At 36.9% G+C, this 72,089-nt stretch overlaps 4 protein-coding genes across 4 annotated transcripts; 2 read left to right on the top strand and 2 right to left on the bottom strand.

Annotated features, from left to right (window-relative positions):
- The first annotated feature begins 31,225 nt into the window (after positions 1-31,225).
- LOC110915909 (ATP-dependent DNA helicase 2 subunit KU80) lies at positions 31,226-38,273 on the top strand. The gene is made up of 12 exons (XM_022160657.2): positions 31,226-31,491; positions 32,795-32,887; positions 33,021-33,072; positions 33,207-33,338; positions 33,848-34,254; positions 34,766-35,052; positions 35,454-35,649; positions 35,737-35,943; positions 36,627-36,794; positions 36,880-37,179; positions 37,319-37,449; positions 38,023-38,273. Exons 1-12 carry the CDS (start codon positions 31,477-31,479, stop codon positions 38,078-38,080), a joined length of 2,046 nt encoding a protein of 681 aa, XP_022016349.1. The 5' UTR covers positions 31,226-31,476; the 3' UTR covers positions 38,081-38,273.
- Positions 38,274-42,711: 4,438 nt separating this feature from the next.
- LOC110916058 (peptidyl-prolyl cis-trans isomerase FKBP43) lies at positions 42,712-47,977 on the top strand. Its single transcript, XM_022160807.2, has 10 exons — positions 42,712-42,868; positions 42,996-43,072; positions 44,799-45,031; positions 45,132-45,271; positions 45,790-46,174; positions 46,283-46,652; positions 46,721-46,805; positions 47,298-47,339; positions 47,493-47,541; positions 47,615-47,977. Exons 1-10 carry the CDS (start codon positions 42,856-42,858, stop codon positions 47,694-47,696), a joined length of 1,476 nt encoding a protein of 491 aa, XP_022016499.1. The 5' UTR covers positions 42,712-42,855; the 3' UTR covers positions 47,697-47,977.
- A 1,504-nt stretch (positions 47,978-49,481) lies between these two features.
- On the bottom strand, positions 49,482-50,478 carry LOC110917594. The gene is made up of 2 exons (XM_022162104.2): positions 50,339-50,478; positions 49,482-50,256 (listed from the first exon to the last, which is right to left on the bottom strand). Exons 1-2 carry the CDS (start codon positions 50,396-50,398, stop codon positions 49,660-49,662), a joined length of 657 nt encoding a protein of 218 aa, XP_022017796.1. The 5' UTR covers positions 50,399-50,478; the 3' UTR covers positions 49,482-49,659.
- A 13,520-nt stretch (positions 50,479-63,998) lies between these two features.
- On the bottom strand, positions 63,999-66,513 carry LOC110917419 (pentatricopeptide repeat-containing protein At5g04780, mitochondrial). The gene is made up of 2 exons (XM_022161982.2): positions 64,564-66,513; positions 63,999-64,464 (listed from the first exon to the last, which is right to left on the bottom strand). Exon 1 carries the CDS (start codon positions 66,200-66,202, stop codon positions 64,703-64,705), a length of 1,500 nt encoding a protein of 499 aa, XP_022017674.1. The 5' UTR covers positions 66,203-66,513; the 3' UTR covers positions 63,999-64,464; positions 64,564-64,702.
- Positions 66,514-72,089: the final 5,576 nt, after the last annotated feature.

Genomic DNA, 72,089 nt, shown 5'->3' with positions numbered 1-72,089 from the left:
GTACATTTTATCATTTCCTGGATGCATCGTATATTTAGATTTATGGGCTTCTTCTAATATACGGTGACGTAAATTTCCTAATTTAGGTATCCACATTCTCTTTTTATGGAACCTCCAAATTCCATCTGTTCCTTTTTCTAATTCCTTAATCATTCCTTTTAATTTTTCAGTATCCTCCTTGATTACTGTTTCTTGTGCTTTTCTAATTTGATTGTTTAAATCTACTTGTAGATTTAATTTAAGAGAACGTACCCTTTTTGGCTTTTCGTGATATTTTCGACTTAAAGCATCAGCCACCACATTTGCTTTTCCTGCATGATACTGGATATCACAGTCATAATCGCTAAGCAATTCCATCCAGCGTCTTTGTCTCATATTCAACTCTTTTTGCCCGAAAACATATCTTAAACTCTTATGATCTGTGAATATGGTAAACTTACTACCATAAAGATAATGTCTCCAAATCTTAAGGGCAAAAATTATAGCTCCTAATTCCAAATCATGGGTTGAATAATTTCCTTCATGACTCTTAAGCTGTCTAGATGCATAAGCTATAACCTTTTGACGTTGCATCAATACGCATCCATAACCTAATTTAGAAGCGTCACAAAAGATTACAAAGTCTTCAGTTCCTTCTGGTAATGCTAGTATGGGTGTATGGGTTAATCTTTGCTTAAGGATTCTAAAGGCTTCTTCTTGTTTTGGTCCCCATTCAAACTTAACAGATTTACAGGTTAACTTAGTTAAAGGAATGGCTATTCTAGAAAAATCTTGAATAAATCTTCTATAATAACCGGCCAATCCTAAGAAACTTCTAACTTCAGTTGGTGACTCTGGGGTTTTCCATTTGGTAATTGCCTCGATTTTTGCTGGGTCTACATGAATTCCTTCATGATTTACTAAATGTCCGAGAAATTGCACCTGTTCTAACCAAAACTCACACTTTGAAAATTTAGCATAAAGCTTCTCTTTTCTCAATAAACTTAAAAGTAAGTGCAAGTGCTTTGCATGCTCATCTTTACTTTTAGAGTAAATTAGAATATCATCTATGAAGACAATTATGAATTTATCCAAATATGGCTTACATATTCGGTTCATCATGTCCATAAATGCGGCTGGGGCATTGGTTAAACCAAATGGCATGACAGTAAATTCATAATGACCATACCTTGTTCTGAATGCGGTTTTAGGAATATCCTCTTCCTGTACCTTTAATTGATGATATCCTGATCTTAAATCGATTTTAGAGAAAAATCGAGCTCCTTGAAGTTGATCAAACAAATCATCGATCCTCGGTAATGGGTACCGATTCTTAATCGTGACTTTGTTCAATTCCCGGTAGTCAATGCACATACGCATTGATCCGTCCTTCTTTTTAACAAATAAAATCGGCGCTCCCCATGGCGATGAGCTTGGCTGTATGAATCCTTTTTCTAACAATTCGTCTAATTGTTTCTTCAGTTCTTGCATTTCTGCGGGTGCCAAACGGTAAGGTGCTTTGGCAATCGGTGCTGTTCCTGGTAACAGATGAATTCTGAATTCAACTTCCCTGTCTGGCGGTAGTCCTGGTAATTCTTCTGGAAAGACATCTGAAAATTGGGATACTACTGGAATATCTTTTAATTCTTTTCCTTTAGTGTTAGTGATTATAGAAATCAAATACACTATAGATCCTTTCCTTATACAACTTGCAGTTTTCATCACAGAGATAAATTTAGTGGATCTAAATGGTTTATCTCCTTTAATTGTGATCTTTTCACCTCTTGGTGATTTTAATTGAATTGTCTTTTGATCACATAAAATACTGGCTTTATTGGCTATTAACCAATCCATTCCTAATACTACATCAAATCCAACCAGATTCATTGGGTAAAGGTTTGCCATAAATTTTTGATTAAAAATTTCTATATTTGCTCCCTGCAAGAATTCAGAAATCTTAACAGTTTCTCCATTTGCGGTCTCCACTAGACATTCTTGTGGTAGTTTAGTTAATGATTGATTTAGGAGTTTGCAAAATGAAGTATTAATAAAACTTTGGTTGGCACCAGAGTCAAATAATACTTTAGCAAAAATATCATTAACTAAAAACGTACCAGCAATGACGTCTGGGATCATCTTGGCTTCGTCTGCAGTCAAAACAAATGCTCTAGCATTTCTAGGGTTCTTGTTATTTGCAGCTGGGGTCACTTTTGGGCAGTTTGGCTTGATATGACCTTTTTCTCCACAATTGAAGCACATCCCATTAGTTGGTTTTCTTCTGCATGTCTCCTCTTTATGTCCTGGTGCTTTGCAGAAATTACAGTAAGTAGAGCATCTTCCAGAATGCTTCTTTTTGCAGGCTTTGCAGTATGGTGCAGAGGTAGAACCTACATTCCTACGGTTGGAATTCCCAGAACGGAATTCTTGAGTAAGCCTTTGGGTTAGGTTTCTCCTCTGGTCTTCTTCTCTAGTACGGATTAACTCATCTGTCAAGGTATTGGCTAGTTCTACAGCTTCCTCTATGGTTTGGGGTCTAGCGGCCTTGACTACATGTCTAATTTCTCCAATTAATCCCCAGATGTAACGGGAGATTAATACCGGTTCAGGTGATGCAAGGGTAGGTACTATCCTAGCATATTCAAAGAATGTGGTAGTGTAACCCTTACTGTCTACCCCGGTCATTCTTAGATTCAGAAACTTATTTGCTATCTGTTCTTTTTCATTGGGAGGGCAGAATTTCCTTTCTACCATGTTCTTGAATTCTTCCCATTCCATATTATAAATTCTATCACTTCCTCTGGATTGGAGGATAGTGTTCCACCATTCTAAGGCTGCATTTTTAAACAGATTTGAAGCAAACATTATTTTATCTTCTTCAGCACACTTGCTTATTTTCAGAACTGCCTCAGTTTTCTCTATCCAGCGTAAAGCTGCAATGGGTCCTTCATTGCCCGAGAATTCTATTGGTTTGCAGGACCAGAATTCTTTGTAAGAACAACCATGTGGCATGGTTCTTCTTCTTTTGGGAATGGGCGCTTGAAGTATGGGTCCATTGTTTACGCTGTTTTCTGGTTCAGTTGGTCGCTTACTGCTATGCTTACTTTTATTATTCGCTTCCTGAACTGTTTGAATAATAAATGGCATTGCATCTATAATTCCCTGTGCCACAATATGCTGAACGGCACTATTATCCATTTGGTTTCCGTTGTTATTATTGTCCGAATTCTCATTAACCACGTTAATGTTACTCTGGTTATCGTTATTCAGATTTTCTTGATTTCCCGCGTCGGCCATCTGAATTTTAAACATTTACCAAATATTAATATCACAATTAATATTTGAATATATCCAATCACATAACACGTACGTTTACCCAAAAACGTCGAGCATTGCGACTTTACTCTTTTTATATATACTATGCATCGATACACACCAGTACAGAAATTAAAATTACAGTACCGACTGAAATGTAAAGCTACAATACTAATAGTATGCATCCGTAAATTTTTTTTTTTTTTTTCTAACACATACACACATATATTATTATTATATTATTATTATTATTACTACTACCATTTTTACCATTACTTTCACTGATATGGATTCATCCAAAAATCCATATTACGCTCATCGTATTTCCATACGAGGCGTTCTCCCACCTGTCGCATACGATCACTGCTTTCTAAAATTTCCTCCCCAAAAGTCCTAAGTTCCTGGACATTTTCTGCACTCATTGGGGGTGCAGGTTCTAGGATTGGGTTTGGAAACTGAGGTATGGGTTCCTGATACGGAGGCATAGGGGCCTGGTATGGGTATGGATTCTCTAAAATTTCCCTAACATATGCATCACTTATGTTGTAGGGATCATGAGGATCTAACCCTGGATAAGCTCCTAAGTTGGGTATTGGCACATTTTCCTGAATTGGGTTTTGTTGTACGTAGTCCCTAACATCGTTCCACCAGGGGTCGTAGTTGTTTGGGTCTAGAGGATCAGGTGCAGGTACCCTAGGTATTTCCTCCGGGTTGAAATCAGGCATTTCTATCTGGTTTTCTATTTCCATGGGTTGATCAGGATTTTGTGGTTGGGGTGCTAGCATTTGTTCCAGGTTTGGGTCAGCAGCAGTGGTTGCTAAAATATGGATATTAGCGATACCCCTATTGAGCATATCCTGATTATAAGCATCAGTTTCTCTTTTTTGCTGCGGCTAACACTCGCTGTTCCTGCAACTTTTTCATTCTTTTCCTACGTTCATGCGCTCCCCTACTGAACCATCCCCTCTTTTTCTGAGGAAATGGCTCTTCAGACTGAGCCTTAAACACAAAGATTCCTTCTTCTGTGTCAGCAGAATACCCTGAGAGGGCAGGCTGAGAAGAGGAGGTGCCTTCGCTCCTAGGCGAACCAGACAGTTGACGATAGGCGTCAGAAGGTCCTTGGTCACTCATACTGTAAACTAACAAATAGTCAGATAACACAGAGCAAGAAATACAATTATACACGTATTTCCATAATTTATTTCCTAACACTTTGAATTTTGATGTCAGCAGAACACTTCTGTGGCTGAATCAGTGGCATAGCTCTGATACCACCTTCTGTCACAGCCCCCGATCCCTATCTTCCGGGAACGGGCGGCCGTGAGCCAGTTTCGGTGGTATCACATTTATTTATCCAATTTGGCAGCGGAAATTTTCATCAGGACCGTAGTTAGGAAATGTTTTAATCAGAGTAAACCACCATGTTTTATAACATTAAACATATGGGTAAAAACCCAAGTTTTCAATACACACGTTTCATAGGAATAAATCCTATTTATTTAATAAAAACATCCATTTTATTCTTAGGTAACTTTATTGCCACTTTTCCAAGCCTTCAGTGCTGTCCAGCTGGCTTCTATTTGGCTTTCACATATTGTTACCTGAAACGCGTTTTAAAAACATTTTGTCAGTGGGAAATACTGGTGAGTGAATCCCAGTTTAATCAAGTTTAAATAAAAATTCACAGTGAACAGTATTGAGGGCGCATCCGCAATTACATTTGTTTCCAAGTTATATCAATTACCACCACACGGTAATGTCGTTCCGACTTATGGTCATGTTACTCCTTTACCAGGTGGTAACAAATTTTGTATACAAAACCCCAAATTTACCGACTGTAATTGTATTCTTACAAATACTCAATAACTGTTATTCGCATGGAAATTTAAGGTTTTGTAAAAACAGTTTTCAAAAAGAAGATTACTCACATTGCTGTTTTAGGTTTTTCGTAAGGGTTTCCTGGAGATAATCTATAAATTACACAAATGCACGTGTGTTAGTATAATAACCCATTTTAACATTAGTAATACCCTCCCCGAGACGGCATTCCAACGACTACGTCGGGCAGAACCACGACAGCCGTTACGGAACCCTAGATCAATCGGGCAGCGTATCTAATACGTCTCCAGGGGTTATAATACTTACATCGTAGCAGAACCTCGCTATTTTAGGGGGTATAATGCCCGGCTATAGTAACACTACTACAGAAATTTAGAAAGAACGAAAGAAAGTGAGCGACGAAAACCGAAAGCCCGTTGCCTTCTTATATAGGGCTGTAATTGGACTCCCACGCGGCCCGCGTGGAGTTTGGGCCTGGTTCTACGCGGCCCGCATGGCCTAGGGCCTAGGCTTAGCTGATCCGGGTCAATCTTATAGGTTCGACACGAGTTGGACACGTGGCCGCTCCGGGTCACGCCACAATTCCGGACACTCGCGGCCCGCTTGGACTTAATCCACCATGTACGCGGCCCGCTTGGGCTTAGGGTTTTGGCAAATCCTGGTTACTACTCGCGCGGCCCGCGTTAGGTTGAGGTGAGGTCCATGCGGCCCGCCTCAACTTAACTTTTATTGTTTTTATTTATTTTATATAGTATAATCTAGTTTGAGGGCTCGGTTTTCACATACGGGGTACATATAAAGACACATAGATATATTTAAAGATATATTAGGGTATAAGAATTATTATGAGGGTGTCGGTTTTACCGAGGGTTGTTATACCTATTGTGTTTAATCTCAATGACACAATTGCACATACTTGAGTCTAGACAAGAACTTAGGACAAATTCGGATTATTACTCCTTTTTGTCTTTATTTTCGATTTGATTTTTAATAAGTTTTGGAGCAGGAAAATGCCACCTGTTATATTCCGGGGAAGAGGAAGGGGAAGAAGAGGCCGAGGAGAAATCGTGACACATCACGATACCGAAGCTGGACCATCTGGTACAAGACAGCCTTCGATGACAAGGAGCGAAGAACCACAACGACGAAGAGATCTTTACGAACCCGCGAGGCATTCCACTTCGCACAGCTCGACGCCATCCTACCGGCACTCCTTTGGGCCAGATTCAGAAAATGATCCCAATAACCCACAACCTTCCTTCATACCTCTACAACGTTCGGTATCACACCGAAATTACGACGACCCTACTCCATACTACATAGGTCAGTTTAATCCAGCTGACTACATACAGGAACCTTCAGGATTTGTTCCGCTAGGTCCACAAGACCACTTTTCTGAAGATCCCATGGAGGAAGATGAGGATCCAACTGAACCAGCTCGTGGTACGCCCACGCATCCGATAGAAGTTTCTGATGGATCATCCTTCCATGGAACGCCCTATCAAGGACCTGACAGTTTCCAAGCGATGTTTGACCGACATGAATGGTACTACACGCCATCTCGACAGACATCTCAACCACCGAGACATCCACAGGATCCCTCTGAGGATTCACGCTTTGAGGCAGTTACGCCACCACCTCCGCCACCGGCACAACCAGTAATACCTGATCCGCCGAGGCGTAGGAGGACAAATGCTCGTATGTCTACACGAGGAGGAGGGGGTATCCACTTCAGCACTCCTCGACATTCTAGTAGTAGCCACTATCCGCCGCTACAAGAAGAAGGACCTTCAAGTCCTATACAGGAGGCGAACTCCGCACCAGCTGCACGAAATTCGCCACCATTTGGGTATGACCAACCCATACCTGCTTATACGGGTCCGACGGCTTACAACCCGTTCGAACCGTCACAAGCACAATACAACTACGGCTATGAGCGCGACCCCTATGTGGTGTCGGCAAGATATAATGCGCGCTACCCTGACGGAGCACATGGAAACATGGGACCACCGGACTACTCAGCTCATGGGTATCCAATACCTCCCAGACCTCCAGTTCCGCAACAAGCGCCACAACCACGATTCTCTCCTCCTGAACAGGAAGAAATACTCCATCGACTAGATCGTGTGGAGAGAGAGTTCGAGGAAGAAAAGAAAAGCCACCGAGGATTTCTCAAAGGCTTGGCGAACCTACTAAAGGGCAAAAAGAAGAAACGTGACCATTAGCCCTTAATAGTAGTACTACTGTAATTTCTACTTTGAAATAAGTCCCTGCGTGGACAACTTATCATATTTCAGTCCCTACGTGGACTTATATTTAGTCCTTGCATGGACACCTATCTTGTATTAGTCCCTGCGTGGACTTGTCACTTATTTTAAAACCTCTCTGGAGGTATGTACTATTTGAAAGACCCGTTTAGGGCAATATGTAATTGTAATTGAGATTTTGGAATGTATGTTATGAGTTTTGTTTTAATATATATAAAAATAAACCAAAACCATTCCTTTTATATTGATCTGCCTAAATAAAGAATCTTAAAAGGTGAAACCTAGCTTGGGGTCTGTTAAGATCTAGTCAAGATGGTACGACCTAACTGAAAAGATTCTGATTCCCAGTTAACCTCTGTACGCATGTTAACATTCATGGCAGATGTGATTCGTTAAAATCACGCACGTCATTCTTATACAATAATCCTTTAAGGATTTCAAAACCCAACTAAATGATATATAAATCGTGGGTTGAATCACCAATGAAGGTGATCAATATTATAAAGACATCCATTAGTGATGCCATGCCTACGGGCCAGTGTTATAAAGACATCCATTAGTGATGCAATGCCTACGGGCCAGTATTATTAAAACATCCATTAGTGATGCAGTGCCTACGGGCCAGAATTATTAAAACATCCATTAGTGATGTAGTGCCTACGGGCCAGTATTATTAAAACATCCATTAGTGATGCAGTGCCTACGGGCCAGAATTATTAAAACATCCATTAGTGATGTAGTGCCTACGGGCCAGTATTATTAAAACATCCATTAGTGATGCAGTGCCTACGGGCCAGAATTATTAAAACATCCATTAGTGATGTAGTGCCTACGGGCCAGTATTATTAAAACATCCATTAGTGATGCAGTGCCTACGGGCCAGAATTATTAAAACATCCATTAGTGATGTAGTGCCTACGGGCCAGTATTATTAAAACATCCATTAGTGATGCAGTGCCTACGGGCCAGAATTATTAAAACATCCATTAGTAATGTAGTGCCTACGGGCCAATATTATTAAAACATCCATTAGTGATGTAGTGCCTACGGGCCAACCATATTAAGACATCCATTAGAGGTGTAGTGCCTATGGGCCATAATAATTATCTTATAAAGACAAAAGGCAGTGGTAGTCTATGACTCTCTGTCAGAAAGAGATAAAAGAACTACGGTTCAACTCTCTATGCCTTTGATTCTCTGGAATCTCGGCTAATATTATAAAACATCATCATGATTAGGCTTTATGCCGCCAATACTATTTATATAGTTAAAATAGGATATATTCAAATCCTAATATTTAATGAAATAAAAAGTTAACCAAATATGGTCTCTGTACCATGGTTGACAAATTGTCATAAAAGACAATCATATAATAATCTCCTAAATTAAAATTTTGTTATCTTCTGTAACAGATTCAAGTTACAATGGCGGATCCCAATGGAGAGAACAGCCACACAAACGAAGATGACTATGACAATGCGTCAGTGCATTTGACAGGCGCACAACTGAAGGCTCTGATTGACAATGCTGTCCAGGCAGCTATTGATCGTCAAAATACTGAGTCTCAAGGCAGAACTGTGTCAAAACCACCCTCTAAACCAAAGACACACTCCAAACCACCCTCTGAACCCAAGAAAGATGACGACAAGCACTCGTCTACTGAGCACAGCGTTCATCGCGATAGAGAATATACTGATGCGTCAAGTGCTAAGGGTTGCACCTACAAATACTTTGTATCATGTAAGCCCCGTGAATTTACAGGGGAGAAAGGTGCGGTTGACTGTATCACCTGGCTAGACGAGATGGACACGATAGTGGACATCAGCGGGTGCGCTGAGAGGGACGTGGTTAAGTTTGTGTCCCAGTCATTCAAGGGCGAGGCCCTGGCATGGTGGAGAGCTCTGGTGCAGGCTTCAGGTAAGTCTTCCTTGTACAAAATGTCATGGGGGAGTTTATTACCCTCATAAAAGAAAACTACTGCCCTCAGCACGAGGTTGAGAAGATTGAGGCAGATTTTGTCTCACTAGTGATGACAAACCTGGATTGTCAAGCATATCTGACAAGTTTTAACACTATGTCACGCCTGGTGCCATATCTTGTGACACCAGAACCTAGAAGGATTGCCCGTTTCATTGGGGGCTTAGAGCCGGCGATCAAAGCTAGCGTAAAGGCCTCTAGGCCAACGACCTTCAGGTCAGTTACTGACCTCTCCTTGTCTCTTACGCTTGATGCTGTCCGTCTGAGGGCACAAAGGAGCAAGGAGGCTGAAAAGCGAAAGCGTGAGGATGATACCTCACGAAAGTCTGGGAAAAAGCACCGTGGAAACGGTGAAGGCAAGAGAGGGTCGGAAGCAAAGAAGGAGGGGCAAGCTGATGGAAGACCTCACTGCAAGGTCTGCAAGAAACCTCACTCCGGGAAGTGTAGGTTTGCGTCTGGTTCACAGTCGCAACAAAAGACTCCATCCTGTGGGCTATGCAAGTCCAAGGATCATAAGACAGTGGAGTGCAAAAAGATAAAGGATGCAACCTGCTTTAATTGTAATGAAAAGGGGCACATAAAGAGTAATTGCCCGAAGTATGCCAAGAAGGCGGAAGAGACGAAGAAGTCGAATGCGAGAGTTTTCCGCTTGGATGCAAAGGAAGCGGTTAAGGACGACAATGTGCTTACAGGTACTTTTCTCGTAAATAATATATTTGCAAGAGTACTGTTCGATTCTGGCGCTGATAAATCCTTTGTAGACCAGAAATTTTGCCAACTACTAAATATGCCAATCAAAACCCTCGACGTGAAATACGAAGTAGAGTTAGCAGACGGCACGATAGAAACCGTCTCTACTGTTTTAGAAGGATGTGAAATATCCATTAGGAACCATTCTTTTCCTTTATCTCTACTTCCCTTCAAATTGGCGGGTTTTGATATCGTGCTAGGCATGGACTGGTTATCCCATAACCAGGCCCAAATCATTTGCGGCAAAAGGCAAATAGTCTTAAAGACTCCGAGTGGTGAATCTCTTACCATTCGAGGGGATACGCATTACGGATTGCCCGAAGACGTATCTATGCTGAAAGCTTCAAGGTGTTTAAACAGAGGCTGTGTAATTTACATGGCTCAGGTGATAATTGAAGAACCAAAGCCGAAGATCGAGGATCTTCCTGTCATTTCTGAATACCCCGAGGTTTTTCCTGAAGAACTACCTGGTTTGCCACCAGATAGACAAGTGGAGTTCAGAATTGACATCATTCCTGGAGCGGCTCCGATAGCAAGAGCACCTTATAGATTAGCGCCAACGGAAATGAAAGAACTGAGGACCCAGTTGGATGAACTGCTGGCGAAAGGTTTTATCAGACCTAGTTCATCTCCCTGGGGAGCTCCTGTCCTATTTGTAAAGAAGAAGGACGGATCGATGCGGTTGTGCATCGACTATAGAGAACTAAATAAAGTTACCATAAAGAATAGATATCCTTTACCAAGGATCGATGATCTATTCGATCAGCTGCAAGGAGCAAGCTACTTCTCCAAGATCGACTTAAGGTCGGGTTATCATCAACTAAGGGTCAGAGATGAAGATATACACAAGACTGCATTTAGGACTCGCTATGGTCATTACGAGTTCCTAGTGATGCCTTTTGGGCTCACAAATGCACCGGCTGCGTTCATGGATCTCATGAATCGCGTTTGCAAGCCGTACTTGGACAAATTCGTCATAGTCTTCATCGACGATATCCTTATCTATTCCAAGAATCAAGCTGACCACGAGAAGCATCTCCGTTGCATTCTCGAGTTACTACAACGTGAGAAACTCTACGCCAAATTCTCGAAATGCGAATTCTGGCTAAGAGAGGTTCAGTTTTTAGGACACGTTGTGAGTGAGCGTGGTATCCAAGTGGATCCCGCTAAGGTAGAGGCGGTTATGAACTGGCAAGAGCCAAAGACGCCTACCGAAATTCGTAGTTTCCTGGGGTTAGCAGGATACTACCGGAGGTTTATTGAAAATTTTTCAAGGATTGCTGCGCCCTTGACTTCCTTGACCAAGAAGAAAGAAAAGTACATCTGGGGCCCGAAGCAGCAAGAGTCCTTTGAAATATTGAAGCAGAAGCTAAGCAACGCACCTGTGTTGACCTTACCTGAGGGTACAGATGAATTCGTAGTTTACTGCGATGCATCACACACAGGCATGGGGTGTGTGCTTATGCAGAAGGGCAAGGTGATTGCCTATGCTTCAAGGCAATTAAAGGTGCATGAAAAGAATTACACCACCCACGACTTGGAGTTGGGTGCTGTTGTATTTGCACTGAAGTTGTGGAGGCACTACCTTTATGGTATTAAATTTGTGATTTATTCTGATCACAAAAGCCTCCAGCACCTGTTCAACCAGAAAGAGTTGAACATGAGGCAACGCCGTTGGATGGAAACCCTGAATGATTATGACTGCGAAATCAGGTACCATCCCGGCAAGGCGAATGTAGTCGCCGATGCCTTGAGCAGGAAAGAAAGGGTAAAACCCATTCGAATCAATGCCAAGAGCATTGAGGTTAAGAATAATTTAATGGAAAGGATATTAGCTGCGCAGCGTGAGGCTGTGTTGGAAGCTAATTATCCTAATGAAAAGTTGGGAGTAACTGAGGAGAAGTTGACTCTTAGCAAGGATGGAATTCTTAGACTGAACGGACGTATATGGATTCCGATATATGGAGGACTACGAGATGTTGTTCTCCAGGAAGCCCATAGTTCCAAATACTCAGTCCATCCTGGTGCTGACAAGATGTACCAAGACTTAAAGGCAAATTATTGGTGGATAGGCTTGAAAAAGTCTGTTGCCGCCCATGTAGCAAAGTGCTTGACTTGTGCTCAAGTCAAAGCCAAGCACCAAAAGCCGTCTGGCTTGCTACAACAGCCTGAGCTTCCCGAGTGGAAGTGGGAATGCGTAACTATGGACTTCATAACCAAGTTACCCAAAACCAGGAAAGGAAACGATACAATATGGGTCATAGTCGATAGGCTGACTAAATCAGCTCATTTCCTACCCATCAAGGAGACGTATAGCTCCGATATGTTAGCCCAACTTTATGTTGATAAGATTGTAGCCTTACACGGCATACCTGTGTCTATTATCTTCGACAGGGATACTAGATACACGTCTCATTTCTGGAAAAGTTTCCAGCAATCTTTGGGCACGCGTTTAAACTTTAGTACGGCTTACCATCCACAGACAGACGGTCAAAGTGAGCGTACTATCCAAACGCTAGAAGACATGCTTCGTGCATGTGCGATCGATTTAGGTGGTAACTGGGATAAAAACCTACCCCTGATCGAATTCTCCTACAATAATAGCTACCACACCAGCATAAAGGCTGCGCCTTTTGAGGCATTATATGGTAGGAAATGCAGATCGCCTGTTTGTTGGGCGGAAGTAGGAGAGGTCCAATTATCGGGACCAGAGATTGTTTTCCAGACAACGGACAAGATTGTCCAGATCCGGGAACGTCTCAAGGCTGCCCGCGATAGGCAGAAGAGCTACGCTGATCCAAAGCGTAAGGATTTTCACTTCGAAGTGGGTGAAAAAGTATTACTTAAGGTGTCACCCTGGAAGGGGGTGATGCGCTTCGGCAAGAAGGGCAAACTGAGTCCGAGATACATAGGACCTTTTGAGGTCATTGAACGAGTCGGATCAGTTGCCTATAAACTAAACTTGCCTGAAGAGCTCAATGGAATTCACAATGTGTTCCACATCTGCAATCTCAAAAAGTGCTTCGCCGACGAGTCGTTGGTGATTCCACACACAGATGTGCATATAGATGAGAGCTTAAAGTTCATAGAAAAACCTTTGTCGATTGAAGATCGACAGGTGAAGAAGCTTCGCAGAAAGCACGTACCGATTGTAAAAGTCAAATGGGATGCTCGTAGAGGTCCTGAATATACGTGGGAAGTCGAAGCTACAATGAAAGAAAAATACCCCTATTTATTTGAGTAAATCTCGGGTCGAGATTTATTTTAAGGGGGTGAGGATGTAACACCTCGAATTTTTGTGTCCAATGATGTGTTAACACGTGTCATTTGTTTACACGTGGCATCTATAATAAATAAAGGACTAATTTTGACAAACCTTGAAAGTATATAAATTCGAGGGTTATAAAATGTCAACAAGGGTAAATATACTGTATAGTATCCCTAAATAATGCTTAAACCTTCAAACGAATAAATTATAGATCGTACAAAAACAAAACGCGAAAGAAAGTGAGAGATTACAAACTACAGGGGTTAACTGTGTCAACATGTTTAATAATACCTCTGAGTGACCCTTTAACGTTCCAAAGACTTTGTAACGGTATTATACACTCACGAAAATAATATATACGAATTTCGCAAAGTTTCGATATGAAACGGGAAAGTTACGATCGAATTCGTAGAAGAAGGGTTAAAAGCGTCAATAATGAAAGTTAAGGCTTTCCAATATAATTAATAAATAAACCGGGGACTTAATAATGCGGGTAATTAACACGAGGCCCCTATCGGTAAATAACCGAGGGCCAAACCGCAAAGTTACCCCTTCAAACCCGAAAGGTCAGGTGAATCATTACGAAAGATTTCGTTATTAATGGCCAGATTCTGTAATCATAACAAAAGATTTAAAAATTTCTGAAACCTTAACCTCTCGCGACCCGCGTGAAGGTTATGGTTAAGTTGAGGCGGGCCGCGAGCCACCTTAAATACGCGACTTATATTTGATCTTTAGGCGACCCGCATTAAAAAGCATGGGGACTCCCATGCGGGTCGCGTAAAGCGCCCAGATGCAGAAAGTTGTAGTTTTCTTGACTTTTGGAGCCTTGAACGATCAACAACCAACAAATGGGGCATGGGCACCCTATGCTCGACCCATAACACTTAGGGGACATCTACCCATCACCCCTGACCTGTTGTAGGTGTTTGTAATGATCATACATCCTTGACATTGGCTATAAATACCAAGGTTATGAGCATATGTTTACCACACCTCAAACAACACCTCTCTGATCATTCTAAGTGCTCCCAAGCATTCTCTTCTGCTCCATAAGCAAGAACACAACCTCTGTAAGTGATCTAACCCTTTGTGGTTCCACATTTCCTTAGTAAATGGCTAAGAACCAAACCGTCGTAACTACGGTTTGACTTTACAATAAATCAGTAATGGTTCAGTCTTATGATGAATCAAAAGTGGTTATGAGTTGGTATTTATGTGGGTAATAAACCTCTAAAATGGTTCCCCCTGATCACCACTCTAACTATGTCAAATGTCGAGTCAAACGTGCGGTTAAAAAGTCAACAGAAAGCTATTTTAGCGATTTATGCATAATCTGTAATATATATGCTATGGAACATGTTTTGATAATCATAAAACATGAAAATAAGTAAATAAACTTGTTTGCGCTCGTTTGAATCGATCATTTACTATATTGAACCGGTTCGGAGCCGAAAGTCGCATAAGTTTGACTTTTGCTTTGACTTCAGTTCTGACCCGTTTTAGTGAAGTATAAATATACCTTAGGACTCTCTTAGGACCAGGTCACATGTTGGTATACGCCTCTGTGGTCGGTTCATGAGTTATCCGAGTCTTTTACGTATTTCCGTCATTCGCCTAAAAGTTGACCGTAACGGCCTTTTAAAATTAAAACGAGTATTTCGGACACGTGAACGGACCAAAACCTTGCTTGTTAAATTATAAGCATGTCCTTAAAGTTTCACGTCAATCCGAGGCCTAGAATGAGAGTTATGCTAAAAGGCGCACTTTTAAGAAAGTTTTGTAATTAATGGCGCAATTAGCATAACGCCCATCTAACCCAAGTTTTCGTCACCAAAACATTTACCCACTGTGGTAAAATAATATTTTGGGAATTTTAAAGATTTTTAATAATTTTTACCTTGCTCATAACCTGCGGTTATGGCTACGGTTCGGTAAATACCGAATATGCCCTTTTTGGCCAAAACGGGAGTTCTACAAGGTCTTTTGACCCGATTCCAGTTGCCACTGATTTTAAATAATAAATAAAGTATTTTAAGCTTTATAAGCTGTTCGGGAAACTCAGATTTCCTGTAGAACTCGAAAAGCCCTTTTTAAAGTCTTTAAAATGACCGAAAAGCCCCTACGGGGCATAATATTAACTTAAACTCGTTACGGGCATTACGGAAGGTATCCTACTGATACCAAAATACTTTTAAGGCATATTGACTTAGGAAATAAGCGTAGGACACTTATGGTTAACCGTTTCGCCTATTTGCGCATACGGTACGGCTCATGGAACTAGTTTTCGTGCAATAGCCGATATGGGTCAAATTATATTATTTGAACCCCAAAATCCAGAGTATGAACTATAAACCCATATAAAACAAGTCTCTGAACTTGTTGGGTCCAAATCATACTCCATTCTCGGCTTTCGCCTTTTCGAGCGAATTAACCATATCTATATATCGGAATCAACCGGTTTAAGCTACGGCTAATACAAGGACCGTTAGGATTCTAAGAGGTTAATTAAAACCTTCGTTCCAGATTAGGAGCCCCAGTAAAAGCTATCGGTGACTTGATCTAAATTAAGGATTAATACTTGCAAAGGTAAATACTTTAACTTATTTCCCCTATATGGGCTTGGGTTACGGTATATTAATACCGCTTGATTGAGCATTATATAATTCCATCGCTTAGGTGGTTAATTGATTAAATATGATCGGCTCATTTAAACAGTTTTGTTGCTTATAAGCCTTTGGGGGGTTTAATGACCGTTGTCCCGGATATCCTTGGCATCATTTTACGAAATGGCCACGACCATCGACATCCCGGTGTAGGCGTACACCCGGTATAAAGTGTCGACATTAAAATTAAAAGACGTAGCCGTTGGTTTTTATACTACGGTTTTACGCAAACGTGGTGTGTCTATAAATCTTTAACCCGGTACGACCCGGGCTACTGAACGCACAAAAGAACATGTAAAACGTTCACAAGATCATTATGAATTTTCCCAAGTTATAAAAGAGTTTGTGCCTTGTGCATTCGAATCAATTTTAATAAACATTTTCAAATGTGTCAGTTGAATGTATTTACCAGTGTAAACTGACGTATTTTCCCCAAAAAGATTAAGTGCAGGTACCTAAACGTAATTGGCTGGTATTAGCTCCCTAGCGTCGGGATAAGCCTCGCAAGCTTGATTGCAGTATCTGATGGAACAATAATTTATGATTATTTACGATCCACTGTGGATATATTCAACCCCTGTAATACATTTTGATATTACGATCGGAGGTTGAAATTTATATATTTATCTTATGCTTCCGCTGTGCATTATATAATTGTGTGGTTTGACTATATTGTTGCCAACATCGTCACGGTAATCCCCCACCGGGCCCACCGGTGAGACACGTGGAAATCGGGGTGTGACAAAAAATCTCAGTGTTCTTTTAAAAACCCGGAAACGGCTCTAAATCACATTTTTAGCGTTTTTAACGCATAGTAAGCGTTATACTCATATTAAACATATAAGACTTATATCTACTGATGTATTTAGCATACTTTCATATAATAACAGTAAGTATAAGACTTTGAACTCAGATTTCCAGTTTTGACATTTTTGGCCCTTGTGAAATTACTAAAATACCCCTACGGTGCATAGTTTGAATTTAAATGATAAGTTTTTATACGGGTCATACCCTACTGTTATAATATGTCAAATTAAACATATTTACTGTATAAATCAGACCCGTAACCCAGATTTCCAATTTAACTCTTTTATAATCTTTTAAATGACCGAAATGCCCTTATGAGGCATAAAGTGAGTTTAAATTTATTCGGGGCATAATAGAACATAACTTGCTGATATTATATCATATCTAAAAGCATATTATCTCAGGGAACTTGCATATGACTCTTTTGCCTACCCGTAACGCTCTTTTAGCGCTCGGTTCGGTTTATGTAACTAGTTGCATATATTGACCGAAGCGGGTCAAACATTATCATTTTTGTCTCAAAATCCAGAATGTATTTTGTATACCCATATTATACAAGTATTCAAACTTGTCGGGTCTAAATCACGTTCTATCCGGTCTTCGCTTAATCGTGCGCTTGAACTGTATATTTCTTAAAACTAACCGGTCTAAGCTTAGGCTTAATTAAAGACCCGTTAGTATTCTAATTGGTTATTTATACCATCGTTCCAGACTAGAGCCTTCCGGTAAATTGTACCTACGCTTACTTAAGTGAATACGGCTGAGTTATTAAAATTCTTGCTATTTAAGACAGGAGCTAGCTCAGGTAAATACTCTTAACTTATTTTCCCTATTACGGGCTTGGGATACGGTAATATAAATACCGCATGGTCAGGTATGGGATTCGAAGACCAATGTGTCGGGAAATCCAAATAACCTGTTTTAATTCGTATTGCTTGACTGAAACATTGGGGGTTAATGCGACCGTGTCCTGGATATCCTTGACTCATTAATTGCAATGGCCACGACCTAAGCACGGGGTGTAGGCATACACCTGACAGATGCTTTATGCTTATTATTTGATTATACCCAATATGGGATTCCCAATAGGGGAATAGTGGTGTGTCGGTTAATCTTGAACCGGTATAGGACCGGGCCCCGTATGTAGAGCAAGTTATGTAAAACTGATAACATGAGATATAGTTTGTCCCAAGTATAAAAGATTAATTTTGCCTTGTGCATTTTAATCAAGTGTCAAAATAGTTTTGTGCCTTGTGCGCCTAAACCAATTTTCATAAACTCCTTTCAAATGAGTCAGTTGAGTGTATTTACCAGTGAAAACTGACGTATTTTCCAAAGTCTAAGTGACAGGTACAAGTACGTAATAGGCTGGAAGCTGCTCAGGGCGTTAATAAGGAATCTTGCAAGTTCTAGGCGCCTAAAGTCTGTTGAACAATATTTAAGTTTTAAGATCCGCCTGTGGATCCTCTACTTTCCGTTGTAATACTTGATATTACTTTATATTCGGATTGTAATATATTTATCTTTTGCTTCCGCTGTGCATTTATAAATTGTGTTGTTTGACTATGATGTTATCAACTACGTCACGATACTCCCCACCGGGCCCACCGGTGACACGTGGAAATTGGGGGTGTGACAGGTTGGTATCAGAGCCAACGCTGAGTGAATTAAACATTTTCCTAATGTGTTTAATCTCAGTGACACAATTGCACATACTTGAGTCTAGACTTAACATAGGAATACCCTCATCTCTATTCGGAGAATTTTTGTTTTCAATTCTATATATTCTTGATATGTCATCAAGCAAAGATGCTATAATGGAAATTCTCCCCATTAGAAGCCTAGGGAAGGCTGAGCTTCGTACCGCGACCAGGATTAACGTACGACCAAGGAGAGGACATTCAGAACAAAAAAATGAAGAAGAGGCTCCTTTTATTGAAGATCGTTTCCTTAAAAGTCTTTATAACGATATTTATCTTTTGGTCCCTTTGAGGACAACATCATTTCTTTTAAGTCCCTTTTTGGGCAATTCTATACCTCTTTTAAAATCATTGGGATGTTTTATCTAGATTTCATTTATATCATTATGTATGAATATAATATATGAAGTAAATTAAAATAACAATTCTGTTATAAGATCTACCATTATATTAAGATGGCAAAATAAAAAAAAAGGACAAGACCTAGCTCAGGTGTCATTTAAGACAGAGCCAAGATGGTATCTCCATAATTAGATTTAGATCCATAATTAACGTCTCAACTTAGGATTGATCTGCGTTATGTTAAAAAGAGAATCTTAGGGGTGAAACCTAGCCACGTGTCGTCGCATACATGGCCAAGATGGTAGAACCTGTCAAAAAGATTCCAAATTTATGTTAACATCTGAAAGTATGTTAACATGCTGGGCAAATTGTGATGTTAAAAAGAGAATCTTAGGGGTGAAACTTGGGATTTATTTAAAATTCCCTGCAAGTAAAATAGCCATCCATTAAGGATGAAGTGCCTACGGGTAATAAATTTGAAAATTGGGATTTATTTAAAATTCCCTGTAAGTAAAATAACCATCCCTTAAGGATGAAGTGCCACGAGCTATAATACCCTGTCCAATTGCGTCATCGACAGTTGTGATCTTTTGAGATTCCCCGTCCTAAGGGGGTGAGCTATGCTCAAAGGCCCTCTAGACGATAATCCTGCCGTCATGTCATCATTATGACCACTGAACGACAGTTGATTAAATTAATGACACTGATCATGGCGTCATGTCATTACCTTGACCGCTGAACGTATCATCAGTACAATGACTAAATATCTTAACATCTTACGAGATGTTAATTGATAGGCCCTCGGGCCAAAATTTTTAATAAATACAGTGGTAGCTATGACTCCCTGTCAGAAAAAGGTAACGAACTAGGTTCAAACCTCAAGGTTTTGATTCTCTGAAATCCTAGCTTATAATTTATAAATGTCCTTGTGACTAGGCCTTTGTGCCACCTCAATATCCGTAATGTTTTATAACTAGGATAAATTGTAATACCGCGATTCTGTGAAAATCCTGGTTATAAAATTAAACTTGTCTACGTGACTAGGCTTTTTGTGCCATAGTTATATTCTAAATAAATTTAGGATAATTATAATGAAAATCCTGAATAAAATAAATATTCTTCTTTTCCTGCCAGTATAAATATTAAAGGAGAATCTTAAAAGGATACCTAGCTTGAATGTCATTAAAGACCTAGCTAAAGTGGTAAAACCTGTTTAAAAGAGATTCAGATCCTTATTAAACACTTGAAAACGTGTTAACACTCCTGGAAACAGTGATACGATAAAATCACGATTGTCACCTTTATACTAGGAGCTTCCAAACCCCTTAATTAGCCTATATGATCGATAGGAATCATGGCTAATAAACGTCGAACATGATGTACACATCTGAACATCCACCTGGGATGTATACCTACGGGCAAAGATGCATACATGAAAACGATAGTTTTATTTCATAACTTCTTGTCAAGACAATGAATTATGAAATTTTCCGATCCAGAGGAATCATTGATTATGTATTAAAAATTTCCCTAGTGACAAGGCCTCTGTGCCATCGAAAAGTCCTATGGAACAGGCCGTTGAGCTATATAAGATGTCGCTATGACATTGACAGTCGTGACTTATGTCCCCTGTCTAGTAAGTATAAAGGATTTATTCCATTTAAGCGCCAAAGATGGTTTATTTAAAAATCTAGGCAAAACATGATCAAATAAACTAAATACTATCTATTGGCCTATATGGTTTGTTTGCACCATGGCTATTTAAATTATCAAGTTCAACAATTCCCTATAATTAAGTAAGCTATTACTCCATGGTTAGTTAGCCTTCAAAGCTTTATCACGGCTGACTCCTCTGGGACTCACGATCATCCAGTTAGTCAGAATGATGTACATTGACTAGCCTTTGTGGCAAAATAAATTATCTTTCAAAAGATGACGGTTGTAGTCTTTGACTCTCTGTCCAAAGGTGAAGAACTATGTTCGAACCTTAAGATCTCTGATCCAATAAGATTGCAGCTTATATATTAATTCTTTAAGTGCCATATTTTGTATGTCCTTTGTGACAAGGCCTTCGGGCCTATGATTATTAATGTCCTTCATGGCAAGCCTTCCAACTATCTAAAGATTGTCGTTATGACAAGGGCAGTTGTGACATTGTGATCCCCAGTCAAAAGGTAATGGACTCGGTCCAAACCATAAACACAATTGAAGGTCCTTTTTGACCTAGGCTAAATGTAATTGACATACTTTCTAGTAGCATACTATAAAGAAGTTATAAACCTAGCAGCCATTATGGTTTGGTAATACCATGACTTTATAAATCATCCATTACGATGATTCCATAATAGCTTGCATCTAAGCATATGTTATTTTGGTGTTAGTACCAAAGCTCCAGAATGGAGGTTTCCGACGAAGCACACAGCAATACGGCGGCTAAAAACAAGGATGCAAATATAAATATAAATGTTAATGGTACTACTCTTCAGGCCTTGATTAGCGCAGCGATTAGTGAAGTTGTGGATAAGGTCCTTGAGAACAAAAAGGAACCAAGTGTCACTCACTCAAAGATCTATACAGAAACGCATACATCAGCTCGTAAGGAGAGCTCCGTTCACTCTTCAGATGAAAAGAGCGAACCTCAGGAGATAGTACTCTATGATAAGCCCCGTTCAACTGAGGGCGGGTGCACCTACAAATATTTCGTCTCATGCAAACCCAGAGATTTCAATGGCGAAAAAGGAGCAATTGATGCTATGGAATGGCTTGAGGAAATGGAAACGGTTGTGGACATCAGCGATTGTGCTGATAAGGACGTAGTAAAATTTGTTTCACAATCTTTTAAGGGAGAGGCTCTTGTATGGTGGAAGGCCATGATGCAGTCCACGGGGAAAATTCCCCTATACCTTATGGGATGGTCCAAGTTTGTGGACCTTATCAAAGAAAACTACTGTCCACAACACGAAGTGGAAAAGGTGGAGACAGAATTTCTGAATCTCACAATGAAAAACCTAAATTGTCAGCAATATGTTACCGACTTCAACTCCCTATCTAGACTGGTACCCTACTTAATTACCCCGGAACCAAAACGCATTGCGCGTTTCATCGGTGGTTTAGCACCAGAAATAAAAGGGGATGTTAAGGCTTCAAGGTCAATCAACTACAGATCAGCTGTAGATCTATCCTTGTCTCTCACTCAAGATGCAGTGAGACAAAAGTCGTTCATGAATGAAACTAATGACAAAAGACAAAGGGAGGAGGATAACTCTCAGAATCCTAAGAAGAGCAAATCCAAGCTCAGCAATAACCAACAGGATTCCAACAAAAAGCCTACATGCAAAACCTGTAAAAGAAGACATTGGGGGCAATGTCGATTAAGCCAAAAGATAAAGCAATGTGGCATCTGTAAAAGAACTGGCCACCAGTCCCACGAATGTAGGAACATGAAGGATGCAAACTGTTTCAGCTGTGGTGAAAAGGGGCACATCAGTACTAATTGCCCTAAGGCTGCCAAGAAAGGAGCAGCTAGGTCTGGAAAGGATAAGAAAGGAACCGTCTGGACTACCGGTTGAATACCTGAGACAGTGCACATCGATAATAGCATTAGGTACGTCCTTTACCGTTTAGCATTGATAGTGACTGACAAGTATTTTTACATTGATGCAAGGGATAATAAACCTTTAGCAAACCATAAGCTTAGCAAACTCTGGATTACATTCATAAGGACTTCATATATTAAATATGAGGTATAATTTACCAGTGGAATCTTTGATGACCTCTCTCCCATCCTCGGAGATAATCCTTTCATAAGAATCTGGAGTACTCTCCCCCAGAAAGAGTACGACAATATATATTAATTATTTTATTTTATTATTTTTCTCATTGTTTTCTATCGTCTGCGAATGCCAAACTATGTTTGATAAGAGTACCATATGAGGATTTGCGTATCCTAGTGTGTCCCATAGATTGCTTCCATGCCTGATCAGTATGGAGGTTTAATGCATGGGATCCCCGAAGATATCCCAATGATCATATTGTACTAAAGTCGACTAGTAGTATTCAAAGAAGATATCCAATATAAAATGTCCTTATAAGTATCTCTACTTAGGGCATCTTTGCAATGGTAAAGGGAATGTGTCATTTATCTGACACCGACGGCGATAGATGGGCCAAAGTCTGAGAATGCAGAAATCTCTGACATCTCTATGTGTCATAACTAGCTTCTTTATAAGAATTACCATGGTTACCTTCTGAGAGGCAAGAGGATGTTAGGACAAACATCCCGCTTAGGGCTGCAGTTATTGTAAGAATCTTATATCTGTTATTACCAACGAAATAGGAAGAACTAAGAGCCAAATAAATAATTTTTGGATAAGGTTTCGTAAAGCCAAAATTCAAGGTTCTAAGAACCCCGATTTTTAGTAAATAAGAAAGACGGTTCATCTTGCTTATGCATTGATTACCGCAACCCTATTTAGGCAATAGCTAGGAATCCCCAAATTGCTGCCAGGATCGTCGATTTATTCGACCAGCTGTAAGGAACAACTATTCTTTGAGATTAGTCAAGCAGTGATTGGAATAACCATATCGCCTTAAGATAAGCTTTTCGGTAATAGTTGTTATATAAGTATCAACGCTGCTCCTTTGGGAGACCTTGTATAGATAAGATGTTAAACATCTATTGCTAGACAGAAAATTGGTAAGTCCAATTATCAGGATCTAAAAGTTGCCTTGGGAACAACGAATAAGATCGAGCAAATCCATAACCATCTATAAGTTGCCAGTATTCGGCAGAGAATCAAGGATTCATGGAAATAGCAAACCTCCTAAGTTCTTGTTAAGAAATAAGGTTCAACAAAGGATATCACCCTGGAAAGGTGTGCCAATCTGTTAATTGTCAGGCTAGTAAGCTCTGAATATATGAAATCATTCGAAGTAATCGAATCTATCAAGATCAAATAACTTATGAGCTAAAACCTATTCAAGGAGCTTGGTGGAGCTCGCGATGTATTGCACCCTAAGGATTAAAGGATATGTTCCGCCAATATGTCAAGAAGCACTATCACATAGCGGTTGGCAGACGGACGGACAGAGTGAGCGTACCATCCAAACATTGGAAGACATGCTTCGAGCATGTGTGATTAATTTATGTGGCAGTTGGGATAACCACCTACCCTTGATAGAGTTCTCCTATAAAAATATCTACCATACTAGTATTAGGGCCGCGCCTTTTGAGGCCTTATACGGTAGGAAGTGTAGATCGCCTATATGTTGGGCAGAAGTTGGAGATGTCCAACTATCAGGACCAGAAATCGTTTTCAAGACGACAGACAAGATCGTTCAGATTCGCGATCGTTTGAAAGCTGCCAGGGATAGGCAGAAAAGTTAAGCGGATCCAAAGCGCAAAGATTTTCACTGCTATGTAGGTGATAAAGTGTTACTTAAGGTATTGCCCTGGGAGGGGGTGATGCGATTTGGTAAGAAAGGCAAGCTAAGCCCGAGGTACATAGGACCCTTCAGGATTGTCGAACGTATCGGGTCAGTTGCTTATAAGTTAAACTTGCCTGAAGAACTTAGCGCTATACCTAATGTGTTCCGCATCTGTAATCTGAAGAAGTGTTTCGCTGACGAATCACTGATTATACCGCATACAGATATGCACATAGATGAGAGTATGAAGTTCGTGGAAAAAAAAACCTTTGTCGATTGAGGATCGACAGGTAAAGAAGCTTCGAAGGAAGCATGCACCTATTGTCAAGGTCAAATGGGATGCCCGTAGAGGTCCCGAATATACGTGAGAAGTGGAATCCACGATGAAAGAGAAATACCCTCATTTGTTTCAGTAAATCTCGAGGTCGATATTTCTTTTAAGGGGGTGAGGATGTAACACCTCGAAAAATTTCGTCCAATAATGTCTTGACACGTGTCATAAGGTTCCGGTATGTGAAAACATACTTTAGAGGGACTAAAATTGATAAACGGTGAAAATTATGGAACGTAAGGGTCCAAAGTGTCAACAATGGATAAATAGACTCTATGATAACCCTACATAATGTTCATAACCTTAAACGGATGGTTCATGGATCATACGACGCGGAAATTGCACAAAAGTGAGGAATTACAAACTATAGGGGCCAAAAGTGTCAACATGTTGAATTTATACCTCTGAGTGAACTTTTGGCAGACCCGAAGCATTGTAATGCTAAAATATACTCACTAGAATATGTGGTAAAAATTTAATGAAGTTTCGATAACGTATGAGAAAGTTATGGCCAAAACCGTACTTGAGGGGTTAAAAGCGTCAACGTCGAATTTCATGGCTTTTCGGTTGAGCGCAAAGTTATCCGAGGACATTACCATGTTGGTAAATGTCCCAAGGTTCTTAGAAACCAAGTTTGGGGGTTTACGAGTCAAAATAAGTAGCCAAAGCATCGCGTGCAAGAACAGGGACCAAAGCTGCCAAGTTTGAAACTGTTTGGACCTGCAGAACCCCAGGCGGCCCGCCTGGGATATCTTAAGCGGGCCGCGTGACCCTATCAGATGCTGAATTTCGCGAATTTTTGCATTCTGGTCCAATTTGTGAGTTGAAAACAGCTTGCAACACCTCCCTTTTGCTCCAATGTATGGCCATGCATGCCTAGGACACCTGTGATGCTCTTGTAGCTCCTGAATTCACTTTATAATCAGATCAAAGCCACATTTTGAGGACTTGTGTAATCACCAAGAACACTACCAAACTTCAAGAACTTCACAAGGCTTCTCCAGGGATAATCTGATCGACAAGGCCACTTCCTAGTGTTAACTAAGCTTCATTAGGACCTTTGTAAGCCTTTATATCATTCTATAATTCGTTCTAGCTTTGATTATCATCAAAAGTCAAACCGTTGTTCATGTAGTTTGACTTTTCGATTAAACGAGTTTGGCTCTGTCATTTCTCAAATTGAAACCACTTATGAATTGGTATTTATGTGGGAAACAAACCCTCAAAAGGGTATTCTCTGATTCCCACTCTAAGCATGCTAATTGTCGAGTCAAAGATGTTCTTAAAAAGTCAACAGAAATCGTTTTTGCGAAATATAGCATAAATGGTAATGTAGATGACATGCAATCAGTTTGATCATCAAAAATAACTTATAATGAATATAAGAATGTGTTTTACCATAATCAACTCGACAATCTTTAGATAAACTCGGATCGGAATCGAAAGTCTCATAAAACGACTTTTTCGTTGACTCTCGATTCGGATCCATGCATGCATGTTTGAGATCTGTATTAGAGTTTATTTTTGACCATTTTCATTTAAGTTAACTCTCTGGAATTTTTACATCTTGAGTCTATGCTTAACCGATTCATATGCATGTTTCCGATTTATGCTTAAAGTTGACTATTTTGCCCTTTTTGATATAAAACGTGATTTTTGGAAAAGTGAAAGAGTAGAAATCTTTATTTCTGATTTATAAACTTGCACCGAAAATTTGAGATTTTGAGACCAGTTGGAGGTCCAGATTTTGAGTTATGGCCGATATCGTAAAACTATATCCTTATGTTAAATAAACGGCGCGTTTAGTGTATAACCTATTTCAGGCCACGTTTTGATATAAAACTCTTTACCCACTGATGTTATATAATATTTTGGGATTTTTGAAGATTTTTATTTAATTTTTGGCTGATCGTTTCATAGATCGCTAAGTCGATTCGGTTAATGCCGGTGTTGACCGTTTAAGCCATAAAATGAGTTTTATAAGTCTTTTTGACCCCAAACCTTTTTCTACTAATTTTATTTGTTAAATAAATTATTTTGAGCATTCTGGAAATATAAAAATCTCAGCGTTCTTTTAAAAACCCGGAAACGGCTCTAAATCACATTTTTAGCGTTTTTAACGCATAGTAAGCGTTATACTCATATTAAACATATAAGACTTATATCTACTGATGTATTTAGCATACTTTCATATAATAATAGTAAGTATAAGACTTTGAACTCAGATTTCCAGTTTTGACATTTTTGGCCCTTGTGAAATTACTAAAATACCCCTACGGTGCATAGTTTGAATTTAAATGATAAGTTTTTATACGGGTCATACCCTACTGTTATAATATGTCAAATTAAACATATTTACTGTATAAATCAGACCCGTAACCCAGATTTCCAATTTAACTCTTTTATAATCTTTTAAATGACCGAAATGCCCTTATGAGGCATAAATTGAGTTTAAATTTATTCGGGGCATAATAGAACATAACTTGCTGATATTATATCATATCTAAAAGCATATTATCTCAGGGAACTTGCATATGACTCTTTTGCCTACCCGTAACGCTCTTTTAGCGCTCGGTTCGGTTTATGTAACTAGTTGCATATATTGACCGAAGCGGGTCAAACATTATCATTTTTGTCTCAAAATCCAGAATGTATTTTGTATACCCATATTATACAAGTATTCAAACTTGTCAGGTCTAAATCACGTTCTATCCGGTCTTCGCTTAATCGTGCGCTTGAACTGTATATTTCTTAAAACTAACCGGTCTAAGCTTAGGCTTAATTAAAGACCCGTTAGTATTCTAATTGGTTATTTATACCATCGTTCCAGACTAGAGCCTTCCGGTAAATTGTACCTACGCTTACTTAAGTGAATACGGCTGAGTTATTAAAATTCTTGCTATTTAAGACAGGAGCTAGCTCAGGTAAATACTCTTAACTTATTTTCCCTATTACGGGCTTGGGATACGGTAATATAAATACCGCATGGTCAGGTATGGGATTCGAAGACCAATGTGTCGGGAAATCCAAATAACCTGTTTTAATTCGTATTGCTTGACTGAAACATTGGGGGTTAATGCGACCGTGTCCTGGATATCCTTGACTCATTAATTGCAATGGCCACGACCTAAGCACGGGGTGTAGGCATACACCTGACAGATGCTTTATGCTTATTATTTGATTATACCCAATATGGGATTCCCAATAGGGGAATAGTGGTGTGTCGGTTAATCTTGAACCGGTATAGGACCGGGCCCCGTATGTAGAGCAAGTTATGTAAAACTGATAACATGAGATATAGTTTGTCCCAAGTATAAAAGATTAATTTTGCCTTGTGCATTTTAATCAAGTGTCAAAATAGTTTTGTGCCTTGTGCGCCTAAACCAATTTTCATAAACTCCTTTCAAATGAGTCAGTTGAGTGTATTTACCAGTGAAAACTGACGTATTTTCCAAAGTCTAAGTGACAGGTACAAGTACGTAATAGGCTGGAAGCTGCTCAGGGCGTTAATAAGGAATCTTGCAAGTTCTAGGCGCCTAAAGTCTGTTGAACAATATTTAAGTTTTAAGATCCGCCTGTGGATCCTCTACTTTCCGTTGTAATACTTGATATTACTTTATATTCGGATTGTAATATATTTATCTTTTGCTTCCGCTGTGCATTTATAAATTGTGTTGTTTGACTATGATGTTATCAACTACGTCACGATACTCCCCACCGGGCCCACCGGTGACACGTGGAAATTGGGGGTGTGACATGGTCGGGGGTTAAGGGAACGGTTTGGTAAGAGTCTTGTCGTTGTTCAGCGTTTAGAGATCCTGCTAGGGACCTGGGTCAAATTTAGTAGGACCTCCTTCAATACCCAAAGGTATTGGATGGCGGGGGTCCAAACTCTTTGATCCCCTCATAAGTTAAACTACTATTAAAACTTTAATCCAGCTACTTAGGACTGTATCCATGCTGACTTAGACTACTTAGTTGAGGGTAATGTCGCCTTCAAAAGAGGGGCCTACCACATTATGCATTAATAACTTAATTAATTGTCTTTCAATAATCCGACCCTTTAGGATTGTATCCTTGCTGACTCAAACTACTGGGTTGAGGGTAACGTCGCCTTCAAAAGAGGGGCCTACTACAATAACTAAGATAATTTCTTAACAAGTGCAAAAGTGCAAAAATAATCAAAGGTTACACTAACACACGAGTCGGATCCAAGTGATTCATCTTGTCTATCTGTTTTTATTTTTATTTTATTTTCAGCATTTTAGTTAGTTTTATTTTCTTAGTTTAAAATCTTTTTCTAACATTTTTGATTTGATTAGACGTTGAGGATGAACCGGTACTAAAAGCTCTTGTGTCCTTGGACGACCTCGGTATCTTACCAACACTATACTACATCCACGACGGGTGCACTTGCCCATATGTGTGTTTAATGTTAGTAAATATCGTGTTTTATAAATTTAAAACTTGGCTAAAAAGTGTAAAAGGGCTTAAAATATATACCTAATATATACACACTGACACGCATTAAGTTTTTGGCGCCGTTGTCGGGTACACAAGGATTTTAAGAAAGTTAGGAATCAACGGCCTAATCATTTTTTTTATTTTTTTTTTATTTTTTAGGATTTTCTTAATTTTTCAGCTTCTGCAGAACCAGCACGGGCCGTGCCCAGCATTGGTACTGGCAGTTTTATCAAACACCCACTACCACCACCGTCTTACTTCCAACACCGAAAACCCACCAACACCAAAACACCCACCCGCTCTGAAACCCACCATCACCATCTCTATTCAACAGTATCATCACAAGACTAACTTTTAAATTGAATTCAACAACATCATCCCTAAATCTCTATTCAACAGCATCCGAAACAGTTTGCGGTATTGTTTGGTGTTTTGATTTGGGTGTTAGGGTTTACTGTTTTTATATGGTTGTTTTTTCTTTTGGTGAACTGTTCATTTGGGTGGTTTAAGGGGTTTATAGTAGCTACTTTGATGATATAAAGATTGATTGTAGTTTGTAGATATATGTGATTTGCTGGTGTTTGGATATGCATTTTGTGCTAATAAGTTTTATGGTGTTGTTTGTTCATTAGATAAAGATTGTTTATTTGGTGTTTAGTGGTGAAGGGGAGATAGTGGAGGTGGGTGTTCAGTGATGGAGAAAGGGAGATGGTGGTGGTGGATGTTCGGTGGTGGAGGAGAGGTGGTGGTGGTGCTGGGTGTTCAATGGTGGTGGTGCTTGTAGTGGTGGGTGATGGTAGTGGTTTAAGGTAGAAGAAGATATATTGTTTTATTTTTTCCTTACTAAGTAAGGGTATTATAGTCATTTCATAAGACTTAACTGAGAAACTTAGCATAGTTTAAAGATAAGGATCATAAGAGTGCAAAAATTACAACCACCCGAACCAACTCTGTAATTATTAAAGGTGGTGTTTGGGATTCCTTATTTTGGCCCTCCTTTTGACTTATTAACTTTTATAAGTTAGTTTGATAGTGTTTGGAAAACCCATAAGTCCTTTTACAATAACTTCTCAATATGAAAAAGGACTTTTGGAGAAATATTACCATAAAACCCTTGTTGCCGCCTCCAACATCAATCTGCCAGCAAATTTTTAACTTCTCAATCTGCCAACGACATTCTCGAGGGTTTTTCTGTTGGATTCAAACATCAATTTGCGACCGTTTTCAACCGCATCCGCATATCAATCTCCGTTCGTTGTTTGCGTCGTCGATTTCTCCTAAAATCTTCAGGTTTTGTTACTTACTCTTGTTTAATCCTAAATTTTCCTACTTCGTTTCTGTTTTGCTTAACTGGATTAATTTTTGTTCAAACAAATGTTGAAGAAGAGACAGAGACACTTGATTTCTATGAAAATAATGCTTTGAATTTGAAGCACAAGGTGGAGAAGATTGGGATAAACTTTGATTCCTATACTCCAGGACAATACACTTGTAAATCAGAGGGTATTAATGATTTATGCATACATTTGATAATTTGATGGTTGGTTTTTGAAATGCAATGTTGATCATTGGGTTAACTCGCGGCAAGTGATTACGAAGCCTGAAATGTGGAAGTGTGTTACGAAACTTTGTTATTGTGATAATTAAATAAGCTAAACCAAACACGTTTTAAAGGATGTTTTTTTTGGTCATTTTACATGAATAAGTTAAACCAAACACCTTTTAAAAAAACTACTTATTGACTTATTGACTCATAAGCTAACCCAAACACTTTTTTACAAACTCTTTTTTTAAAAGTCATAAGTTAATAAGTTCTTCAGACAAAAAGTCCTTTTCAACTTAAATAAGCTAAGACTATCCACATCAAGGATGTTTGTAGGTGATTCTTGGCCTATGTGGAGGGCATTTGTGAGAGGGATGGATTAGTGGGTGTTGTAGAAGATGACATGGAGGGTGTTCATTCTTAAGGATTCTTGAGGAAGAATGGGGAATGGTGGGTCTTTTTTTTTATATTTAGTTTAAAGTTAATAAAATAATTATAATAAGGTTGTTTGTGGGGAGGATATATATGTTATTGTTGTGGGTAAAAAGTGTTTGTGGGAAAAATAAGAGAAAAGCTGATGTGGCATGCTGATTAGGCTGTTTGTAGAAAGGATAACCTTTCACTGATACGGATAGTCTAACTCAAACACCCTTTAGGACCAAATCTGCAATATTTGCAAAGCCATTTAACTCATTTATTTATTTATTTTTAGTTTTGACGAAGGCGTGGTTAAAATTGGGGGCGGGAAGCAAAGGAGGAAAAGCTTGTCACATACGATTCAGACCTTCGTCTTCTCCAACGAAAATGGCACGAAACAAGGTCAACTTCAACTCCTCTCCTAACTTTCTTTCTGTTTGTATAATGTCTGCAATATATATCCCCTTTCTACAATCGGTTATTGCTAGCTTCTTTCATATCAACTTTCTTAGGTTTCGATCAAAATATATACATCCCAACTACACCTAGTAGTATAACTCATTTCCTTACCTATTAGTTTAGTTGTTGTTTAGGGCAGTATTATGTGTTTGCTTGTTGTTAGTCTAGTCTAGTGGCAGCAGCAGCAGCAATCAACTGAATTTGTTTATACTTCCACCCTTTTTAGGTTTTCATAATTCTAGTTTATGCTAAAGTATTTGAAGCTGCCTGTTGCACAACATATTTTTGTATTAAATTACTAATTGAATGTTGCTAGGGCAAAGAATGGATACTTATGTTGCCAAACCTTTGTGTCGAGTTCATCGATGTCCGAGTGACAGCTTAGTGTGTTTCATATTTGTATGTGAAGTTCAGTAACTGTTTGTTTAGGGCAAAAAAAAATTAGAATTAGGGGTGTTTGGATGTGCTCTTTTGCAGTTTTGAAGTTGTAATAATCCGATAATCTAACATGCGATTTGCTAAAAAGGTAAGTTTGTTTTACCATTTGGTAATCAGTTTTGGTGTTACTGGCATTAAAATAATTATTTCACGCTTAAATCGTCAGTTAATCATAACCAGATTGTTTAATAGTTAGTCACAAAACGCACATCCAAACATCCGTAACCGTAAGATATAGAAAATAATAAAACCATATTTTGAGATAAGATATGATTGAAATTACGCACAAGTACTTTTTTTATAAACTAAGAAATAGAATACGAAGGGGTGAAATAAGAGAATCGGGAAAAAGAATCTTGGGCCCACATAATTGTGACACGTCGCACAACCAGTTAGTTATTTGGTGCAAAACGTGTATGACCGGACACGCTAACCGGCCCACACCAGACCGCCCCAGGCCCAATGTGCGACTGGTTGCGCCCAAAACAACCAGTTAGTTATTTATTAGGTATAGATTTGTGAGTTTCGGTTTAGTCTCTCCCATCAAATGGTTCTATTATGCTCTCCAATTTAATGACTTTATACTTTTATTGTTTGATGTCAGACCGTCTTACAGGCACCTGACATCATGAAAAAAAAACATTATTGGGGACCCAATGTAGTTCACTAGAGTAAAATTTTAAGAAATGCTAATGATTTTATTTCAAGTAAAATTTAATTGTGTTAATTACCTTTTTTCAACAAAAATGTAATTCAGAAAGGACGTTAGTTTGCTTATACTTTTAACCGTTTTTTGGAACAAATACAGGAAGGATTGGTTTTATTGATTGATGTCAGTCCATCAATGCACAGTGTCTTGCCGGAGATTCAGAAAGTTTGCTCTTTGCTGATACAGAAGAAGGTACATTTATTATTATTTTTTTAATAATTTTTAATTTTCTTGTTCTGATTTGTGTTATTTATGTTAGAAGAGTTGAGCCTACAAGTTTTTCTTCAGTTAACTTGTTTTAATCGTTTAATTTGTATCTTTTCAGCTGGTTTACAGCAAGTACGATGAAGTAGGAGTTGTTGTATTTGGAACCAAAGGTAATATCAGTTAATATTCTCATAATTAATGTTCTCACCAATCATGTCTGCTACATGAAGAGTGACCGAAAGGGTGTCTGTTATATTGATTTTTTTTCTTAGCGTTATCTAAGGTGCTTTTTATATATATACAGATACCAAAAATGATTTGACAGCAGAAGTAGGTGGATATGAACACGTAACAGTTTTGCAGCCGATCAAAGTTGTGGATGGAGATCTTGTTGATGTGGTACAACAACTTCCTCGAGGAACTGTTCCTGGAGATTGTATCCTGTGTGTGTGTGTGTGCGAAAACCCCCCGAGTTGTGAGAACTTAGAAATCTCCGACTTCCTGTGCGAGTTTTGCCATTATTTTTTGCACACTCGTAGATGAAAATGTTACAAACACAACTGTAAAAAAAACAAAAAAATCGAAGCGGTGTTTTCAGCCTTTTTACAGCAGTGTACAAAGCTGCTGACATTAGCATTTACACCCAATGTGAGGGCTTTTTTTTTTTTTTTTTTTTTTACGGTGGTGTAAATCAACAAAAACATTTTTTTTGAAAAAGTTGATTTTTTTTAAGTTTTTTTTTTTTTTTTTTTTTTTTGGAAAAAGCCTTCGTTTTTCCAAGTTCTCTAAGTTCTCACAACTCATAGGAGTTTTCATTTTACTCTAACCCTAAATATATACATATATTGTGTGTGTGTTACTTTATTACGTGATAATGTGATATCCGGTCCCTACTATTAACGTCTACATTGCCATTATTGGTTTGTACCTTGACTTAAACAATAGTTATGGATGCAATTGTTGTGGGGATGGATTTGCTAATCAAGAAGTTTCAAGAAACAATCAAGGGTAAAAAACGTATCTGTCTCGTTACTAATGCAATGTACCCCATCAAAGATCCATACGAAGGTACAAAAGAAGATCAAGTCCTTACCCTCGCCGAGCAGATGGCGGTACACGGCATGAAAATTGACTGTATCATTTATAGAGGAAACCAGAAACGGGACCCACATGAGAATAACGTCATCGAGAAAAACGACATGCTGCTGAGTATATTTTCAAAGAAAACAAAAGCAAAAGCTGTGCATGTTGAAAGTTCAACTTCATTGTTGGGTGCATTAAGGACCCGTAATGTAACTCCTGTAACCATATACAGGGGTGATCTTGAAATAAGCTCGGCATTTAAGATAAAGGTGATTGATTCTATTTACTATAAAGTAGTTTGAATAAATATTAGAGTAAAATGCCAATTTCGTCCCTGAGGTTTGGCTAGTTTTGCGACTTTCGTCCAAAGGTTTGTTCGCATCAGAATCCAAAAGGTTTGAAATCTTGCCATTTTCATCCAGCTCATTAACTCCATCCATTTATCTCCGTTTAGACAGGGGTATATTCGTGTCTCCCCTACTAATTCCAATCAAACCCTGTTTTTTTGGCTTTGATTTTGAAGTACATAACGTGAAAAAGACTGAAATTCCCTTTAACTTAACAAAAAAGACGAAAATACCCCTGACTTAATGGGGAAAAAATGGATGGAGTTAACGAGCCGGGTGAAAATGGCAATATCCAAAACCTTTTGGATACAGATGCGAAAAAACAAACCTATGGACGATAGTCGCAAAACTGGCCAAACCTCAAGGACGAATGGCATTTTACTCTGAACAATCTTTTGTTATTGTTTTTCTTCTTACTCTTGCTAATGATTAGGTTTGGGTCTACAAGAAAACATCTGAAGAGAGATTCCCGACTCTTAAAAAGTATTCTGATAACGCACCTTCAACTGATAAATTTGCCACTCATGAAATTAAATTAGATTACGAGTACAAAATTGTTCAAGATCCTAGTAAAGTTGTGCCTCCAGAACAAAGGATAAAGGGATATAGATATGGACCGCAAGTGATTCCTATCTCGTCTGCAGAACTTGATGCCGTGAAATTCAGACCGGAAAAAAGCGTGAAACTTTTAGGGTTCACAAATGCTTCAAATATTATGCGGTATGTTTTACTGACTGAATGTAATAGCTACAAACATATAGAGGTTGCAAAATGTGCGGGTCGGGCAGGTTAGGTAAAGAGTCAAACTGGGTTGACTTGAAATACTTTTTATCTGATTTTTTTATATTAATAACAAGTGTCGAATATGATCACAAGCATTATGTTTTCTCAACAATAATCTAATTATTTTAATAAAACGGTTTAGGGGTTTTATGCGTTAAAAATACACCTGTGGTGAGTTTCGACATGTGTCTCTGTTTTGATAATTTCTTTGATTTTTACGTATTTGACCCATTAGAGATAAACACATATCCGAATCGACCCATTTGTAAGAAAATGGGTTGAAATTGCCACTTCATGTGTACATAATGTAAGTTGACTTTTGACTTCTTTATTCAAAGACACTACTACATGAAAGACGTCAACATCTTTATCGCTGATCCGGGCAACAAAAAGGCGATTCTTGCGGTTTCTGCATTAGTAAGAGCGATGAAGGAAATGAACAAAGTTGCTATTTTGCGGTGTGTTTGGAGACAAGGACAATCAAATGTTGTTATAGGAGTCTTAACTCCAAACGTATCTGACAATAATAATATCGTGAGTCATTGGTTTCACTTTTAGTGTTTGACTTGTGTCTTTGACCATTAATCAATTGTCGTTTTTGACATTGCTGTTAAATGGCAGGCAGATTCGTTCTACTTCAATGTACTTCCTTTTGCTGAAGATGTTCGAGAGTTTCAGTTTCCATCTTTTAGCAGCCTTCCGGCATCACTGCAGCCGAGTGCAGAACAGCAAGAAGCTGCTGATAAGTTGGTTATGATGCTGGATCTAGCGCCAGCTGGCACGGAGGAATCTTTAAGGCCTGAATTCACCCCAAACCCTGTTTTGGAGGTATCTGGTTGTTAGTTATTTCTCTAGTTTTGCAAAATTGAAAAGCAAACGGTTTTTGCTGCTCGAGGTAACAGGATAGGCGGGTTACGACGTTACGTTACGGGTCAAGATTAATTTAGTTGAAAATGGTCATTTTTGTACAAACTAGTGGGTGCGGGTTCGAAATGTAGATAAAAATAAGCAAATCGTGAGAGTTAAAGTTGTTTGATGTTTTAGTTAAGGGGCTAAACATGTCATTATTAAAGTTGAGGGGATAAAGTTGTTTATTATTAAAGTTGAGGGACTAAAGTTGTTCATTATTAAAGTTGAGGGGGGGGGGGTAAAGTTGTTTATTATTAAAGTTGAGGGGATAAAGTTGTTTAAGTTAAGGGACTAAACATGTCATTAAAATTGAGGGGCTAAGCATGTCATTATTAAAGTTGAGGAGCTAAAGTTGTTTATTATTAAAGTTGAGAGGCTAAAGTTGTTTGATGTAATTAGGGGGCCAAACATGTCATTATTAAAGTTGAGAGGCTAAAGTTGTTTATTATTAAAGTTAAAGGCTAAATTATTTTAGTTAACGGGCTAAACATGTCGTTACCAAAGTTGAGGGGCTAAAGTTGGTTGATGTGACAAAATAGCATATTTATGGTACATATAATATAACTTGCTGTTTGGCTGACCTTTCACTGATATTTATTCAGCGATTTTACCATCATCTTGAACTGAAATCAAAGCATCCAGATACAGCTGTACCGCCACTCGATGAATCTCTCAAAAGAATAACAGAACCTGATCCTGAAGTAATATCTAAAACGAAGCTCGTGATTGATGATTTTCGAAGACATTTTGAACTAAAAGAGAATCCTAAGGTCAAATAAATGGGACCCACAGTTATACCTTTACTTCTTTTAGAAATATGATGATACAATATAACATTTAGAATTTCACTTTCAGTTGAAGAAATCGACCAGGCGGTTATTGAAGGACAAAAGTTCCGGATCGTATGAAAACCAGTCAACTGATTTAATAGCCTCTACATCTGAAGTCAAAGTCGAGACATTGGGAGATTTGACTACAGTATCGGATTTTGAAGCTATGATATCTCGCAGAGATAGCCCGGAATGGGTTAGTAAAGCGATATTCGCTATGAAAAATAAAATATTTGATCTGGTGGAGAATTCCTTTGAAGGGGATAATTATCCAAAGGCTTTAGAGTGTTTAATTGCTCTTAGAAAGGCTTGTGTCATTGAACAAGTAAGCATTCTTTTTTAGCACACATAACTTTTGACAGCTGACCAAGATTTGAATTGAAGTAAAAGACAATGTTACCCTTTACTTGTGTTAATAATTTGTGACAGTTGACCGAAGTTTGACTTTTGTGTATCTTGTATAGGAACCGAAGCAATTCAACAACTTTCTGAGCCATGTTTGTAGATTCTGTCAGGAGACAAACCTGTCAAGTTTCTGTGAGTTTCTTGCCTCGAAAGATGTCACGTTTATCACCAAAACAGAGGCCGAAGACAGGTAATAATCGTGTTTGTTTAATTGTCTCGTTTGTCTAGGGGTGTAAACGAGCTGAGCCAAGCTCGAACTCGGCTTGTTAAGCTTAACAGAGCTTGAGCGTGTCTCGTTTAGCTTAACAAAGCTCGAGTTCGGCTTGTTTATTATTTATTAATAATTTAATCATCTTATATGTGTGTGTTTAATTAACATTATGTATAATTTAGTTGTTTTTATTCTAGTTAAATGTAGATTTATTTTTATTGTGTACTATCATATGTTATATTTTTATATATAAATGTTATAATAAATAAACATTGTTATTTTTATATAAATAAAAGGCTTGCTAGTCCAGCCGAGCTAGCTCGATATATGAAGCTCGAGATTGGGGTTGTTTATTAAACGGGCTTATTTTTAGGCTCAAGCTCGTTGAAACTCGGCTCGGTTTGAGCTTTTAGTGAGCTGGTCTCAAGTAGACCACCCCTAGTTGTTAAAATCTTCCTGAATCCATTTTCATTCTGCATTCTGGTTGTTATTCTTGGAGTAATAATATTAAATGCTTTACTTATATGGCGTGTGTTGTGTTGATTTGATCAGTGAAATTGAGGAAAAAGATGCTAGAAGCTTGTTTGTGAAAGCAGAGCCAAGTTCATAAGTAGGGTGTAACGAGGTTTGTGATCTTGAAGATGCACACACTTTGGCAATGGAATTAAGTAGCAAATGTTCATGAAAATTTGTGTGTTTTGTAATTATAATGGATGTTAAAACCGTAAGCGTGTTTAATATTTGAATCTGACTTGAAAAACCCGAAATTCAAATCTTTTTTAAATTCGAATTCGGTTTCCAAATTTTCAAAACTACCACTATAACTAATGTATTCAAAATTTTCTATCCTCCAGTCCACACGTACTTCTGTTATTAAGTATATCTTTAAAATATACTGTTAAAAAAATATATTATTGTTATCTAACAGTAACCAATATCATGTTATCTTATCTTCTAATTCTAAAATTACAAGCGATGTTTTGCTTAGTCGAGTTTTCAATTAATGTTTTTAATGTATATAACTTGAATGAAGTTATTTTAGTTTAGCATGATTTGTAATTACAAATTTGAGTCCCAAACTCTCTAAAAACTGAAAACTAGGACCAAAAGGTTTTACCTATGCCAGTGAGTGAGCAGATTGATCTGTTAGCTATACAATAGGCGGTTTCGGTCCAAAACCGAGAAATTTATATATATATATAACTATCTTAAAAGGAAAAGTCGGTGCATTTTCTTTAAATGACCCCTCCTTTATCTTGACTTCTACACAAATGATCTTCGTCTACATTGTACAATGTGTCTGCTATTTTCTTTTGTGAGCGAGCATACACGTGGTTTTCCTTTACACATGTCTCTTTTTAATGTCATCTCTTTCTATCATCTTTATCAAGGTAACAGGGTCACACTCTTTTATTTCTCACTTTAAAACAACAGAATATCTTCTTTCTATCTCTAAACATCAAAGGCTTTCTGTATTCTTTCCACTTTGAATTTTCTAAAGAGGGTAATGGAGAGAGGGAGAGAGATAAACAGAGAAAGGGGGTTTTGATCTGCCGTTGCCGGCGGCGGCAGACCTACAATGGGCGATGCCCTTATGTTATTTTTTGTTTCTTGCTTTGAACCTTTTTGTTTGACTCGATGTTAGTGACAATCCGACTGTGAGTCTGGATCTAGGTGATAAAAGGTTATGATGATGAGGTATTGAGGTTGACCTCATCTGAGCCTCCATAGCCGCAATCTGCGTGTGTTGATGATGATGATGATGATAGGTTTTGTGTTTAAGGATTTCTGGGAATTTTATACATGGGTTTAAAACCCCCTTAAATCTGCTAAGAAAGAAAGAAGGTTGGACTTTGACCATAGGAAAAGCTACCCCAATGTTCTTCCCGTGTTCCCAACCAGTTGTAGAGGTTCATTTTAATTTTATGTATGTATCCTTTATCTTTTGTTACGCATCACTACACTCTTGGATTTAGTTTGCTTCTTATGTCTTGCAAACACACACAAACAGACACGCTTGCAAACCAAAGAGTTTTGTTTTGTGTTTATGTACCGAAATTGACTTGATGGAGTGGGTTAAATATACAGCATTTGTTTTTTCATATTGCTATAATGGTAGTAATTCAGCTCACTATATAATATAATTAAATAGTGCATATTTACACTCTTACTCCAATTTGGACATTTAACGTTGTCTACTTTTCCTTGGCTGGGATAACTCGATGTAGATAAGCCTACATTCATCTCAAAGGTGGTGTAACTTAAAAATATTTGGGTGTTGACTGTTGAAGGTTGGTAAAATTATTTTCAGAAATTTATATGGTAAAACATAGAATAAGAAAGACTTTGTCCTTTGTCCTTTAGTTCTTAGTTGAATCAGTTGGTTTTGAACAAGAAAAAGATTGTTTTGATTTCGATTTGTATTTAGAAATGTGAATATGCTTGAAGCCATAAAAGGGATTAGACTTGAATACTAGAATTTAGATTTAACAAAACACGTTGGAAAGGTGTACTTTGGCCTTTGGGTTTGTCTATCTGATATACAAAATATGGCCTCCCCTAAATCTTACATTTTGTTGGAACATAATCAACTTCCCGATAACTTTAATATGTTAATAATTGATATAATTTAAAAGATGACTAAAATTGACTATACAAATAAATACATTCATATTTTACTCAAGTCAATACCGTAACGAGATATGAATCAAGCTTCCGTTGCGTAAGCTTATGTTGCTTAACTTAGTTTGCCCTGTAAGCTTACGTTGCTTAATTTGGTTTGCCCCGCCGCAACGCGCGGGGTACTAAATACTAGTCTGCATTAAATCCAAACTGACCCGAGGGGACTGCTTAACTGTAAGTAGCAAAAAAAGCCCATTTGATATTTTTTTTTACCTTCAACGGTTGAGTATCATTGGTAGGCTTTGTAAAAGAAACGTGGCTAAGAAGGACAATATTATAAGAAACTGCAAGAGACTTTGCGGAAAGAGATTGAGATGTGTTTTTGGGGCTCTTAAAAAACGATGACATTCTATTAAAAATCCTTGTCGTATGTGGGATAAAGAAAAAATTAGAATGGTGATGTATGCTTGTATCATATTGCATAATATGATTATAGAAGACGAGGAAATAAAATATGTCAAAACTATATTCCGGAAGATGTCATTGTAGGGACGCAAGCAACAATAGATGAGAGAATCTTAAACGGTCAACTATTACGTTCCTCGGAATTTCATAACATGTTAAAGATTAAAAAAATAATAATAATTGAGTAATGATTGGTAAGAGGGGATTGTGAGACTCCATCCACTACACACCCATGTTAATTTAACCCCCTTAACCTACCACATTTCCTTTTTTTTTTTTGCCATTTGTCGTATAACCCCCTCTAAAGGGGGTTACAGGGGGCTTGAATTTTTGACACGACCCGAAAATCTGACACGAACCTAACACGTAATTCGTGAGTTTAGGTTTTGTCTAAACGAGTTCGGGTCAGTTTCAGATTGAACCCGTGAACCCATTTAGGTTAACGGCTCGGGTTCGGGTCAACTCGGTCGGGTAGACGGGTTGACCGGTTTAACGCATTTTTATTGTATTATATTTTTTCTACAATATGTTTATGTCATAAATTAAACGACGTGTGTATTTTATGTCAAAATTATAACTTAAAAAGAGAAATTAACATAACATTTTATAATTTAAATTTAATTGTATTATATACATTTGTGTTTTTTAAGTAAATTTTAATTTTAATATATTAATTCCAGAAAAAAAAATTCGGGTTGAAGGGGTCATGTTCGGGTTATCCCACAAATTTTCAGGTCGTGTTCCAGTTCATATGTTTGATATGATTTCGGGTTCAGTTCGGTTTCAGATTCGTGTAAAATTTTCGGGTTCGGGTTAAACCCGATAACCCACAAACACAACCAAGGGCGGACCCAAGCCTACTCTAAGGTGGGCGGGCGCACCCCCGGGGAAAAAAAATTAGTGCTAAGTTCCGTCGAAAATTCCGTCCGCCCTCTTGGAATTTTTTGTCCGCGCCCCTTGGAATTTTTCGACCGCACCCCTTGGAATTTTTCGTCCGCACCCCTTGGAATTTTTCGACCGCACCCTTGAAATTTTTCGTCCACACCCCTTAGGTAAAAAGTGTTATCAATTTATATTTTAAATTTTTTTTAGTAAGCTCTTATTTTAAAAGAAAATACTACCTAAATTATATAACTTTTAATACCTAACTAACTAAACCCAAATACCCATACTTTTACCCACTTATAATTCCTAACTATCTAGCCCACTAAGTATTAGCCCATTAACCAAACCCAACAATATTTCAAACTATAATAAAATAATTAAAGCCCAAAACCTTTAAAATTTCTCTCCGGCTCTCTCTCTCTCTTGCGTCCCTACACTGCCAACGAACAACATCACCTAGCGACAACAGTCCAGCAGCCGGCGACCACCGTAATCAGCCACCATACCACCGTCGTTTGACACCAAATGTAACCGGAATCCGAACACGGGTAAGTTTCTTTGTTATTTTGATGATTTTGGTTGATATTATAGGAGAAAAAAGGGTAATAAAGTTGTTAAATAGGTTTGAAATTTTGTATGTTTTAACGTTTTTATGGTTGTTTAGATGATTTTTAGGGTGATTATGTTGTTTATATATTTTTAGGGTGATTACAACTTACCTTATGATTTCTAGGGCTTGAATAGTTGAAAATTAAAATTAAAATTGAAACATTATGTTATGGAGCGATGAACTTATGTTATATAGAGAAAGAATTGCTTAAGAAATTAGCTTTAGATGTTGTTTTGGATAGATTTCAAAAAATGAAAATCCGTAAGGCGTCGACGTTTTAATTATTTTTGTAATAAGGTTTGACATGTTTTTGATGATTATATAAATTTAGTTTGATGTTCATTTGTTTTACATGACCCGATCCGATACGAATCGATTTTTTTACTTATATATCTAGGGGCCTAAAATTTTTAAAAATATTTTGCACCCCAATGAAAAAATTTCTGGGTCCGCCACTGAACACAACCTGTTTAACACGGTTGTGGGGTTATGGGGGTTATGAGTTTGGATGACCTTATTTTCATCTTGGTGTCCGTATCTCCGGAATATATTTTCTGGATATCACATAAATACACAAAAAAAGAAATAAAAAATAAAAAAAATTAAAATAAATGGAAAATAAAACACATAAATTCATGTGAGATTTTTTTTCAAACAACATATAAACCCTAACATAAATTCATGTGAGATTTTTTTCAAACAACATATAAACCCTAACCAGGCCAGGGTTTAAACACCCACCCAAACAGAAACACAGGGTCTCCTTAAACCCTAGCAATCCAATCGCTAAAAATCCAATTATAATGGCTTTCTGGGGTGAGTTTTGAATCACTTTCTTGATAATTCGTAATTTCATATCGTTTATCGTATCTTATTTCAAACTCTAACCATCGATTCATTTTTACAAAACGAAAAATTAACGGTTTTAATCACGATACATTAGGAATCGAAGTGAAACCTGGAAAACCGTACACGCATTCATCCAAAAACGGTGGTAGCGGACGCCTACGAATTTCTCAGGTAAATGTTTTATATATATTTCACTTAAGCTTGTGGTATGTGTATGGTTAATGTTTATTGGATAACGAAATGATAAGTTTTTTTTGTGTAATTTAGGTGGAACAAAAATATATGATGGATATGACCAATAATTGATTCATGTTAGGTTGTTTATGGATATTGTTATTGTACATGATTCATATACTGATTTTTGTGGCAAGTAAACAGAGAGCCTAGGGTTATTTAGACTGAATTGTTTCGGTAAAGAAAGGGAAATCGTGGGGTTGTTTGTTACAAAGATCTCATGTTAATAATCATAGTTGTCGAAGATGCAAATCTTGGGCCTCAGGGCAAGGCGCTTAAAAAGAGAGGGCTTGGTGGCGAGATGTATAGTATAAGAATGCAATTTTAGGGGGTTTGGACATGTTTTAGGCTTCTTTAGGGCTAGTTTAGGGGTTTTGGCATATTGTTTCAGACTGATTTTTGGCTGGAATTTCGTCGGTACTTGGCCTGAAAAATGCGCTTGAGGGCTTGAAAGTGGGGCTTTTGAAGTGAAGTGAGAAGGCTGCGTTGGGCCTGAAAAGCGGGTCTAGCCGGGCGCACGCGCACCTGGGTGTGAGCGTTGACAACAGAGTTTGTTTTTATAAAATAATATCCATGAGTGATTGTTTAGGCTATGGATCAACTGATCAAGAGCTATTGGACTTGGGTTTGCTGTTTGCTAGAATTTGCACTGATTTGAATATTACACTTATTATCTATGTTGTCAAAAGCGCCCTAGGCGCAGAGGCGCGGCGCAACGAGGCTGAAGCGCCTGGTGGTGACCGAGGCGCAAAACTGCGTCTTTTTTGTAAAACCCTGTTCAGGCGCTCGCCTAGAGCTAGGCGCAAGCGAGGTAGAGGCGAGGTTTTATGGATGTCAGGCGATAAACAAGAAGAAGACAAACCTGAACGCTGCTAGAATCACCATCTGATAGTTTTTTCTTCACGTTTTACTCTGCATCTTTCCCTTGCGGCGCTATCTTTTCATTTTTACCGATAACCTAAGGGTTTTATTATTTATGGGCTTTCTTTTGACTTCTGTTTATATTTGTTGGGCTTTTTCTTTGCTACTGCGATTTTTGCGACCAATTAGGCTTTAAATATATCAAAACTAAGTTGTATTTATATAAACTATTATTAATAATTTTAATTTTCAAAGCATAATATATTTTAATTTTTTTCCTCTATATGCGCTTTTCTTAAAAAAACCCTCGCTTTTTTTTGCGCCTTGCGCCTAAGCTCCGGGCGAGGCCTATATATTTTCATGCAGTTGTTTGTAAAACCAAATTACCACCTTATATAAAGTAATTACTAATTACTTAATACATACAATTGCATGATTATAAAGTATGTTACATTAATGATTAAAATGGAAGTATGTTTCGTACGATAAACAAGGTGAAGGTATGTTGCATTTTGGTGGAGTTCATGATTTCCGTTGATCAAGGATGGGTTAGGAGAATTGTATTATATATGGATTAAACATATTATGACATCCTTTGGTTTGTGTTGCCATAAAATATATCTGTAGAACATAAAGGAAAACGGAGAGCTTAGTTGTGATATACATTAAATAATTATCTTAAAAATGAAAAAAAGAGGGTTGATCATGTCAAAACATGGTGGAATGTCAATTTATACATTTTGATCGTTTATTTAAGATCTTTTTTTTTGCATTTTGATTTTTTTTTTCCTGTATCTTTTAGGCAACATTGGCTGTTGGAAATGCAACACTGAAGAGTTTGGTGCAATGCAACGTAGGGGATAAACGCCCCGTTCTTTTATGTGCACTTCTGCCTAATAAGACGGAATCATTGCAATTAGATTTGGAATTTGATGAAGCTGAAGATGTAATGTTTTCTGTTATCGGTCCACGTGGCGTGTACCTCACTGGTTACTATGTTGGTCACAACCGACATTCAAATATGCAAGATGATTCGTATCCTTATCTTGTTAAATGGACTGTTTTGCTTTATTAGAAATTCTCTATGTTTTTCATACATTTACGGTTTAGTTTTTCCTTCACTATGATGACAAAGAGAATCATTTGGAGAGGATATTGCAAATTCCGATACACATGAATCAAATCGTTGTAGTGATGAGGATGAATACGAAGATAGCTTTATTAACGATGATGAACCTGAACCTCTTACACCTTCTCCTGTTTCAAGTAACAAAGGTAATCCAACTGTGTTATGCTTCAAAAAAGAAGGATTATAATCTTTGAGTAAAATGTCAATTTCGTCCCTGAGGTTTGGCTACTTATGCGACTTTCGTCCAAAGGTTTGTTTTTCCGCACCTGGATCCAAAAGGTTTGAAATCTTGCCATCTTCATCCAACTCGTTAACTCTATTCGATTTTAACGTTAAGTCAGGGGTACTCTTGTCTTTTTAGACATTTTTTTTGTGATGATTAAAGGGTTTGGGTGGGGAGAAAATCAATAGAGGTGGATCTTTATTTCTTATAATGTTTTTATTTAATAAAAAAATTCTAAAAAGACGGAAAGGCCCTTCATTTAGCGGAGGAAAATGGATGGAGTTAACGAGTTGGATGAAAATGGCATGATTTCAAACCTTTTGGATCCAGACGCGGAAAAACAAACCTTTGGACGAAAGTCGCCAAACCTCAGGGACGAGAATGACATTATACTCGTAATCTTTTGTAGACCCATTAATCATTTTCATTTTCAATAATCAGATGACGATGATGATAACGATGATGATGAGGGGGATATTACAAAGAACAGAAATGGGAATGGTCGTCTTAAAAGACTCAAAAAGAGGTATCAGTCGATAGAATCCGACGATGAAATGAGTGTACCCGAGAGTAATGATGAAGATGATCATCCAATTTCATCCAAATGCAAGAACAATAAGTCAAAAGCGTCGGGTGACCAAGTCAACAAAGAAACGCTTGCTGAGGTGGACAAGAAGACAAAAAGTAACGATGATAAGTTGAAGTCAGATGCTGAAGTAACACCAGTAAGAAAATCAAAAAGAAATAAGAAAAAGCAAGAGTCCGTTAAAGAGGAAAAGGCTACTGATGTGTTGGCTACTAAAGATGATCAAAAACCTAATGAAATGTAAGTTTTGTTAGAATAAGTTTTATTACAACTTTCATGTTTAAGTTATGGTCTTAATATAATAATATTTTATTTCAAAATTTCACAAGTTCAAACTTGATTACGCAGGGGCGAGCTGTTGACTTCTGCTGACGTGGACTCTGAAAAGAAGTCGAAAAAGAAGAAAAGAAAAGGACGTAGTGAAGTAAATGTTGACGGTACAGACAACAATCTGCTTGCAGGAAATAAACAAAATGATGATCAACATGAAGCTAATGGAAACCAGTCAGACGAGAAAAAAGTTAAAAAGAAAAGGAGAAAAGCGAGTAAAACACAAGAGATTGATGGAAACACAAACGCTGATGTTGAAAAAGAAAATACTAAACAGTCTCCAACGGAACCCGAATCATGCAACAAAAAGACATTATCTAATGGACTTGTAATTGAAGACCTTGTGACAGGCAACTCTAAAGGAAAAGTGGCTGCTGCTGGAAGAAAGGTAAATTTTTGTGAATTATTGATTTTATTTTCATTTTAACGGAATAATTCGTTATCTTTTTGCTCCAGGTTAAGGTTCAGTATGTTGTAAAATTAAAAGATAATGGACACGTCGTAAGTTCAAATGGCGATACTCCCCATAAGTTTCGGCTAGGTGAATGATCATTCTATGTCATATATATATATATAGGGTAAGGTTCATGCAAGAACCACCTTTATTGCGAGAACCAATGTGAACACAACCTAAAATAGCTAAAAAAACCTAACTCCCCCCCCCCCCCCCCCCCCCAAAGCTAAAATGCTAAAAACTAAACCCCCAAAAAACCTAAAAAAATCAAAATAAAAATCTAATTTTATTTTAATATTTTTTATGTTAAAATCGCTACTTTTAGTAGCCAAAAAAAAGTTTTTTTTTTTAATTTTTTTTTGGCTACTAAAAGTAGCGATTTTTATATAAAAATATTAAAAAAAAAATTTTTTTGTGTGTTTTTTAGCTATTTTTAGGCATTTTTGGTTGTGTTCGCATTGGTTCTCACGGTTCTCGCAATAAAGGGTGGTGCCTAACGGATCTTTGTCCTATATATATATATATCTATCTATTTCTCTGATTGTACGTATTTACGTATATGTTACGTTGATTATTCAGGTGACAAAGACGTTATAGAGGGGTTGAACGTTGGTCTAGAAGGTAATAGTCAATCACTTGTTTGACTTGATGTTTGTGCTTCTTTCTTATGAACGTATACGTGTTGAAAAAAAAAATCTTGTGGACCCGAATTAGAAAAGGGCCTATTTAAATGATAACATTTTCATATTACCTGATGTATACATACATTTTCAGGTATGCGGGTCGGTGATAAAAGAAGACTTACTATCCCGCCATCAATGAGGTATGCAACTAATTAAACTGTCATTTAAATAGCGAGCTATGTTCTTACATAGATACAATTGTTGGTGGTGCAGTTTGGGGTATAAAGGAGATGGTGAGAATGTACCCCCAAATTCATGGCTGGTGTATGATGTAGAAATGACTAGCATCCATTGATACGCCATTCTTGAAGTTGAAGAACCAATGGTTAAGGCTGTGATTCATATGGACTCGGAAAGTTTTGCTCTTTGTGTTGTTTTTGGGTCTATCATTGCAATCCCTTTTTGTTGAGAAACATCATGCCCAAAAGTTGAGGTTGGTTTGATGGGAAATTTTGTTACGGTATACGGTATTGACATATATGTATCATTGCAATCTCTTTTTGTTGAGAAACATCATGCCTCCAACTTGAGGTTGGTTTGGTGGGAAATTTTGTTACAGTATACGTTATTTCTCGACATGATGTAGAGTGCACCGCTTAATTAATTGATGTCAGAAGTGCGGGTTCAAATTCTGGCAAGTGCAAGTTTAGGTGGTATCGAGGTGTAAAAAATTGTCACTAAAAAACTTAATTGAGGTCAATATGCTTTAACACGATAGGCAATGTTGCAAGAATCGCTACTCGGTCGGTAAGGTACCTACTAGCTATTAATAGGGATTAATCGGAATTGATCGGATTGAGATTCTTTACTTTATTTTTAGTTATACACACACATTTTTACATGTTTTTTTAAAGTAGATATGTTTTAACTTCTCATTGACCTATTTTTTAAGTAATTAGTGGGAATTTTTGAGGTTTGGTAAGTAGGAATGCTTTTGACCGCCTAGCGTTTAATTGGTGAACCTCTGATTAGTGATTAATCGGCTACTGATTAGTGATTAATCGGCTATTAATTGGAGGCTAGTCAGGTTTTTTTACAACCATGACGATAGGTATAACTAGTAAATGTTTATTTTAAGTGGTTCAATAACTTATCATTAGTGTTAACTCATGTTATAAGTGGTTCGATTACTTATCATTAGTGTTAACTCATGTTAAGTGGTTAAATTACTTGTAATTAGTATTAAGACGGAACAAAATTAATGTGTAGTACAAAAAGTACAATCGTATTAATAATCTGTTTAAAACTAAACAACTTGGTGTTAAAGTATCAAATGTCAACTCTTATGTTTCATGTATGTTTTAAAAATATAATAATACGAATAAATAGTTCTAAAAGTTGATCATAGATTGTTTAAGAAAAAATAATAATACGAATAATTAGCTCTAAAAGTTGGTCATAGATTGTTCATCCGCCTGCTACGTATATTATTCAAAAAGTGTCACATATGTTAACTTGACCTTCTATAATATTCAAGAAGTTAATTTATTATATAGCTAATTAATTAATAAAGAAACTTTAACTGCCATGTATTAAACAAAACTTCAAATTATTTTTGACGAAAAATTATGTTTACATTATTTTTTGCAAGATTGACTTTGCATTCTTGGTTTAAGAACTGCTTCTCTGCTACCCTTCAAACACTTGTAGATAGTGTAAAAATTGCTTTTTGACGCTTTTTTTTTTATTTCTCCGCCCCTTAATTTTTTTTGAAACGTTGCCCCCTGTAAATATTTTCTAGATTCACCACTCAGAATGTGTATAAATGTTCGTGTAGTGGCGTAGTGCTATGTAAAATTTGTTCAATATATATGTAACGAGCTCGGTTAATGTACAAGAGGCCACGATACATACGCGAGACATTATCAACATACGATTTTGGTATTATACTATTACTAAACACCATGCGATTTGGGTTTTACTGAACAACATGCAATTTCAACTATCAACCATGCGATTTTGGTATCATTATCAACAGCGAATTTGTTGTTATTGAACATGTGATTTCCCCTATATACAGTACATACGATTTTTTTTTTTTTAAACATAACGTGCGATTTATCATCACGTACACACATCATACGTTAAGGCTTCTTGTATGATATACTTTTTCTACATGTAATATCTCAAAGTAAAAAAAAAAAAAAAAACTACAAAAGAACTTGTCAAATAACATATAATCACTTAAGTGTTACCCAACTCACTATATACAAGATAACATTATTCATGCAAAATTTTACACTATCTTAAACCTTAAATCATCCTCGGAAGACATGTTCTTCACCTGTCTTTTGATCTATTCTTGTAATCCATCGACTACTATTTCTAAACGATGACTTTTCCGATTCACGGTTCTTCTTTACATATGCAATATACAATCCTTGTCCTACCGGAATAATCGCAGATCTCACAAGCCGATAATTGTCTTTGATCACCAAGTTCCACCGGAACCCCACCGTGAACCGTGGCTTACCATTTGTGCACAAGAAGACCGCGCCACGGTGGCTCAGTTTAGCTAGCCCAAACAATTCGTACAAGTCTTTACGCCCCCCATCAACCACCATGAACTCGACCTCCTCGGGTAGTCTTGCCATAACATCATTGGCTTCTCCCACCATCAATTCGGGGATGGGCGAGCCATGATCCTTTGCAGCTGCCTCATACTCTAGTTTTGAACGTTTGTTTTGCACTATGCAAACGTAACGTGCACCTAGGTGGCGTGCCGCGATACCCAACCCTATGCTTGTGGTGATATTGCTCCCACTCGACCATGCTTCGACAATCATTCTTGGTTTCCACCCGCCCGCCATAGCGGATATTAGCTCTACATGGTCGGATTCCTTTAACTTTTTGCACTGTGGTAAATAAATAAAGGGATGAATACACTATCATATGTGTTATATGTATTATAGACTTGTACTGTATATAAATACTTACGGTTTTAACAGTGTCTATGTATGCTTTTGAAGCCGTCTCCGGTGACCAAACCAACTTCATCTTCTCTTGATGACTAGGGACATGAAAGGGGTTGATATGTGCAAGGTACTGTGGTCGTTTGTTTGTTTTTATACTTGTAAAAATAAACAAATGTTGGTAGTTGTTTATGATGTGTTCAACTTCCCTAGATGCTATAGTTGACAATTTACATGGTCCCACCAAATTTATCATCTTGTGAACTATATATCTATCAATTTTATGTTTAGGTGGTGGGGGTTGTTCAAAAGTTCTCATGAAGTTTACAAAGTCTATTTTAGTACAAAGTGTATAAAGTGATAAAATACTATAATTATAGTCATAAAATACATTTAAAATCCATAAAAAGCAGAGTGAAGATCACTAAAACCTAATATCTAAACCCTACCAGTTCATAAAAATTTCAAACACACCATCGTAGAACCATGAATATAAAACACACTAATGTTAGTCACTCGATAATCAAAGCCTTATCATCCAAAACATAACACAAAACCCACAAATATGACGTTTTAGTAATCTTCATTTTTTTATTTGTGGGTTTGAGTGTGTTTTATCACTTTATACACTTTATAGGAAAAATAGAATTTATAGCCAACTCTCACCCCCAGATAATATCTGAATTCTTAGGTGATTTGGAGGTATTTTAAATTTTTGTAGAAAAAGGTAATAGAACATTTACTTTTTCTTTTGTTTGTTTTTTTCTTTATTATTTTATTTTGTTTATTTATTTATTTTTTTTTTTGACAAGCAAAGCAACCAACTTTTGCGGTTTAACTTAATGTTTAGCATTTTAAGTTATAGTATTTATGATTTAATGCTTTTGGGGTATTTGAAGCTAATATCTGCCTACTAAAACTCAAACTCTGATTTTAAAGTTTATATTTAATGTTTATTATGTGTAAAATTTGACACTGACAGAAATAATTATATTTAATAATTCTTTTTCTATTATATTAAATTAATACTTATTACTCATTATTTTAATTTAATAACCGTAACATAAAAAAATTATCACAAATATCACTTGTAACCTCTTAAATCGTATTTTTACATAAATTTAATGTTGTAAAAATTGTGACTAGTCGGTGATTAATTGGTAGTCGGTAGGCCTGTAAACGAACCGAACGTTCATGAACTGTTCGGCGGAAAGTTCGTTTATGTTCGTTTATTTAATAAACGAGCGAACACGAACAAAAAAAATTGTTCGTTTAATTAAATGAACGAACATGAACACAACTTGTGTTTGTTCATTTATGTTCGTGAACGTTCGCTTATGTCCGAGAACGTTCGTTTATGTTCGTCTAAATTTTAGTAAATACATAATTAGTTTTCTAATTACTTATATAAATATAACTAATTAGTAATTGAGTTTTTAGTAATATAAAATGAAATTTTAAAAATTTTCTTAGATTGTAACTGATCACTTACTTAAGATGAAATTTTAAATTTTTTTCCTAGATCGTAACTGATCACATACTTAATACTTATATTAAAAAACTACTTAATTTTATTATCTATGAACCCTAATTTAGATGTGTTTTCGGATGAACTGTAATATATTAGACTTGTTTGTTTGTGTTCACAATGTTAAATTGTGTTTGTTTATATATGTTCAGTTACATTCATTCACCGGGGCTTCGGTTGCCGGCTCCCCTGTCATCCCCTCCTCGCCCACAACCGGCCCAAAAGGGAAGGGGTGTATTCGTTTATGTTTGTTCAATCATGTTAATTTATGTTTGTTTATGTTTATGTTTATTCAAATATGTTCAGTTAAATGTTTTTTTGATTATGTTCATTTGTGTTCGTGAACTGTTCGTTTAGGCTTTAAACGAACGAACATAAACGAACACGAACATGCCAGATTTCTTAATGAATGAACACGGACAAAAAATTGTGTTCGATTATATGTTCGTGTTCGGTTAAAGTTAAATGAACGAACACGAACATGTTCGGTCCGTTTATAGGCCTAGTAGTCGGTCAGTAACTGAGTAACTTTTTGTTAATCAGTCCATTAATTGCTAGTCGGGACTAGTCGGCCAGCCAAAAATCGGCGATTCCGGCTAGATTCTGGCAAAACACCTGTATATTCCAGCCAAAACTTCTAAATTCCGGCCAGTTTCCAACCAAACCATGTGAATATCAACAATTAATCTTGTATACTTAAAAAAATGAGTTGAGTAAGAGTTAAAACCTAGCTACTAAAATATTTACGTATAAAAATGTGTATATGTATACATAAAACTAAAAATTACATATAAAAAACCCGATCTGATTAATACCGAGTAGTCGCTAGTCCCCAACTCACCGACCAACTAGCGACTAACGAGTTCTCCAATTTGCATGAAATATATATGGTGATAATGATATTGAAGAAGCTCAAAAATATGTTTGAAGTAATACCATACGATGCCAGTTTTTAAGATAATTCTTTATATTTTCAAGCAACCCAAAAGAAATACATCTTTTTTCTTGATATATCTATATCAACTTTATGTATATGTTATTTGTTTTCCTTTTATTTTATACTTTGATTCTTCTTTGTGCTTGTCCACATTTGTCCTTGTGGACATATATATATATATTTTTGTGGACAGATATTTATAATGTACGGTCAGTATGCAACTCAAACTCACGACGTTTTCTTAGAAAGATCGAGACATTAATACTTATTTATAAATAATAATTTAAGTGGTAATATATATTAGCATATCCAATCAAGTTTTAATTCAATGCATCTGAATTATTTTCTACAACGTGTTAATCAACTTGAACTAATAAATCGTGGTTGCTTTAATATAATCAAGAAAAGAAGATGATTTGTATACGCTCTTTTCATCTTCATACATCATTTGGTAATTTAAAATTTAAAATATATACTCAAAACAGTTGACTTTAGTATAATGGTTATATATACGTACGGATGTTAAGACTAAGGTGTCATACCTTTAATAAAATGATTAAATTATTTATTTACACACCAACTATGCTATCATGTAAATGTTCGAGTTTGCCACATTACATGGTCTGAAGAACATGAACAAACTGTTAGGCGGATCCAAGGCGTGAATCGAGTGAGTCACCTCTAAGGCTCTAACAATCTAGTTAGCGTAGATTAACGTGGTCCTATGCATTATTATATAAACTACGTAGATATAACACTTTTTAGGTACTTATATATGTGGTTGTTATGCGAGTATATCCTTTTAACAATCTGGTATATATGAAAAACAATTTGGAGAATGAGCACCTATTTCAGACAACCTGCTAGTGAAAGAAATGGTGCACTCTTGGCTTATTCTGAACCTGCTAGAGCGTATCTGTATTCATAATCTCACATAAATGACTATGTGATTAGGCCTAGCAAGCTAGGCTCTTAGCGAGAAAGATTCATATTAAGCGTATGAGGTTTTAATTAGCTCTAAGCCTAATCATTAATCTCTCTTAACAATATTTTGTAAACGGCCTGATTATCAAATGGTTACTCTATTAGTTCACTAGTCGAATCAGTCTCAGGAATCATATGACGTACATTATAGATCATTAAATAATTAAAGGGTAAATAAACTATGAAATTATACTTTACATAGAATATAGAAGATAAAAGAAAACTACACAGTACACATATTCATGTTATATCTAATTATCTATTCTATAAATTCTTCCACGCAAATGACAATTATGATGGTAATTACAATTCTTGTTTGTATCATGCTTTCAGCTTTATTAAGCTCAATATAATTCTAAAAGTGACTATGATTAAAATTTTTATATTAGCATCACCCCCATGTCAATCTCCATGTTTAAGTTGTGCTAATTATAAATCTTCAATTCTAGATGATCAGTGGCGGAATTAGCCAATTAAATCAGAGGTATCTCGAAAATCTTTTTTTTTTACCTTGCAATCAAACAATATTAAAAATAACGAATAATAAATAAAAATATTAAATTAAAAGACAATAAATAAATAAAGGAAAATAAATACCTAATAAATTTGTCTTTTTTTTTTCATAGCTTAAAATCGTTTAATCATATCGTCGTCTTTTACTTTAAAAAACAAATACTTAAGCAGGGGCGGAACGGCCGGAACTAGTGTTATCGCAGCAGCAAAACAGGAGACCAGTGCGTAAAGGATGACCGGCGACGACGTTTGATTTTCTTCCAGAACCTAAGCGACGACCAGAAAGAATGCCGTCATACGTATTTTTGTGTTTTTTTAGGGTAATCCAATCAGTTGGGTTTATCTAATCAATTGGGTTATTGTTTCAATCTGGCTCCCTTATTTTATAAATTTGGGTTAGTTATGGGTATCCTTGTATTATTTGAAGGGTATCTTTGTATAAAACCAAAAAAATAAAAATAAAAAATACATTACGCATACGAACTTTAGCCGTAGCCCGTGCTACGGCTCACATAGCATTGGTTCCGCCCTGTAGATGAGTATATCAGGGCGAAAATAATACAATAACCATGTAGAGCAATTTTTTTCAAAACTTACATAACTTTCACATCATAATTTAATACGCAACTTATACATCAATTACATTTTTTTTACTTTTACTTTTAAATTGCAACTTGCAAATAAATAATATTTACTTAAAATATAAGAATATAAAAAAGTAATTCAACCAACTTTCATCAAAAACAATTTTGAAAGTCAACTGACATATTTATATTCGGAAAATCTAGCCTCATAGCTATGTTTTATAGTTTCACTCACATTGTATTACATGTCATTAGTTTTGTTGGTAATCAACATTATAATTTTAAATAAAGGTAACTCGACAACTTTGATGTAACAACTTAAGTTCAATTGGCCATTAAATTAATAATATCATTATTATTGTAATGCTTTTGTTTATTTAACAAGCGTAGTTTTTTCAACTCTTGTGATGAGTGATTTGTATTCCCTCTTATCATCCACAGGAGCATCAATCATTTTTATAGTGAAGGACTCTTTTATATTGCAACAAGTACCACGCCTATCCATCTTTAAAAAAAAACTTGGTGTAATAACAAAAAAAGCTATTAATCTAACTGCGAGCATGCTATAACAAACATTTTTTTTAATTATTATATAAACTTTCAAATTTAGTTTTTAATATAACAAATTTCATGCTCAAGGCTGCGTGAGGTATTCCATGAAACTTATAGTTATTAGGAAATCAAAATCAAAATCAAAATAGTGTTATCTATAATTAAATTTGTGCATATACTAGTTTGATTAATGCCAATAAGTTCTCAATTGTAGGGGTGCTAAACGGATCGTGTTCGCAGGTTGGCGGGTTCAACCCGACCCGAACCCGAAAATTTTACACGAACCCGAACCCGACCCGAATCCGAAAATCGTATCATACATATGAATCCGGACACGACCCGAAGTTTCATGGGTTAACCCGAACACGACCCGTTTAACCCGAATTTTTTAATTTTTTTTTGAAAACTTATATATTAAAATTACAATTATATTATATATATATTAGTGGTGAAGGGCCATGAATAGTAACATGGCCTTTCATTTTTTTAATAATTGTTTTTTTTCTTCAAATGTATTTTTTTCTTTTTTTAAATCACATTTTCTTTATGATAATTCTTTTTTTCTTTATTAAATCATAATTTCCTTATCGTTTAATTTTTATTTTTTAGTGCCTTACATTCGTAAACTTTTTTAATATTTTTTAATTTTAAAATCAAGTTTCCTTTTCTTAGTAAAATGGCCCTTTATTTTTTAGTAATTGTTTTTTTCTCAAATATAATTTTTTAAATCATATTTTCATTATAGTAATTCTTTTTCCTTTATTAAATCATAATTTCTTTATTGTTTAATTTTGTATTTTTTAATACCTTACTTTCGTAAACTTTTTTTAATTTTTTAATATTTTTTTTATTTTAAAATTATATTTCCTTTTCTTAAATCATATTTCCTTTATAACAATTCTTTTTTTTTTAAATCATCTTTTTTCCTTTTTTCAAATTATATGTCTTTTATTATTTAATTTGATATTTCTTAAATAAATTACATTCGTTAACTTTTTTCTAAAAACCTAAATATGTAGTTTTGTTTGGTTTTTTTTGACATTCGAGTATAAATATTGTCAAAAATGAATTTATATTCAAATTAGAGTATATATTTGGTATAATAAAATGGTACGATGATAATTGAACCGATTATGACGGTTTGGCTTTCTAAACAACAAACTTCATTCTAAAATAACTTTTGTTTTATATTATCATTTAATCTGTTTCGCCGCAATGCGCGACTTTATTAAAACTAGTTTACTTAAAAACACAAATGTATATAATAATGTCATATTCAAATTATAAAATCTATGTTAATTTCTCTTTTTAAGTTATAATCATGGCATAAAATACACACCCCATTTAATTTATAACATAAAATATATTGTAAAAAATATAATATAATATAGTATAAATGTGTTAAACGGTCAACCCGCCAACCCGACCAGATTGACCCGAACCCGACTCGTTAACCTAAACGGGTTTGCAGGTTCAATCTGAAACTGACCCGAACCCGTTTAGACTAAACCTAAACCCGCGAATTTCGTGTTTGGTTCATGTCAGGTTTTCGGGTCGTGTCAAAAGTTCACACCCCTACTCAATTGGCATTGGAGGGGAAGTGAAGATTTGGTTTTAAGGCCATAGATCTCATGTTCGAATCCAATTCCAATCGGGTTTTATCGCAGTGAGCCTTCAGGCTGCGGGTTTTCCACGCAACTGGGGATGGTTGGTTTGGGCTACCCAACGATGTCTGCGCACCTTTTGCCTTTGGGTTACCTCGGATAGTCGGACTTTTATTCGTTGGCAGTTAAAAAAACTAGTTTGATTAATATGCATAAACCAGACGTTGTGGGCGTTAAGGACCTTCCACATCATCTATACCCGACGTCAAACACCGAAGCTTTGGCATGAAACGGGGAGCCAAAGCCCCTTTCGCCAAGTCCTTAACGGGGGTAAATGTTGAAGGAGAGATGAGGTCCATCATTGTAACCAATCACAAACTTTCTTTATTTTTTTCTTTTATTTAAATTTTTAGTTTTTTTTGAAAGGTGTGAATTATTCGCGAATGCCGGGAGGTCTAGCATACGTTGTCTTAACCGGGTCCGCGCTAGAGAGCCCCCTCGCACAATAGATCCCCAATTTAAACCCCTCAATGAGAAACCACTATCACCAAGACTCGAACTTGAGACCTTGAGGCGAAAACTGACCCGGGCCCACCATAAGTGGAACTTAAATACCCGTGGCCACCACTAGAGCAATAATGATGGTTGTGTAAGTAAAACCACACCACCATGTGGCTGTGCAGTGGCTATTGTTTTTGTACTTTTTCATTAACCCTTACGCATAGTATAAGAATCAACGTTGGTCACCAACTATCTCATCATCAAACGTGTCACACCCTCAAATTCCACCTGCGGGGTTCTACTGTGAGGCGCGTGACAAACCAGGATCACGGTTATTAGTCATATTTAACGACCACTATATGATTTAAAAATACCACTGTCTGGTCATCCTCAAAAAAAAAAAAAAAAAACAAAAAAAAAAAAAAACAAACAACGGTTTAAACATTTGAATCGCGGAAGCATAAATAGATATAAAACCAAAGATAACTAATGAAATTAAAGCCAAGTCTAAATGTTTTACGAAACTAATGCGACTCCATGATACATCATAGTCCTGATGTGTACCTTAACGACCTAAGAAAAACATAGTTAAAGTGTCAACATAAGGCTGGTGAGTTTACAAGTTTCAATAGAAATAAATGTTTTCTAGATAATGTAAAGTTCAGATATATCTTTAGGTAGCTAGCATGTTTACAAGTTATGAAATGTTTTGAACCGAAGCTCATTGAACGTGTTTGGTGCCTGCCACCATGTCATATCAAACGATGGTGCAAATGATAGGTCAATATTACACCTATTTGACTCGCAGTCGTGCTAGCGCGACTAGCCCGGGTGGGGTTTGTCAAACCTAGTAGTACTACTCAAATTACCTCCATAACTGCTTATATTAATGTTTCAGGATGCGTAAGGACTTTCAAGATATGTGTTGCGTTTAGTAAGCATGTGGTATAAATGAAATTCGAAAATCTAAAAATCCGAGTTAATGTTTCCTCCTAGGAAAGCGTTGCGTTTATGTTTCCACCGAGGAAAGCGTGTATATAAGAGATAATGAAACATACCTTAGGGTGCGTGTTATATCCCAAAAGTACTATGTGTTAGGGACACAAACTGGCATATCATGCGAATACTCACCAAGACATCTCTAGTAGTTTTAGTACATCATAAGTAACCAATACTAGAGTAAAGTTGTCTCACGTGGAGTCGAGCTCTACCAAATCGTTAAACGTGCGACCTAATGGTAAGGTTATTACCGTGATGCAAACAATAATCCTAGGTTCGTTTAATCCCACATATACACCATATATGTACTAAGCTTACGAACAACTTAGTTCTCGAGTGATTAAATATATATTTAAATCTATTCATAAAATCTTTTTAACATGTCTGTAAGTACATGTTTTATTTGTAATAACAGAATGTTTAACAAGCTCTAGCGAACCCGATCCGACTAATAAGATTGTAGAATAATAATATATTGATTGCACGTAAGATACTGGAAGTTAACTGGACTTGTACTCATCTATACTCGAAGTTATAAATTGTCACACCCCAACCGATGGTGGTAACATCGGGGCATGGCACTGAGCGAAACAGATTGTCCAGGAGAAATCCATAACAACTAATATTACAGAATATTTAACGTTAAGTCCCATACCAAAACATATTCAGCAAATAAATTGTTACAGACATAAAATCTCAAAGACAGTAAATTGTTCCGACAACTCAGATTTAAATAAATTGTTTGTTTGTTTCTAGACTCTTCCTAACTTGATTCCACAAAGCAAGCATCCTAGCAGATAGCATCCTAAACACCTGTTACATACGTTAAAATAAAGGTCAATACACATGGTGTAAAGGTGAGCATACAAGTTTAATAGATATAATAGAGTTCGAAATCGTTTACGCATAACCAGCATGTAACACGTATAAAGTGAAGGCAAGTAGGTTATCGACAGAGAAATATGCACAGACGTGACTGCGAGTTGTAGAATGCGCAACACATATCCCCACTGGGACACGTGAAGTAAAGCCCTTAACAACCCCTGTCCACGACAGGTGCTGAGTCCAAACTATAGTACTATCGTTGCTAAGGTGTCAGGCAACAATCACTGTGTTAACATAATATACAAGCATTCATTGAATAACACACATCATGCAATAACGGTTAGCGTATAAATAATGTTGCGTTATGTGTCGATTGTCATTTAGAATAAGTAACGTATGTAACACCCAAAAGTGCGTAAAGCAAAAAGGGATCGAGTATACTCACAAATCGTGCTTAACAAGTAAACACTGTCTTGGATTGAAGGGAGCGCTGAGAGAGATTAGCCTGAATAGTTAACGATAGCATAACGATAAGCGGCGTGTAAAACGGTGCAAAAGTGATAAGTGTCGGATGGTAATCCGATCGGATGGCAATCCGATCGGATGGCCAGTCGATCGGATGTCAATCCGTTTGAATGGTCATCCGATCGGATGGCCAGTCGATCGGATGTCAATCCGTTCGAATGGTCATCCGATCGGATGGCCATTCGATTGGATTGACACCTCGTTTGGTGAGGATGTGTTTGTGTATGATGGTTTGCATTTTGAAGTTTTCGTTGTAGCATTTTGAAAACAAGGAAGTATCTCTACCCTTCAGGTTGGTCGATCGAACGGCGGTTTGATCGGGTGACGATCTGTTCGGCGAGGTATTTCTTAGAGAACAAGTTCACAGCAGTGTTGTCACTTGACCGGATAGTCTACCGATCGGGTGGCAATCCGTTAGAACTGACTAAGCAGTGAACATGTTGAAAATTGTTTATGTGTTGATGTCCCAACGTCACATGGTCGGACGGTCGTTCGATCAGATAGCAATCCGATCGGACGGTAATCCGTTCGACGTTCAGAACCTCGAAATAGTTTAAATAAAAGTTTAAGCGTGGAACCATGTGCAAGCCGGTCGGGTGGCTGTCCGATCGGACGGCAATCCGATCGGACGGCAATCCGTCCCAACAGCCTGATCGTCTTTGACACTTGGTTGTTTTGATAGTTTTGCAGTTTTGATCGAGACGGTGTGATATCGTGCTAAACAACTGAAACCCCATCATGACCCAAGTGACCCGATCGAACAGGAACCACCCAAGTCCGATCAGCTCACAGGTTCGTGACGGTGGTTCATGTTTAACCCGAAATCGATTGTCTCTGTGATAGAAATCAGATCTTTTACCAACACATCACTAAGAAGGAGTAGAAGATCAGAACAAGTTCCGATTCTATCGGTTTTGAGTGCATTGAGTGTAAAAGCGTTGAAAGAAAGTTGGAAAACCATCTTTCAATCCTTTTAACCATGAATATGTTCAGATCTATGCAAGATCTTTGTTCATTCGGGTGGAAATCGTCCAGATCTAAGTTGTTCTTGGTGGATTGAAGGCAAAACATGAAGTTCATATGAACTCCATGATGACATCATCCTAGAACACCTCGAATCCACTGATTTCACGGTTAAAAGTTGAGATTCAAAAGAGAAAATAATGAAGAAGTGTGTGTAGATCATAGAAGTACAAGATTTAGGTTGAAAACTTACAAGAATCGCGGGAAATCGAGAGAAAGAGAGCTTGAGTGCGGCTGGGTCGAGTGGAGAGCTGTCGCATCAAGTGATGTGACAAGTGAGGGTATTTATAGGGTTTCCCAAAAAGGAAAGTGCATAGGGTCGAGTGGGTCACCGATCGGATGACTGTCCGATCGGATGGTAATTCGATCGGTTGGCCATCCGATAGAGCGGTCACTCGATCGAGTGGCTCCGACGACTGAGTTTCGGCGTTTCGCTTCGTGCGTTGGGTTTTGCGTTGCGTTTAAGCGAGTCTCGAGTGTGCGATGAGATAGACTAACAATAAATACACAAATACTATATCTAACATACAATCATCATAACTAACTTGCGTGTAGCGTTTGCGATTCGATTGCGATTGAGTTGCGATTGCGTTTTGATTAATCACCACAACATACACATTAATAAACATGCACAAGTAACACATAAATAGCACACACACATAAAACAATATCCAGAACGCATAAGTCGAGTTGCGAATGCGATTGCGATGCGATAAGCGATAAAGCGATAAAATAGGCGATAAATAGCGATTAAACCTTGATTATTAATATGTACTCCACATAATACAACTAATGCGATAAAATAAGTAGAGTATCTACAAGTCAAAGAAGTCAAAACAAGAGTTGAGCAAGGAGTGACAGATCGCAATTAGCAATCTTTTCTTCCTTTGACTTCAATCTTGACTTTGACTTTTGAACACGGGGTATTACATAAATACGCTATAGTGACTTGGACTTTTGATGTTGGGAAAATTATCGACAACTTGTGTTATCGGGTTTTGTTCTATAAACAGAAGAAACTCTGCCCGATTTTCGTAAGAATCTAGCATTAGTTGAGGAGGAAAATGAAACCTTCCTTATAAGGGGGGTGAAAACCTTCTTTACCAAGATGTGTTTTGCCTGGGCGAGCAACTCGTCGGGTAAAAAAAATCGGGAGTTCCTGGATGGGCAACCTATCGGGGGGCAAAGCGGACAATATCTTGTCACTGTTTACTTGAGTTGTTACAATAATATCAGAGCCAGGGGTTGGGCCGGTGAGCCAGCGAGGACGTTGCGCTCCTTAAGAGGGGGGGGGGGTTGGAGATATAAGTCCCACATCGGTTGAGGAGGAAAACAAAGCCTTCCTTATAAGGGGGTGGAAACCTTCTCTACCAATATGCGTTTTGCCTGGACGAGCAACTCATCGGGTAAAATCAAAACCGCAAGTTCCTGGATGAACAACCCATCGGGGACAAAACAGACAATATCTTGGCACGGCTTATTTCCACTAAACACATGCACATAGACAAACTTCCTACTAGGTTTGAATATTTGCTTGATGTGATGGAGGTGTTACAATTCGATGGTGGTGTTATTGTTCAACTATGGAGAAACACACGTTCTTTGTTGGTCACCCGTTTAACAATTAATGTCTTAAACATATGTGGAGGAGATAAATGCAATTTTCTTGATAGTCTATTCTAATTTAAATTAGTCTCAATATTAGATATCTCCCTATAAACATCGTCCAAATCATGACCTTATCTTCATTACATGAATCACTAATGAGACATTTTGTTGTTGATGAACATTGATTTAACTATTCACATAGCAGTCAAATTTATCACAGACAAAAAGCTTTGTATTTAATAGAAAATAAATAATAATAATAATAATAATAATAATAATAATAATAATAATAATAATAAAATCAACATAGGACACACGTTACACCAATTAAATGATAATAAAGTTAATAATTACTAAATTGTGTACCAAAGCGTCTTTGGTTTAGTGGTACGAAGGCATAGGAAACACATTACACCAATTAAATGATAATAAAGTTAATAATTACTAAATTGTGTACCAAAGTGCCTTTGGTTTAGTGGTACGAAGGCGTTAGATAAAACTTTGTCTTTCCAAGCGGTGAGAGCATTACTCGTTTCCTCTTGTGCATAAAAAATGTAATTTAATAGTAGAATTAGAGAGTGTTTGAGTTGCCGTTTAAAAAAAACTAAAATGTGGATCTTGAAACTTATTAACAGTTGTTTTGTATTTTTTTTTTGAAAAGTTCATTAACACACGCCTCCAACCCAAACGGGCAAAAGACAAACAAAACACCACACCTCCATCTAAATGAGCAAAAAGGCACACAATTACAATGTTTTGTATTTAACCATCAATGAAAGTTTCTTAGTTACAAAAGAATTATACAAGTAACATGATGCGAATAAAGGATGCTTGGTTTTTACATTTTACTAATTAAAATATCATTTCTATATATTATCTAGTAAATTAAATATACGGGAATTGAAATATTTAACATGTGGTCAAAGCGAGAATCAAAATAAGCCTTGACAACAAGAAATAGAAAATAAACGTTATGATAACTCACAGCCTTCATCAAGATAGCGATAACATAGTTGACTTATTAACCTTTTTTGAGAAAAAAAAAATACATGTTTTATTGAAAAGGAAGAAGAAAATAGAAGACAATGGTAACTATTGGACCTTTACTTGCATCCTACCTTATGTTTAAAAAGCATACACTCATTAAACGTATAACAATGTGCCCAGGTTGTTAACACTTACGGGTGTAAACAAGCCTTAAATAGAGCTTGTTTAGTTATCGAGCCCAAGCTTAACGAACCCGAGCTCAAGCCTTAAATAGAGCTCGTTTAGTTATCGAGCCCAAGCAAACGAGCCCAGACAAAATTTTAGTTTTTTATACATAATATAATAACAATAACAATAACAATAACAATAAGTAACAATAACAATAACAATAATAATAAAAAAAATATTTACTTAGATGCAAATTAACATTTAAGATATCATCTATGTAAATAAAAATAAAATCATAATCTTTGAATATTATATCCATTTTCCTTTGGAATATTTGTGGTGCATTTTTTAATCCAAAAGGCATTACAAGCCATTCATATTGCCCTTGAGGAGTAGAAAACGCGGTGTATCCAACACCATCAGGAGCCGAGCTCGAGCCGAGCTCGGGCTCGTTTACACCCCTAAATTAAGACTTAAGATTGATGTACAAATGATTCATTAACACAACTCGAAGGAGTTAGCTAAAGTAATGATCTTTTTACAAATGTTTAGAACTTAATAAAGTTTTAACCAACCCCTTCCCACACCAACCTTAGAATAGGTTGTATGTAAAATGACCATAATACCCTTACAACGTTCACGCGTAGATTGTCAGCAATTACCTGTTAGTGACTGTCACAAGTGTCAAATAAGCCTTTAAGGATTGTACATATTTTCTTCTGTTTTTTTGGTACATGGTAACAAACAACACAATGACAGCCACCGAATCCCACAGTTTATGTTTTCGCACATATTTAAGGCACCATGTTATACCTGAAAACATTAAACGAAACTGGATATGAAAGTGCTAAAAAATTAAGCGAAAACTGGAATTTTTTTTATTCTCTTTCCCTCTAAATTTCATTTTGGTACCTTTGCAAAAGCTCTCAAATCCAGACGGCTCAGCTAAGACATGAAAGGCCATGCGAACGGATTAAGATCTTGCAGTTTAGTTTGACTTATGAGGTCACACGAACAAATTTTCAATTATAAATGATATGATCTGATTAATTTAGAATAACAAAGATAATTGTAATTCTGAATGAACCAAAAGGGGAATTCTGATAACCCCTTCAAGCATTTCACGAGTCTTTCGATCAAAAGAAAAACTCAAGTTTCCTTGATAAAAAGTGTGAATTTCTCCACCGATCGAAATCCAACTACAACCCGGAGTTTTATCCAACCTCAATCTTCTAATTTTCAATCTAACCCGAGAAGCATCCTTCCACATGCCTCGAGAATCATATATGCTACACAAAGCAATATAATTACTAGCGTTTTTAGGTTCTATTTCAAAGAGATGACGGGCTGCCATCTCACCAGTCTCAACATTTCTATGCACCAAAGAACCAGCAAGAAGCGCACCCCATATGCTAGCCGACGGGACCATTTTAACCCTTTTCATACTGTTTATCAACCTTAACGCGTCTTCAAAGCATCCCAAACGACTTAAGAGATCCACCAAACAAGCGTAATGCTCCACACTAGGTTCAAAGCCGTACGATGATCTTATTGAGTTGAAAATGTTTTGGCCTTGGTTTACAAAGCCCGAGTGGCTACAACTAGCTAGGATTGCAGTGAGTGTGACACTGTTCGGTTTGAATCCCGAGTCTTTCATTTTTTCGAACAAATTTAACGCTTTATCACCCTTACCATGGACTCCGTAGCAGGATATCATCGTTGTCCATGTCACCAAGTTGAGATTTTTCATGCTACAAAAGATCTTTTCGGCATCACGCAAGCACCCACACTTTGAATACAAGTCGATAAGCGAGTTACAGATAGCGATATCGTTATACCACACAGTGTTCTTTAATACTTGCCCGTGTATTTCTTTCCCTTTTGTAATATCTCCTAGCTTCCCACAAACACTTAAAAGCGTCGGGACTGTCATCGCGTCAATCTTCGTTTTGCTTCCAAGCATGTTTCTAAAACAACTCAAAGCCTCCATATGCAAACCACCCTTAGCAAGCCCGGAAATCATCGAATTCCACACAACCGAATCTTTCCATAACAACCCCTCGAAAACCACTCTTGCATCGTTTAAGCTCCCACACTTCGAATAAAAATCCAGAACCGAGCTTCCTACCACAACATGATTTTCAAAACCAAGTTTAACTACCATACCATGCAACATTACACCAAGCAAAACATCACCAATTCCTGCACACGCCTTAAGTAACGGAGGCAACGAGTAGTGGTCCGGCTTCATACCCGAGTCCAAAAACTCATGAAAGACACTAAGAGCATCATGGTACATAGAGTTCTGAACGTAGGCTGAAATCATAATGTTCCAAGAGTGCATGTTTCGTTCAGGCATTCTGTCGAACACCTGGCGGGCATTCAATAGAATGCCTCTAGAATAAGCTAGTAAAAGATCTGTTTGAAGCGTGACATCGTGACTCAATCCGTGAATGAGTATTTGCACATGGGTTTGTTTAGCGTGAGTGGATACAGTACGAGGAATGCAGTTTCGAAGAATAGCACTCAAGCTGGCCACACTATATGACATTCTCTGCAAATAATGTTGTTGCAAGTAAAAGTGTAGAACATCGCTTAAACATAGGATAACAGTCTTCAACTTGAAAAGAATTGAAGAAGGAAAAACAAATAATTAAAATTTACAGCAATATGGTGCATACATACGCTTTGCAACAATGAGTTTAAATAAAAAAGAAAAAAAGATGCTAATTTGTTGATTACTGACTCAATTATAGCCCATTTTCACCCGTCACCAAAATCAAATTGATGTGTTTAACTAATATTTTGACCCAAACAACCAAATTGATGCTAAATAATTATTAGAAAGGTGCTAGGGCGACTGTGTGCGACACTGTAATTTTCTTATTTATATAATATTTATTTTATGTGTGCATGGTATGGTTTAGTTATTTCTGTTAAAAATTAGGGAATTAAAGTGTAATTATAACAAGAGATTAAAGTGTAATTGTGTTTGAAAAACTAATTTACCCTCAATCTAAAGTTGTACCTTATGCATTAAACTAAAAAAGTTCTTAATTTTTAGGTATCTTAATTTTTAGGTATCTCCGAGCTTGACAGGTTGAACGATTTGATAGGTTGGTTGGTTCGGGAGGCGCATGATAGACGAGAGAGAGGGGTTACCCCCATACCGCTCCCACCACCTCGAGCACCACATCACCAGCATCAGCCGCAACAGCTAGATCCGGATTCGGACTCGGACTCGTTCCCGGAGGCATAGACCAGCTGCATGGATATATTTTGGTATTTAGTGTTCAGTTTTAGTTTTTATTTTAGTTATGGATGTACAAACTTATATTATATGTCATATTTAAGTTTGTTTTTAGTTATTCGGTTACTTAACGATTGTTTGTCTTAAATTGATATAATGCGGAAACAAATATATGTTGAGAATATAATACGGAAACAATATATGTTGAGAATATAATACGGAAACAATATAATTTTCAAAATGTTAAATAATATTTAAACGAGATAATATTTTAATGGTGGGATAATATTAAAAAAAATAAAATGTTAAAAACAATATAATATTTAAACGATCGAATATATTTAAAGAGCCGATCTTGAAAACGGTAAAATTTATTATTATACAAAAAATAAAACTTTCTTTAAAAAAAATTTCACTCAAAAAAACATCACCTTCAAAAACAATCAAATTACCCCACCAAAACAATCAAACCCTGGACGCCTCGTATAGGCCTAGACGAGGCGTCTAGGTTTCTTAAACTTTGTGTCTGACACCCCCATTTAGACCCTATTGAATTCAGTGCCTACACGTCCCGTATAGGTCTATACGAGGCGTCTAGGGTTTCAGGGTGTCTAAATAGACGGTGGTCATCAGCAATTCATTTCCCCGAGCGGTCCTTACGTTCAACAAAACTATCCGGACGTTTGAGGATATGGTGGTGAGATACCCCACCCCATCCCGGGCAATCCGTACTTAAAACAACAGTTATCAAATTTATATAGTTACGTTAGACATATTAATTGTTTGGTATTATTATTGTTATTATTGTTAAAATTGTTATTATTATTGTTATTAATATTGTTATTATTGTTAAAATTGTTATTATTATTATTGTTGTTATCATTATTATTACTATTATTATTATTATTATTATTATTATTATTATTATTATTATTATTATTATTATTATTGTTATTGTTATTATTATTAGAGTAAACTGCTATTTTGGTCCCTGTGGTTTGGCCAGTTTTGCCACTTTAGTCCAAATCTCAAACTTATTACATCTGCGTCCCTGTGGTTTGCATTTTGTTGCCATTTTAGTCCAAAATCCAAAATCCCTCTTATTTGACTGTTGAAAGCAAGTTATTTTGTCCTTTAGTGCAGGGGCATTTTGGTCCATCTTAATTTATTATAATAATTAGATTAATTATACTTAATTCATTTAACTCTAATAAATATACACAGCAACAGATAATCTTCATCTACCCTCATAACTTCATTTCTCTGCTCTCACCCCTCCCACCTTTCAAATGAACTCTGGTCCATCTTCATCTTCCCCAGTAAAAGATCCCCCAAACCCCACCTCTTCATCACACTTAGGTACCAAATTACACACACACGCACCCCTCACAACCCTCATTTACTCTATATTTTCTCACAGCCGCACATGGAGACGAAAGGGAGAGACGGCGACAGCGCCGCCGTGCACGGTGATCTGGTCGGAATCGGCTCTGACCGTTTCTTTTCTGTTGATGACGTTTGAAGATAATGATGATGTTGAAGACAACAAGATGACGGGGCGGTGGTGATTGATGGGGCTGAGAACGGCAACGCCGACACTGGCCAAAAGAAGCCGCCGGCGTTCATCTCTCTCTCTCATGTTTCTCTCTCTCGTTCGTCTCTCTCTCTCTCTCTCTCTCTCTCTCTCTCTCTCTCTCTTTCTAGTGCAGAATGGTGGTGGGGGATGGTGCTTGTTTCCGATATGTTGGCGTGGTGGTGGTGGTGCGCCGTGAGAGAACGAGGTCTTGATTTCTGGGTTTTAGTTCGGCACTCTCTCTCTCCTGGGTTTTAGATTTCTGGGTCTTGATCTCAGGCGGTGGTGGTTGCGGTGTTCTTGATTCCTGGGTTTTAGTGCAGGTGAACTTTTCATTTTTTTTCTTTTGTTTTGAAATCGGTATTGATAGTTGATTTGATTTCGATTTGATTTAGTGGGCTTGTTTCTAATTTGGATACGGTTATTGGGTTTTGATCAAGATTTGATTTTGTTTGTGGGTTTGTTTTTTAAGTTTGTGGGTGGTGTTGGAATCTGGGTTTTAATGATGTTCTTGATCTGGGTTTTATTGCAAATATGATATTTGATGATGTTCTTGATCTTGGTTTTGATGATGTTCTGATGATGGTTTTGATGATGTCTGGGTTTTGATGATGTTCTTGTCTGGGTTTTGATGATGTTCTTGATCTGGGTTTTGATGATGATATTTGGAGTGGCGGTGGTGGTGGTGCTATAGAGAGAGAGAGAGGGGGAGGAGGTGGCGGTGGTGGTGGTGCTATAGAGAGAGAGAGAGAGAAGAGAGAGATGATTATTTTGATCTCTCTTTTATTGAAAAAAATGAAATTTAAAAAATGACCAAAATGCCCCTGCACTAAAGGACAAAATAGAGAACTTTTAACAGTCAAAAAGGGGGGTTTTTGGATTTTGAACCAAAATGGCAACAAAAACTAAACCACAGGGACCCAGATGTAATAAGTTTGAGATTTGTACTAAAGTGGCAAAACTGGCTAAACCACAGGGACCAAAATGACAGTTTACTCTTATTAGATTATTATTATTATTAATTGTTATTAATAGTATTCTTATTATTATTAATTGCTATTATTATTAAAATTTGTATTAGTATTATTATTGTTAAAATTGTTATTATTATTTTTTTTCATTATTATTATTAATTATTATTATTAGTATTGTTATTATTATTAATTGTTATTATTAGTATTAATATTTTAGTGTTAAAATTGTTATTATTATTGTTCTTATTATTATTAATTGTTATTATTAATATTCTTAATATTATATATTAATTGTTATTATTATTAAAATTTGTATTATTATTATTATTATTATTATTATTGTTAAAACTGTTATTATTTTTGTTTATTATTATTATTATTATTATTATTATTGTTATAACTTTTATGATAATAATAAATATAAAATGTAACCTAACCTTGTCAATGTTACATGTTTTCAACTCTCTAGATGAACTAAAGAAATGGGCACAAGAAATGGCAAACGCGGATGGTTTCATTATTGTGACTCGTCGATCAAAGAAAATTGGGGGAAGGACCGGGAGGGTATGGCTTGAATGTGACCGTGGTGGTGAGCACCATACTACAACAACGGTTAGAAAAGCCGAAAGCAAAAAAACTGGTTGCCTGTTTTACCTGCTGGCGGTGCAAGACTATCCGTATGAAATCTGGGAGATAAAAGAGGAAAACATTCAACATAACCACGAACTTTGTGAGGACATGTCGGCCCACACGTTTGTGCGAAGGTTTACTCCAAACGAATACAAACTGATCGAGCAGCTGACAGCTCAAAACATGGAGTCGTGCAAGATTTTTTAGACGATAAGGAAGTAGGACCCCGACAGGTTTCATGTTCAGAAAGACGTTCAAAATGTTGTAAAGAAAATTAGAGCCGAGCAAAGAGACGGATTGACTCCCATGTAGTCACTAGAAAACATCCTGATAAAACACATGAATTTATTTATCGACATTTACATTTCACCCTCCTCGAGCCGACCAGCCGCCTGCACAGCCACATGCTCCTCCCCCCACCACCTGAGGTTTCTTTCAGGCTTGCTAATGTGACACCACGTAAAAACATGTCCAAATTATATATAGACACGTGTCCTGAACTTTAAATGCGTGGAAATTTTGTGAAGGACTTAAAGTGTCAACATGCTAAACTTGGGCCTCTGAATGACACTACACGGAAGATATATTCTTAATCAAGTGATTAGATGAATATGACGAACCGTGTGAATGTAATCTAAAGATTATAAGGATTCGGGAATTAAACGTGTCAACATGTTAATTCTACCTCTGAGTGACCGTTTAATCCTCACAAGGCTTTGTAAAATTATAAATACAATCTCATGCAAATCTGATAATGAATGCATAATTATTCGGTGGAAATTGTGTTGAATTAATCAACCTTTCAAGAATATGAAGTTCATGCGCAACACCGACAATTTCTACATATATTTCCAACTCTTGAAAACTCCAAGGGGACACATTGCATGGCATGGTTATTAGGGCACTCAGAACTGATCATTTGGACTATTACACTGAATTATAGTTCAAGATTCGGACATTGAAATGCATGGTGAAGTGTATGAAAGTTAGAAAATTTTTGTCCTCTGGTCATCGGTTACGGACCGTATGGCCCTAGGCTTACGGTCCGTAAAGAGGTAACTGGGCGATGCAAATCAGGTTCGGTTACGGACCGCAAACACTTGGACTTACGGTCCGTAAAGCAAAGGATACGGACCGCAAGAGCTTACCCTTACGGTCCGTAAGCTCGTCGCTGGGCAAAATTTTGGACAGATGTATGTTCTAGCTGATTAGCCGACTCTAAGTGACTTGTTTCGAAACCATGGATTATTGGACGGTAATAATAAACCACTAGGGCACCTAGGGTGATCCTAGGGCCTCCAACAACAACTGCAATGATCTAGGGACTTGTCAATACACTATATAAAGGTGCTAGTTCTTGAGTTCATATACACCTTTGCAACATTTGCTAATCTACAACCTCTGGAACATTGCAAGGACTTGGAGAAGACTATCAAGTGTAGAAAAGATTGCTTGGACCTGTAGTAAGCCTCTAATTACCTGATTAGTCCTTGTAGTTAGCCTAATTTTATGAAAGTAAAACTTGACGTAAATTAAGTTTGACTTTCGTTTTAATCTCATGTGGTTTAACTACTGATCAAATTGAAAGTAGTTATAAGACAACATTAGTATAGGTGATTAACCCTTTAAAGGGCATCTCCTAATTATCTCGTTTGACCAGTTAATTGTCGGGTCAAAGTGATTAAGACTGATAAACCAAAGGTTCTAAATTATATTTTTTGCATTCTAATAACTTGGTAATTAATACTTAAACATGTTTTATCAGTCCTAACCCGACAATGAATAGTCTAAGGTCAGTTTATAACCGAAAGTCGCAAAAGCTTGACTTTTGCTTTGACTCTCAGTTCTGACCCATTCAAGCTTAATTCTTCCATGTTTTAAGCTTCCATTAGGACCAAATTACTTAGTTGTATAACCCTCTGGAGTTATATTGCATGGTGCCTAGTGGTTTGAATTATATGCACTTGATCGTAATTATGCTTAATAATGCTTTAAATGCCCTTTTTGCATA

The sequence above is a fragment of the Helianthus annuus genome, chromosome 16 (assembly GCF_002127325.2).
Source record: "Helianthus annuus cultivar XRQ/B chromosome 16, HanXRQr2.0-SUNRISE, whole genome shotgun sequence".
NCBI classification, from domain to species: Eukaryota; Viridiplantae; Streptophyta; class Magnoliopsida; order Asterales; family Asteraceae; genus Helianthus; species Helianthus annuus.
The sequence above is the reverse complement of the archived record's forward strand: the minus strand, read 5'-3'. Positions and strand labels throughout refer to the sequence as shown.

Bases quoted from the DNA above. Each gene is read 5' to 3' on its own strand.
- LOC110915909 (XM_022160657.2), top strand. The intron at 34,255-34,765 runs GTGATTGATTCT...GCTAATGATTAG, and splicing joins GCTCGGCATTTAAGATAAAG to GTTTGGGTCTACAAGAAAAC. The intron at 35,650-35,736 runs GTGAGTCATTGG...GTTAAATGGCAG, and splicing joins TATCTGACAATAATAATATC to GCAGATTCGTTCTACTTCAA.
- LOC110917594 (XM_022162104.2), bottom strand. From the start codon at position 50,398: ATGAAGTTGGTTTGGTCACCGGAGACGGCTTCAAAAGCATACATAGAC. The intron at 50,257-50,338 runs GTAAGTATTTAT...TATTTACCACAG, and splicing joins ACATAGACACTGTTAAAACC to TGCAAAAAGTTAAAGGAATC.
- LOC110916058 (XM_022160807.2), top strand. The intron at 45,272-45,789 runs GTAATCCAACTG...TTCAATAATCAG, and splicing joins TCCTGTTTCAAGTAACAAAG to ATGACGATGATGATAACGAT. The intron at 47,542-47,614 runs GTATGCAACTAA...TTGGTGGTGCAG, and splicing joins ACTATCCCGCCATCAATGAG to TTTGGGGTATAAAGGAGATG.
- LOC110917419 (XM_022161982.2), bottom strand. From the start codon at position 66,202: ATGTCATATAGTGTGGCCAGCTTGAGTGCTATTCTTCGAAACTGCATT.